Source organism: Centruroides vittatus, unplaced genomic scaffold (genome assembly GCF_030686945.1).
Source record: "Centruroides vittatus isolate TY-2023 unplaced genomic scaffold, ASM3068694v2 contig_574, whole genome shotgun sequence".
NCBI classification, from domain to species: Eukaryota; Metazoa; Arthropoda; class Arachnida; order Scorpiones; family Buthidae; genus Centruroides; species Centruroides vittatus.
Genome location: NW_027122343.1, coordinates 1287 through 73375, shown reverse-complemented (window position 1 = coordinate 73375; position 72089 = coordinate 1287). Strand labels below are relative to the sequence as shown.

At 30.4% G+C, this 72089-nt stretch overlaps 1 protein-coding gene across 1 annotated transcript; it reads left to right on the top strand.

The window, feature by feature from the left end:
• Positions 1-44522: 44522 nt before the first annotated feature.
• On the top strand, positions 44523-67627 carry LOC136979022 (ionotropic receptor 93a-like; the record flags this gene model as incomplete). Its single annotated transcript, XM_067274901.1, has 8 exons — positions 44523-44702; positions 51214-51272; positions 51362-51389; positions 51459-51605; positions 53260-53404; positions 54370-54614; positions 55485-55753; positions 67441-67627. Coding segments are annotated over exons 1-8 (1260 nt in total), but the record flags the coding sequence as incomplete, so codon positions are not given.
• Positions 67628-72089: the final 4462 nt, after the last annotated feature.

Sequence of the window (72089 nt, the reverse complement as noted above, 5' to 3'; positions counted from 1 at the left end):
GCAGAGCAACGGGTAGACAGAAAAAGAGTAAAGAACTCGTAAACTTGGATTACGAAGAAAATGGTGAATATAATAAATAAAAGAAGAATATGAACTGTAAAAAAACGAAAATACAAAAAACTTAAAAATAAGTTATAAAAGGTAATCTATCTGGCCGAAAAATTGAAATAATTTAAATATTGAAAAGATCTTGCATAGATGACACGAATAAATAAGTGATGTAGACAGAGCAACAGATAATATAAAACTGAAGATAGAAAAAGGAACTGGGGTGGATATAGATATACAATAAGCTCTAATCTTGATGGAAGAGATTAGAAGTATAGTTAAAAAATTAAGAAGTAAAAAATTATAAGGCATCGACAGCATCCATAAACAATTCGTCAAAAAAATGGGCGAAAACGAAACCTTTTAATTCCTTAAGATAATCTCCAGTCTTGGCTAACTGATCTACGATGCAAATAAGTAACACGACGAGTATCTGAAAAATATTTTAATTACCATTTAAAAAAAACAACGAAATATGAAATTTATAGAACGACTTGACTAATCTTTCGTACCTAAAATTCTTGTGTTGAATATTAGAGAAACGCCTTTTTGAAACACTAATCTCACTGATTAGGAATGAACAGTTTAATTTGGTAAAAGAAGACGCACTAGAGAGCGATAGTGGTGCTGAAAACTATAAGAAAACGAATCATTGAAAAAGAAAAAAAAATGCTAATATGTTTATAGATTTTGAGCGACAATCTGACAAAATTGACTGGGAATGATTGACAGGCATTTTGAAAAAGGAAGGAGTAGATTGGAAGGACAAAGGATTAATACTAATTTTGTATTCCAACATCATATCAGAAAGCAGTATTTATTCAATACAGTGAAAAAATGAAAATTGAAAATAGTGTTAGTCAGGAGTGTTGGCTATAACCGCTTCTTTTTAACATATACGTGGAAAAGATTATTACGAAATATCTACAGGAAGAGAAAGGCATTAAAATCGCAAAAGCAGATTCAGTGCCTAAGGTGTTCTGGTGACATGGCAATTCTGAAAGTGCGCAAGGGTAAAACTAAAAGAATTCTGAGTAGCCTCGCCTCGAAGAGGGATGTGACTCTGTCAATCTGAAAATTAATGTTAACAAATCCAAAGTACTATGGATCAGAGAGAACAAAAGAAAGATTAACATGCATATAAATAATGACAAAACGACATTAAAACTTTAGACACCTAGTTGTTTAGCTTGACTCTGAGTGAAAAAGTGAAAAAAATAAAATAAAAAGCAAAGCAAATCGCTTGGACAGGTCGATTTTATTGTCGAGGGGACAACTTATGCAATAAAGTTTTTGCGATTCTGTATATTAACTAAACAAACATTTTATTTTCGAAATAAATGTTTGTTTAGTTAATACAAAATAAGTGAGTTTTTAAAAATTTTTGTTGTCTGTTGTATTCAGAATCGCAAAAACGTTATTGCAAAGATGTCCCCTTGAGAATAAAATTGACTTGTCTGAGCTATTTGGTTCAGAACACAAACACAAACACAAACACTCTGCTGTTTCGTTTTCGTTGGTCCACCCTGTATATAAATACATGGTGTGCTCACCAGAGATTGGAGAACTTCGATAAATGCTATTGTTATCTTAGAAAGTTTATAAAACATTGACGGAACTTTATAGATATGGCATTTATTTTAAAAATAATATTAATCCTAAACATTCGAAAACAAAATTTGATAACGTCACGCAATGATTAATGAACTTCCTCTTTATTTTAATTGCAAATGACATAAAACAGATATCTAATTAAAAATTTTAATTAAAAGTATTCATAAATTTTAACTCATTACTGATCCGTAACAGGTAATTACTTCAGTTTGTCTATTTATATATTCTACTTTTCATTATTTACTTCACTTTCTGAGCGAAGTTAGAAACCTTCTGGTCAATGAAAAACTCTGTTTCTTATTTATTCGTAGGTATAAAAATTATTTTGTGTAAATATTTAATTTTAACTGTTTTATAAAGTAGTTTTGTTTGCTGAAAACACAACACGTGGTAATCTGTCACTGCGGCTGACTTTCTATAAAAAACTAGCCTATATTTAATTGTTAGACACGTGAAAAATAACCCAAATAACTCCACGAAAAAGACATGTTGCTTAGACACGAACCCCCGATTGGCATTCACGGATAATTTCTCCGTTATCTCTGGCGGGCTACAAGTAACAGATTTTTGCTTAAAGACCAGTTAGTTAAAAATAGTACTATTTATCGAATCAATTTGTTAGTTTATTTCATTCGGAAAAACCACTCTTTAATCATTTATTTTAGACTGTGCAGATAGTAATTCAGAAACGTATATTTTTAATTAATAAATATATGTTAGTTCCAGTGGCGTAGCGTAGTGGGGGCGGCAGGGGCGGCCCGCCCCGGGCGTCACTTTTACGGGGCGGCAAAATTTCACAATAAATAATAATAATATCTTGTAAAAATTTAAACCCGTACAATACACAATAAAGATAATTATTCTTGCTGAAAAGTTCTTTAGAATTACTGTATATTTTAGTCTTGTAAGTTGAGATACCTAAATAAAGGGGCGGCGAAATTTTCTTTCTCCCCGGGCGGCTGACACCCAGGCTACGCCACTGGTTAGTTCAGAGCGAAGTGATATGTTTGTTAAAAAAACAAAAACGGATGCTTTTATCCCAACTTTTACTTTCCAAGCTGTTATATATAACACTGGAAAAGTACGGCAATCGGTCAAAAAATCAACCCTGAAGATTTTACATTTTTCGACTTAGGACAAATTGAAACGTCAAAGAAATGCATAAATGGAAAGGGAGTAATTTCTGTATGTATAAATGTTAGTGTGTATGGCAGGAATTTGTTGAGCGTGTTTGAAGTTTACTAATAGCTTTGATTTTTGTTTAAGATATCTGAACTTTTTCAAAAAAGTTTGTTTATGAGAAAGATAGATGTTATTAAATTATTGAAAGTAAAGGTCGAATACGGGGAGATAAAAAGAGTCTTGTGTACTTTCAGTAGAATCGAACTTAATGACAAATTTACTCATTACCATTTACAATTTTTTACTTTGAAAATTAAGGTATTCACAATTTTACGGTAGTTAAAAATATAAAAATTTTTAAATAAAATACGGTTACAGATGGTGCCACCAAAATTTTAAATGTTGTTGGGAAAGTTGAACAACTCGTTGCTAGATTATTTAATGAGAGCTTATTACTTGTACTGTACTTTCAGAAGATCAAAATTGGATTAGACTATGTTTTTCGGGCCAAAAAACTAAAAAAAATTACTTCTTACACAGTTCATATTTTGCGCTGATTACGTAAATATTGAATATTTATGGCACATTTAGGTCTTTTTGCAGATATTGCACAAGAAGTTTACACTATGCCCACAAAATCTCCATAGACTGCAGCGAATAAAGTTCGGAGACGAATAGTGGAGCCCTGGAACTTTTTAATTTACGATTACATTCCTGAAAGTAAGTAAAAGAGAAACTAACAATAAGATAAATTTGAGGCGTCATACTTTAAAAATTTTTACTATGTACTACACTATATTACATAATCTACAATATATCACAAGTACAAAGTCAAAATATAATTTAAGTACCGTACAGCATTATTAAATGAGCGAACATATTTTTTATTGCGCGTAGAAGTAATTATTGGTCTTTACCTATAACAAGGTTGATTCATTCCAATATCATTTAAAAGTAGTCTAGCCTTTATGGCAGTAGTAATGATAGATTATCAAAGCTGTCAGAATATTTAACGTTCTTCTATTTTCTTAACCTCACACTGTATTATTTTTAGACTGATTACAGAGAATTTAACAGCGTGGTTCTAAATAAACAAAATTTTCTAAATTATTCAAATTAATTATTACTTATCAAAACATAAAATAATGTAACAACGTACCAGGCCTGAAGATTGGTTGGGTAGTGCCTTTTCAGTGGACATTTTATTGGGAACTGCCTGTTACTTACTAACACGAAAACACGAAAAGTCTAATGTATCAGTTTTGTGCAACAGGTCTCAAAGTATTATTGTGGTCTCGAATATGCTTCGATAAACTAAATTCTACCCGAAATAATACATATACACAATACAATATTCGAATATATAAATTTTTTATATCTGACCATCTCTGTAAATATTTTTGTAAATTATTTGTTCGTTTAACATACAGAATCACACCATAAAAATAGTGCCATATATTAATATTTATTTTATATTTTAAACATAATTAAACGATTGTTCATGATTTTTATTTATTTTTTGTAGAACGATATTCGACATGATACTTCAATTGCAGCTAAGTTTTGTACTGATTACACATGATTTTTTCAGCTATAGATTAATCAGTAAGTATGTTTTACATGTTTCTTTGAATATAGAGCCATGTTGTTTCGTTGAAAATAATAATTTATAGAAAATAAAGTTGACTTTTTTGTGAAATAGTGCAATATGTCTATCGTTTACATTAGAATTTATTTGTGTTTTAAATGTGGTATTTTATTATTATAAATATTTTTATAAATAACTCTTTCTACTTAAAGTAAATACTATATTATTCCAAAGATGAGTCTTGATAAATAAGTGGAAGAACTGCACAATGTGCTAGTTAATATGGTATGTGCTAGGTAATTGCCAGTGCTACATAAGACTTCAGATTATGTGCAATTAAAATTCTAATAAAATTAATGCATATTGCAATATATTCAATATGCATTTAGGTGCAATAAGTTACTATAATTAAGTATTTTAAAAAAAGTTAAAATAAATCTATATATATAATCGAAATGGGTTGATAATAATAATAATATAATAATAACCTCAGATCCCAAACGGTTAGGAGTTAAAAGTTAAAATTTGGTACACAGTTTGGGTACGTCACGAAAACGCACAGTAAGAAGGGATTTTACGAAATTCCTCCCCACCGGTAAGAGGGACAAGATTGAGGCTTAACACTTCTATCAACAATGGAAGTGTTAAGTAACAATGGAAATGTTAAAAGAAAGCGACGTGCAAGACGCAGATGTAGTTTATTTCGTTTTTTGCGGAAAATCGAACATATTTTTAGACCCATTTAAAAATTTTCTAATTAGTCCGGAAACAGGGGACTCAATTCTTGCATTCTGTGAAAACGGATAAGGTTGACTATAACGTAATAATCTCGATCTTTGCTATCGTTAGTTTTCGCCCGAGCATCGCCGGGCCTATCTGCTAGTAAAATATATAGGCCTATATTTTTAAAATATTGTAAACGTAACTAGTTAGTTTGTGTGATAATTTGATAAATAATTCAGATTTTTTTTTGTATTTTACCTTATATTATATTTATATCTCTAATGAAAGTAAACTGTAATTTAATATTCAGGAATTATTTTTTTTTCAATATTATTCATTTTATTTTCGTTAATATAAGATTGTTTTGAAAGTTTTATGTCGTGTTAGAATGTGATGTTCAGTAAGTGTTTTAGAATAACAAAAAATTCAGAAAGATTATAATTAAGTTTCTATTTGTTAGTTTTCATTAGCATTCCTCATTTTCTACAGACTGTTTACAGTAAAACTACTTCATGTTAGCCATTTTAAATTTTCGTTTTAACATTGAGATTTCTGTTAGGAAACTTTTTTCTTATCAAGAAGATAAATTTACTAAATGCAGTAATAAACCAGATTTAGTAAATGAAAAGTTTTAAATAAATGAAATCTTTATTTTGAAAAAACTGTTTTATAAAAAGAAATGTATTCGAGTTCTTAAATGTATCAAATTTAATTTAGTAAGAACAACAAAATTAATTTATATACAAAAATTGAATCATTATTTTTGGGCAGTATTTAGCTTAGTATCGATCAAAGTTCTGAGAAATATCGGTAATAAGTTTAGTATGAATCAGTTTAAGAATAATTTCTTCCATAAAAGAGAAAGAAACAAGATTTCATTTAAGTTATTTTAGAAATAAGTAAAATTTGTGTAAATTTCAGAATCTCTTCCAAGGAAATTCATTCAGAAAGAATACATTTTGCATGTGGTAAAACATGCAGGCTCTGTCCCACTTCAAGTGACTTTCTTCTATAATTCTGACGACCGGCGTTTTGCATTTACTGAAGAGATTAAGAAGTCTTCTTTCATACAAGTAGAAAAAAGTTACGTTAATATCGTAAGCTATTAATCTTATTTATTTATTTAACATGATTAAACATTTTATACTTTAAATTTTTATTGCATAATTATTAATAGTTTACATTACTTTATAATATCTATCGACTTTTAAATATTTTCATATGGCGTCGTTAATTAATTACATTTCGGATTTGTCGATCTGTTGCCGGATACAATGCCACCGCCATGTGTATATTTCAGAGTATTTGTCACGATCACAAACATAAATGAGGACACAAAAATTTAGAAGTATCCTTTCAAGCACCTCGAGTAAATCTCCAGCTGTCATATCTCATCGAAGTAAAAAATCGATTGTTTTATGTTGATGTATTAATGAAAACTCAAATTACTCTAATTTCGTTTCTAATTTTTTATATAATTAAAAATATAATACAATAATTAAAAATGTAGGAGTTCATGCTTATAAACACTTTTTGTTCTTGCTTGTCCACATTCGGTTTTGGGATCCTGAGAGCAATAAGCTTATGTTTTACGTTTATCAGATTGTAAAATTAATTGGATTTACTTAATGCAACAGATGAGCAATTTGCCAAAGAGAAACAGGTTTTCATAAGGACGTTCCACAAAGAACTGCTTTTTAATACGCAGGAGTCTCTTTAAATAATTGCAAAAATGCCATACAACTAATCTATTGGCAAAGCATGAACCATCACCAACTACCTTTTATTAAGGGTTCTATCCACTCTCACTCAGTAAGCTTTTTTTACTTTTCTATACGTTTAGTCTCTCATACACTGTTGTTTACTCGTATCGTTATTCAAAACTGCCTTAAATCTTTCCAAAAGTTCCGTAACGATAAAAGTTTAATGTACAGTGTTATTGCAATATGCTTGATCTCGAAACAATTAATATTTATTTATTCTAACAGTATTTATTTACTGGTAAAACATTTTTTACGATTGTTGTAAGTTAGAAACATAGTAATCTACCCAATATCTACTACGTGATCAACTATATAATATCACTTCAAACTAGTAGCAATGAATTTCACAATTTATTAGTCTATTAGTCTTATTAGTCTAACTCTATTAGTCCTAAAATGTGTGTTATTTCAGTTTCAAATTATTAGATTGATCACTCTGCTGTTTTATTAGGTTCATTTAATGCTTCTTCTATCATTTGTAAATTTAGATGTATTCTGTGTCAGTACGAAAACGTGTGATATAGAAATATCTTTCGTTTTCTAAATTAGTCTTTTTAGTTTATTTTCGAGATAAACTTCATCTTCAAACATCTTCATCAATCTATTTTCAAATTTTTAGTGTAGAAAAGTAAATGTTTTATCTAAGAAATGTTTAACGCCTGTTTTTAAAAAGTTCAATATTGCATGCTTTAACAAAAATGCTTCCTCTAAACAGTTACAGCTAAAATACCCCAGCTTTTTAAAATCTCGGCCATTTTTCAATTTTTCTTTTCTTGTGTTTTATGCATGTATGACACCCCGTTTTCAAAACTGTCGCATTGCTTTAGTCGCAATCGATTGAAAATACGTTATCTGTATACATGTTAACGTTAAAGTATTGAATGCCGTTATTCTCTAGAATACCTAGTTATTTCATATCTGCCTGGCTTAGGGATAATAGTTAACGAATTAAAAATTACATAGTTTAACTAGTTATTTTATGGAATAGTTAGATATTCTATTGTGAGATTTTAAGCTCTCTTGTGAGTTTTAAAGCTTTAATATTGATAATTATTATTTCCCTTCTTTCTCCAATCTCCCCCCTTTTTTACGTGAGAGGTCGAGAAGACGACCGTTTCCTCTCAGGTTTATGCGTCACTTCAAGAAGTGATCTTTTACCCTTTCAAATACGACTTGAACGTCAGAGAAAGTCCTCTCTCTCGACCGTGTATAATTTGTTCATTTTCATCTTCGTCATGATCTACGGTGCTAGCCAATTATCACGAGACTGAATTTGTTACTTGACAGAGGGTAGTGAGGTCACCCCAACAGAGGTGTCTAAACCGAAAAAACCCACATACTTCCTATTTCGCTTCATTTTGTCACTGATAAAGCCGATCAGATAACGCACTAATTGAACAATTATTACTAAGGTTGCAAGACAAATCTTAACCTTTAGTCACCTCCGTCCATTTATTCTGAGTGATTGACAGCTGTTATCGATTTTATGAGATAGAATGCGTAATAATACCGGATAGACAAAAGTAATAAATTTGTCGAAAAACGTTCGATTCCTGACAACTAACATAAACAAAACCCGGATCTAAATCGAACATAGGGCTCATGAATTGCATCAGAATTCCTCCGAACAAACGCATATAAAAAGGGGTCTTACCAGAATTTCAGGAAGATTATCAGAGGAAAACCTTCAGGCAAGACACTCCGTTCGAACCTCTGCTCAGCTACCCTACCGAAGGACTGTTCGAAACTTGATCGCCGCGTGTTGAGAGGTATTTACTTAGAAAAATTACTCTCTCTCTCTCTCCCAACTAGTTTTATGATAGCTAAGTAGCTAAGGTAGCCACTAAATTTCGTAGACCTGTACGAAGGGCCGGATTTTGCGACGATTTGTGTATGATGTTACGGCAAAGTGCTATAGAAAAAAGTGTTAATATTTATCCGTGTTACCACAGCATCAAGAAAACAAAAAAAGCCTGTTATCCATCAGATGCTACTTTTACAGAAGATAAAAGTGATATAAAACTTCAAGGTTTAGTGGACCTAACTACAGAACGTCTTTTTTCACTCTAACAGATGTATTAAAGAGTTTTTATGTAGAAGATAAATGCAATTTGAAGAATATTCCTTACGTTTACAAGTGGAGTTTGGACGGCAGTGGAGGACAGAGTCGATACAAGCAAAGAGCCTCGGAAGAAAATTTCGAAGACGCTAATATAATTACGACGTCTTTGGAACATATACAAAGTTTTACTTACTACAAAAATGAGAAAAGGTAATTTTATGGCAAAATCCCAGACCAAGTTCTACTAGATATTGCTGACCAATTCGTTTTCGCTTCATAAAACAACCGACAAGGAAAGTGTGTATGAATTTATCTACATTAAAAACCAAATTTGTGAAATACAAAATACCGAAATTATATATAATAATTTCACTTCAAAAGTTAATCACGACTTTATCGAAACCATGGTCGATACTAAAGTCTGTAATGCTTTAACATCAAATAAATCGACTGAAAAGTGTTACGTATGCAGTGCCACATCCAGCCAAATGAACGATCTATCTAACATTAAAATAAGGCAATGTAATGAAAAAACTTTTTTATTTAATCTATCGACTCCTCATTGTCACATAAGATTAATGGAATGCATTCTTCACATAGCAAATCAAAGGATATTAAAAAATGGCAAGTGTGCAAGACCGAAGAGAAAGAGTCAAGAAAGAAAAATATTATTGATAGATTTAGAACCGAAACTGGTTTACTTCTGGATAGTGCCAAGCGAGGTGGTGGAAACACCAACGACGGTAATTCGGCAAGAAGATTTTTTTCGAATGCCACTCCTACTGCAGCGATAACCGGTGTTAACAAGAACCTAATAGAACGATTTTCGGTTCTATTACAAGCACTGGCAACCGGCTACGAAATCGATACAAGCAAATTCGAAATGTACACGAAGGAAACAGCAGAGTGACGCTTTATCGTTGGTATGCCATGCTAGTCACTCTTCGCAAAGTTTCAATACACGGATCAAAAATTATATCTTCGTTTCTCGTTCTAATAATACAATTGTCCGAAGAAGTGAAAAAAGCTAGACACAAGGGATTTAAAAAATTTCGTGAGAGTTATACCCGAAAAACTTGTAGAATAAACACTAATACAGATATTTTACATAATCTTTTAATTTCTTCGGATCCTCTCATTACAAACCTTAGATCGCTTGGTATGAAGAAAAAACTTTGTTTAATTGCTAACGTTTTATGATTACTAAAAGCACCGTGCATGACCGTAGTACAAAATGAATACGAGTCAATCTCCGAATGTGACTCCGATAAGTAAATTTTTTGTTGATACGATATCTAAGTAAGAAATTTTTATTGTAAAAATGAATTGCACTAGCCTACATACTTAAGTACTGCTAGAATTGTCTCACAACCCACTGTGCGGCGGGCCAACCAGACGTTGCCTTATTAATTGTTTCGCCAATAAGAATTAAGTATAACGTTTTTGTTTTGTATCCCCCTGTATCGTTTTGATGTTCTTTAAATATTTTCTTTTTATAATCTACTGTTGTCATTCTTGCGTACGGCCGACACCTTATTACGACCTCACCATCTCTCCCACTCGCTTAAACATTGGCTATCCCCGGACAAGAACGCCGATAAGAAGGGTCAAGCTCACCGCTTACTCCCTCGGTTCTCACACTATGAATTATCTAACTTGTGTTACTTAGGGTCTGTGACCGAAGGTTTGGCACCACATCGGCGATGCTCACGTAAAAACAGACATGGTTATTGCAGCGTTTGTTGATTTGCGAGCAGACAAATTCGGGATTGAAGATGTTTGAGAGACAGCGGGTTCGGAGGAATGCACTCAACTACAGATAAAACGTAAACAAATACCCTTTTATCAGGGGCGAATCCTGATCAAATTTTTTGAGCAAGCTGAAAATTATAATAGGAATAATGGCCTTATTTCTGGCATTAAACAAGGGGTCACCAAACTACGGCCAACGGGCCAGATCCGGCTCTCAAGGCCAGTTCATCCAGCCCGCTGTCGCACTGTTAAAAAAATCAGCTAAAACGTAATTATTTATATGGAAATATCATTGATTGTAGATGAATTTACTATATAAAAGAAATTAAAATAAGTGTAAGTAAAAATGCCAAAATTAGTCCAATGTGAAGTTTGCATCAGACAGTAATATAATATTTTAGAAAATCAGTGAAATAAAAAATTCAGCGGCTTTGGATATCAGAGCGCCATTTCTGCAAGTACCTATAATAAAGTTTCTAAGAAAAGCGATTACGAGCTTGCTGCAGCGATCCTGTTTGTGTATTGGTAAATAAATACGTTGGTTCTCTTTATTTTTTGTCTAATCAATATACAGTATTAAACAAAATGGTTATGCGACTCGTGCTCGTAATTCTCTGTTTTCTGCTGCAAAAAGTTTGGTGACCCCTATATTAAACAATAGGCAAGGGTCATCAAACTTTTTCAGAGGGGACAACATGCGTAACTCACAACAATTCACAATTTAGGTTTGAAACTACATAACACATGTATGCGGACTGGGTACCGCAAGCTTTCAATACAATCTGGCCGTGTTAAATGCTTCGAATGACGTAATCTGCGTGCACTTGTTTGGGACTGTCCATAAATTACGTAAGGACGACTTCGGCCTTTCTATACCTTCCACCCATACCTGTGTAAGAAACTGTAATAATTTCTTTCATCGTTCCTTCCCTTCCCTACCTTACGTAATATTTAAGCATGATTTTAGAAAAAGATTTTAACAAAAAATATTTCTTATGAAACTCTTAAAACCTTAGGTCCGACATATAAAATTATTAATTAATAAATTAATATTTACTATTTTTTATAAAAGACTTTATATGAACAAATTTAAAAATATAAAAATTCAATGAATTCGAATGAACACTTTATTTTAAGAATTTTTTCAAATTATTAATAATGTTTTTATTATCATCATCATTAATCAACGTCATAGTATTCATTTTCATATTAATTTCAATTTTCACGAAAGGACGCAAAAACTTTGACAGATCGACTAGCTGGTGCACGGATAACAGAAACGTCATACAAAATATAACAAGAGAAAATAGAGAGAAACCACATTCCGTTGCCATATTTACATGTTGGCTAAGGCCAAGAAAATAAACCACATGCTACTAAAATGCGCTAGGTGCATCTGGGGACTAAATCAAAAAGCTTGTAATACTTTATATAATTGGGCAATACAACCAATGCTACTTTAAGCAAACTCTAGCTTGAGTCATGTAACTAGTAAAAATTCAGTAAAGTAAATTACTCTCTATTCAAAGACAGTTTGCCATCAGAATTTCAAAGTACTGCTGAACTGTTTCTACTAATGCCTCTCTAATACTAGCAGATCCTTTCTTTGCTACTATGTATTGTAGAAAAGATTCTAAATGAATACATCAGAATTTCAAACGTCAACAACAGTCTCTACTCCTATCTATAACTGTTCATATGCTAACACATTGCAATTACCCCATCTCTAATCATCTCCTTGTAAACAAAGTTATTTTGTGATATCTGTTTTCTCCATGAATAACCATGCAGAAATCTACACAAATGGCTCCAAAAGCACCCTTCATGTCGGCTGAAGTATGTGTATCTTCCTCCAAACTGACATATTTTGCCCAAAGTATGTTAGAATGTACAGATACTTCCACATACCTCCATCTATTAAGCTGATGAAGATGCTGTCTACCAAGCTGTTCAGTGGGCCACTTCACTACCAAACAAAACTCTGTCTATCAACATTTACATTGATTGTCCCAGTCTGTCCTAAAAGCTTTATTAAATCCCATTTCCAATAAAATCACATATATCCAGCACCATAATAAAAGTCATGTAAATAAGATAACTTTTATATTTGTTTCTGGCCATAGTGGCTAACTATAAAATAAAAAAACGGAAAATTGGAAAGGAAATTGCTAGGAAATTGCAAAAGACACTGACTTGGACTACACTCATATCCCTCTCTGATGTAGCAGCCTTAAAAATTATAGTTATGACAACGCTATGCAAAAGTGAAAACAACAATGGTTCAGCAGTAAAATTGGTAGAATAACAAGACTATTTTCCTAGTGTTAAATGCAGGTTCTTGTCACCACTTAGAAATTTAACGTTTGCTACTGCTCAACTAATTACTGAGCATGATAATTTTACAAGCTACCTGAAATGTATAACCGGGCAGAAACTGCTTATTTCTTTTCGTCTACACAAAATCTAGACACAGTCGACCATATGATATTTATTTGTCCAATTTACGATTAAGATAGACTTATTCTCAAATAAGAAATCCATACGCTAAGTTTCAAATGGTCATGTCTACTGGATAAGTTTGTTCAGAAGCCAGTGTTTGATGCTTTTTAGAATTATGTTCAAAAAATATGGAAGAAAAGACTATTTATAATTTATAATTTCTAGTTTTACATTTTAGTTTTCACTGAAAGCCGAATACTAATTTTATGTTTACTTTGTATCATGTATTTTGGTTTAAGTATTCTTAGTTTTATACACCAATAGTAGTGGTGCACTTATTTTAATAAAAAACAAGAGAGAGAAACCACCATACGTCTTTTCACCCATGATAAAAAAATGTGTAGAGCTTAAATCTGCTAGCGTTATTATTCTATTATGTCACACGAGACAACGAGCGTTCTTAATAGAAACCGCCAAATTGAAGACAAATTGAAAACTCCACCACTCAACGAGATCAAAAATATTAATAAAAATATTACGTAAGAGGAGATTTATTGCGCCCCTACCTCTGAGTAAAAAATCGTAAGAAATCCTTGACCCCCACCCACCCCAAAATACCTTACGTAATTTATGGACAGCCTCTTTGTCGCGGCGAACCTCCACACGAGCAAGCGATCGAATTCCCGCAAGCATCGCACTGACTTAAAATCGGCTATCCGCTAGCTGTCAATGTAAAAGCAAACAAAATTGATAAAAAAATTTACACATTAGAATAAATTAATATTGGCATATGTGTTCTCATATATAAAGTATATTAACATTAAAAGCTTACACTTAATTAAGCATGAGGCACATGCTAAGCAAGCTCAGAGAATTTGCCCCTGCCTTTCATTTATATAAACTATATATAGGATTATACTTAGCATTTCTCTTATAGCTTCTATACACCGTAAAAATAAATAAAGCTTTATATATAGTAAAAAAGTACTATTGTAGCTGGTTCCTAGCCGTAAGAGAAAGAGATTACATCTATGCGCGCGAGGGCGTTTGAACGGTCGAATAGATCGATGGTGGAGCACGGTTAAAGAGTAAACTCACACGAGAAGAAAATTGGTCCGCATACTCTTGTTGACTTCATCGATTCTACTTTTTTATTTCGGGGATCCTCTCTTTTTCCTCATGTTCATCTTTGGAAATGAGCTTCTTCTGCCAATACATAACTTTAGGTCGTGAAGTTTCTGGTAAAATATTCGTAAGATATGTAATCATTGACAGGAAGTGAATCCGGAATAAATGCAGTCACATAATTCCATTTTCTAATTATGAGTTGGAAAAAAATTTTTCATATAAAATCGAAAAATTAAGCGTTACTTTTTTTTAAAAAAATATTATGTAAAATTTTGCTGTTAAATAAAAGTTTTATCCAGTCTAGACTCTCACATTATAAATCAACCAAGAAGTGTTAGTTAGAATATAAAATAGAAAAATAAAATATATACATGTAAAACTAGTCAAATTATTAAATTTAATATAATAAATAAATACTGCAAATCTATAATACGAGTACATTCTATGTATTAGAACAATGAGTGCTGGAGTGGCATTTGAAATTGCAAAGAACACTATTTTTTAGAGAAGTACGTTTTTTGTTGTCACACTGTTTTTTACATTAGAATTTTTAAGCCCAACCTGTACCGACAATCGTTAAAATCCTTGACTAGTTTCTTCTATAAAAACAGCAGAAATGGATCTGTCATCTCCTCGTCCCCTGTCAAAGTCAGGCACCAGGATATGAACCGTCATTCCTACACATGCCACAAAATATGATATTTCTCACAGTATTTTCAACGTTTTTGTTTGTATTTCCGAACATTCTTCGACTTTATTTGTTTCTTTCTGGACAGTCAGTTCATTTAAACGTGTAAGACCGCCGACTTCCAGGGGAAAACAGTTAATCGCGTGTCAGGAAAACCTAGGGTCGAAAACGTATGTGGGTGGTAGCGGTAGGAGACAAAGATGACAAGTGTCTTACACAAAACCGTTTATTCTAATTACTAAGTTAACTTACATATTATTGATACAAATTGCGATCTAGATCGACTCTTGTTGTGATAGAGATCTCTAGTTGTCGGTAGTCGGATGCGGTCCGTCTTCCGAAGATGCGTGCCCGGGGCTGGGATGGCGAATTGTCTATTGCACTGGACGTGTGGCTTGGACGGGTGTCATCAGCTGGCAGACGTAGGTTCTGGCGACTATGAGGTAACACTGGTCCAGAGGAGAACTGCCGCACTTCTTCCAAGAACGACGGAAGAAGGGTCCACTGTTTGACCTTGCGACTCGAGAGTTTTATAGGAGTTTTCCCCCTGAATTTCACCCTTTTGATTCGTTCTATTCTTCCACTCGTTTACCCCGATTAATCATTTCTTTTGTTTCTATGCGAAACTGGAGACCGATCTGGGTCGGAAGAGTTCCGCGAGGTGTTGACAGAGTCTTTGAAGTTCGTGCTCGTATATTCCGGCCGTTATGGCCCTCTCTTTGACGTTTTTGACCTCACGCGGTCCGCCAGATGCTTCGGTGGCCATTTAACCCCCTCTGTTTCCCGTTTCCGACACTCGTACACGAGCACCTGGACAAAGCTCCCTCTCTCTCGGTTGACATCCTCTCGGTCGTTCATTATCGTGTCGCGTTTGTTTTAGGATAAGTTTGGGAGAGTTTCTCTCGCGTCTGGATTACATCACCAACATATGTTCCTGACACGATTTGACTCTCGAAACTTTCCGACTTCGGAACTTTATAATTATTCACCACATTTTAGGCGCTTTTGCGATCCCCACGAACGTAACCTGCAGATTTTCTGTTAAAACTCATTTTCTGAAATAGAGTAGAGCGTCGTTTATCCGAATAAATTGGGGGCTGGGGTTGTTCGGGTAACTTATTTTTCGGATAACCGATTGTGTACGAAAAAAATATTAACTTATTCAATGTTGCAATTTTTCTCCATTGCGTGTCGCTTCGCGTTGAATTTTCGTTTATTTTAAGCCTAACGAAAATTTTTATAATTATAATCGTGGCTATTGTATTGTTAAAAATTATTTCTTTATTTTGTTTGTAGAGAATAAAAAAATAATTTATAACAATATTATAGCCACGATTATTATAAAAATTTTCGTTACGCTTAAACAAAATAAATATATTGAAAAATATAAAAACAAAAAAATTATACTTTAGAAGTTAATCTAGTATCAAAAACATTCGATTCAGCACGACACATGTCCCCTGAAAAACACCAAACAAAAGTGCCATGCCTCCAGCTAAAACACACACACTAACAAATAAAATATTGGATTAGCCAAAGAGATAGCCAAAGATTGCAGCGCCACAGCACTTGCAGAAATTTGAATTTGCCAACTGAAACGCTTATGGTTATCCGACATTTCGGTTGACTGACTTTCGGATAAATGACGCTCTACTGTATAGCTTCCTATGTGATTCTCAGAAACCTGTGTTACATAATATACGTATGGCTTCTTCAATCAATGTGTCCTTATTTCGTGATGCAGACAGAGGATCTGGCAAATCATCGTCATTCAATGAATCATATGCTTTCATTGGTACGGCTGTTGTTGACGATCTCACAACCTAACATAGCTTCGTAAGGAGCTTCTTTGATACCAAAGTGGAAAAGTTTATTTTTTTACGACATGAATAAATTTTAGACGGTTACTCCACTATAAGCATTAATTGAGTTGCATCCAGGTTGTCAGTATATTTTCTGTCTTGGTTGGCTCTGTTTACGCTATCTTGACTCTGATTTTCAAATGGTTTGCTGTGTATAATTTTAAAAGATTTTGCCAAGAAATTTTCAACTCTTCTATAAGCTTATTGCCAAAATCGTAGCCATTATCAGACTGGAAAATGCATGGTGCATCTAGAAGCAGCAATATAGAAAGTAAGTGTGTAACAACTTATTCGGCCTCATTGTTCAGAGGAAACTTAAAACAACCAGTATAGTAAAATGATTTTGGTAAACTACAATAAACTTGTAATTTCTATCAGGTTAAGACTGAAAATCTATCACATATACTTGACATCTTGAATATATATGTGAAAACATCATTGACTTTACAAAAACACTTTTTTCCTTCATGTTCCTTTTCTGTTGGCAAGCAAGACTCGAAAACAAAAACTATTGAGAAATATCTTGATAACTTTGTTTATTCTAAAATATTTTTTTCTGTCACTTCTGGCTGAATAGATAGACTGGGCATCTTTGACATTACTCTTTGTTCAGGAATATCATGTGGGTCGATACGCGTTTCGGATATAAGACCATATTCTGTCAGCTACATAATAAAACATGTACATAGTTTCTTCATATCACAAAAAGGTTTTGTAATATGTTATGTTAAAACGTATCTTGGAATTTCCTTGAGTAATATTTTCGTAACAACGATTCAGTTCTATTATCATCCGAAGTCTGTCGTCATGTCCAATAAAAATATGTATTAAATACAAAATATCAAACAGATCATTATTTTAACAATAACCTGTGCTTCTGTACTTTTCAGTGTAACCATTATCGTCTCTATTCCATGAACTTTTAGAACATGATAATGTTAAGGTAACCAGAAATCCCACGGTTTTGTCTTGTCTGACTTTTTAGCAGGTTATAACATTAATCGTTATAACATTTATGATTTATCAAATAACTATTGGCTTTGAAATTAGGCTTACTTAGAAAGAATTCGATCCGTTTTCTTATCAATTTCACAAAAAAAAGTTGTAGAAAAAAATATGTTTTAAAAATCTAAATACAAAAGTCATACAATTGTCTGAGCACCGAGCAAAATTCAGTATTAGGTAGCCTTCATTATTAATTTAGATAAGAGATAACAATTAACGTCTACTTCTGCTACTGAATCATTTAGTATCTAATCATTAATAACAGCGGATTTATAACACAATTGTTTAAGTTGATCATTTGGTTGAACTGGTAACTTGAACTAAGTACAACATCGGTTTGGATGGCTCCAACTTGTTATCTTTATCACTGGTATCACTCTTTGACCTCTATAAACAAAAACGAATTCTATTTCATATTTTAACGAATATATTAGCATAGAATATTATTATTATTCTATGTAATATCACATTACCATATGTTAGAACATCATACACTCTGAAAGCCTGTTTAGGTATTTTATGAAATAACTAGATATTCTCTTAAATAACGGATGTAGTGGTAACATATGCAAAGTCACTATGTTTAAAGTTTTCCTATTCAAAGTACCCTGTAGCTGTAACCCTTAACCCGTGAGGTCGGGTCACTGTGACCCCAGAAAAACTTTGGCTTTTACTAGTCTGTCAGCCAGTGTTAGTGGTGGAGACTCCTAATACCTTCAAGTTAGTTGACCTTGAACCGTTGGAACATAAGTTTGTTTCACTGCCTGTCCATACTTTTTTACACGATCTTAAAGTCTTCGCTTTGGGGTCAACCTGACCCTACCTCACGGGTTATGAAAAAATTTTCTTCAATCTAATTGTAATGTTTAAAGAAAAAAAAACAAAAGTGGAGAAAAACGTTTTTTCTTCTTTTATAACTTATTAGTAATGTTAAGTTTCCAAATATATAGGGATGGCGTCAATACAGGGTGTAGATGCATATTTAATTAAGCGCCAAACTTCTTGAAGTGTTATTAGTAGTCGAAAAGTTCAAAGATTTTTTAAAATTATAATTGATTATTAAAAATTCTATTTTTACACCTTATTTAACACCAGAAATATAAAAGTATTTTATGATTATATTTTTCCTTATTTTCCTTTTCTGAACTACACAAATTGTAACAAAATTTCTGGGGTCACAGTGACCCCACCTCACGGGTTATGTATTTTTTTTCCACCTCACGGATTAAGAGTAAAGTAGTAATCAAATTGGCATATAAATCGCTGATAGAACTTAAAACAAATGCAGAAAAAATTGCAAAAGAGAAATGTAGTTCAAAAACTTTTGAAATGAGGCACTTTCTATTTATTGTTTGTAAACGTCTCAACTTTGGAACACTTAAACATTACTATTATACTGAACGTGAGAATCATCACTGAAAATTAATTGCAGTCAGATGTAAACCCCCAAACCATCATTATTAAATTTTAGACTATAGCAATAGGTCACACATTGCACGATATTCTCTTAATCAGTAAGCACTCGTCCAAAAAGCATGCCCACTAGGGAAACAACACAAGAGATTTCGTAGTGTTAAAATTTCATCATCGTGTAGAATTTTGTGAAGAGTCGTCTAACAGAAAAAATTAAACTCTTTTTTCTTTGCAAAATTATTTCCGCATATTATACATAGTCTGTATATAGTTTCTGGTGTAAACCCGGTTATCAGTTACATGTATAATATACTTTGAATAGGGAAATTTTAACTATGTAAATATAAATTTATTTGATTTTCATTTCCTACAAATTTCTTAAAATTTTTTGATCGCTGACATTCAATTTATTTATTTATTTATTTATTTATTTATTTTAAGCATTCTGGTACAAAGACCCTGATGCGGGGATAGAACAAAACAAAGTATACATAATCTTATAAAATAACAAAACATATTTCACAGATATATACATCAATTGTAATAACATTAATAATTTAAAATTATAATTGCAAAATTTATAAACTAAATCTAAATCAAAAAATAAAACTTAAAGAACTACTTGGGAGAACTATCCGAAAGAAATTAACAACCAACAGAGCTAAAACTTACCTAGAAAAAAGAAAAAAACAGCAATTCAAACCAATTGTTCAAAAGAAAATCGGATAGTCTCCCAAGCAGTCCAAGCAGCCACAGATTAAATAGTAGGCATACCACACCCCAAAACGTAATTTACATAAATAAGCACAGCTTTCGCTTTAAGCCTTAAAGAATAAATCAAAATCAGAAATAACTTTTTTAAACTGATTAAATCAAAAATTGGAAACACCAAAAGTCTCCTCGCGTAATTTTGACAAAAGAGAACAAACAGCAATAATATGAAATGCATCCAATGGTAAGTCCGCCACACCACATATGCAAATGTCCCTTCTAGAAAAAGAAAAAAACAGCAATTCAAACCAATTGTTTAAAAGAAAATCGGATAGTCTCCCCGCTGACATTCAACTATGGATTTTCCACATTGGTAAATTTAAAAGTGAGTTGAACCTATTATAAAGCAAAATAACTTGCTTTATAGCAAGTTCAACTCACTTTTATAAATTACGTCATTAAAATATCATTAAGCAAACTTATTGTTGTAATTATTGTAATTATATGTTATTAACCTATTTATTTATTTATTTCCTTATATAGTTATTATTATTAAATGTTTCAGTGCAAAGATTATAATATGACTTCATGCAATATGTACAATAGAACAAAAATAATTGAAAAAAAATCGTTACTACCAAAGAAAATAATAGTTGTTATAGATTACGTAAGTATAAATAAATCTAACGTATAATTGTTCTTATATTTTAAAATTTAAAATGAAGTAACATTGTGTATACATTTTTTTTATTTCAAATACAATATGAATTTGTACGTATGTTTAAAAAATTCACTGTAATTCAGTTTGAAAATATTTCTATTTTAATTTACATGATATTTTAAAAGAATTACACTCATTCTTAATTTTCGTGCATAAAACGTTAATATTTTTTACCCACTTTTTGTATGCTAAATTCTGCCTTTCTTATATTTTTCTCTGACAACCAAAAGTTTTTAGCTATTCTTTAGTGGTACTTTCGGTCAATTTTTGCTTCTGTAAAAAAAATGTAATGTAATTGAATTAAATTTTATAGTTTCCTTTTATTCTGTTCAACGTTTCGTTTATTCTTCAAATTGTGTGCATTACAGAAACGATTTTACCTCTGGCTGTTATTGATTCGGCAATCGAAAGATTGAGAGCAGCCAAATAGTAATAGTCTAACAAAATCGGCGAAAATCATTTTTAAAATATTCTTGCGTTTCTTGCTTGAATTCAATTCCTCGCAGTGGAATGCATAATCAACAATTTGTCTTGATATTTTTTTAGTTTTTCACTGTCTGGTGTAAGGCAAAATAGTTTAACTAAATAATGTGAATGTGACTGCAGGTTCAATACCTCTTTGATGCTACGTCAAGACTGACACCTCCGTGCCATAACAGACACAGAAATTTCAATGTCCGGTAATCATTTGTTCACAAGCAAGCGGTTGCGTTTGCTGGCATTCCGACGCGAAATAGTGACGCATGGAGACAACCAGAACAAGTACACTCCACAAAGTTGTCATTTAACAAAATATCCGTTTTTTAATCAATACAATCTATTTTCAAAGCTATTTACAGAAGCCAGTTAGAGGCTTAGCGAATGCTATTTATACTGTATATCATATAGGATAGGGCAAATCTTATCATGTAGCATTGCAACCTTGACCGCGAGAGAGGGAAAGTTTAATTAAAACGTTTGCGCGTTGATAAATACCTGAACTGTTCGTAATCTCAGATTCGAAGATTCCCAGAAAGGAAAGTCCCTTTTCTCTTGAGCGGCAACGGTTTCTCTTGGGAAACGACGGTTAAAATCGGCGACGGCGAGCGGCTGGAAACACACAGTTCAAGAAAACTGTATGAAGACTTCTGTAGACTCATCGACCCCTCCTTTTATTAAGAGGTCTTGGTTTTTCCTATGACCTTATTAGGAATTAAACTATAACGGTCCAACAGTTGAAATTCGATCATTGATTCCGGTCTGTAATGAACTGAAACCGGAAAAAGATACAGTTACATCCTTTTAGTTTTTAATAGGTGTTGGGAAAAAATAAAGGTCTTTCCTGAGTTAAGCGTTATTTAGTTTTATTTTAAAATGAATATGAAATTTGATAAGAAAAAGTTGATTATTAAATTCGTACACTCACAGGAATGAAGTTGATAGCTTCTAATAAGTGTAGCAACCTTACAAAATAAACTATATTTAATGCCTTCTAATATATATAAGGGAAAAAAAATAATGTAAATTTATAATTAATGTTTTGCAAGATACCGTAACCAAATACCTAAATTTTACTGCATCAAATAGCAGAACTCTGTAGAGTACTATATATTTGGCAAGTTCGAAACTGTGGAAAGTGTTTAACACATTGCTACAGTATATTATCAAGATTATTCTGAATTACAAGCTTTTACATGAAAGTGGAAAAGAATCACAAGTTTTCCTAAGATTGATGTGAATTATTTGAAAATTGCTCGAACAATAGGGCGTTGTAAAAAACCTCTGATGTCGTTCTATTGAAAACTCGCCAACTGAGTGTATTCAATGCATAAGACAAAATAATACGCCTGAAAATTCATTTTGCAAGTTTTGTAGAAATTTTCGGTCACGGGCAGAACCCAAAATAATGCAAGGCAAGATTACTTGTATGCAGCATTTTGCATTTTGTCCGCACCATTTACATCCAAGTCATCATAAAACAATCAAATCAATTTCTGCAGCTTAAAAAAATTTTCCTTGTAAAGAAAAAAAAGTCATGAAAGGACACATTAATTAGATATCTGAAGATTTCAATTAAAATATTGTTCGCTATTGAAATCGATTTTTGTTTACTCAAATGCTCTACGATTGCTTCAACTCAGAAGATAGTAAGCATAAGGTGAAATTGCCTTTAAATTTAATACGAAATATGTGGGATTATTCACGGTGTTTTAATGGTGCAGTAATGAAAAAATTATAAATTTTCACAGTGATGAACACAAGTAAATTTAAAGAAAGGAATGCCATTGTTATCAGCAGAAATTTCTTTTCATCACAAAACTTGGTATTTTAGTAATACGTTGCTTATTGTCATATATCAATTAAAATAAACAAGACTCAGAAGAGCAATTAGAAATTATATAAATACTTTCATTTTCTAAAGTTGAATTGTTGGTATTTGTACTGTCAGGTTGGAGCTTGCATGCGCTAGAAATCAGAAATTCTAATTATTTGCGCTTCATAGAGATGTCAGTAACTCTCTATTAGTTTTCTTATTCTTATTCATTTACTTCTCGAAGCTATCATTTTTCTGTTCGGCAGATCGCTTGTATATTTGCAGATAAATACGTCAACAGATGAATATGTTTGTTTTTTCTGTTAATCAAATGCAAAACACAGAGATGACAAACCCATTTACTTTTGCACATACAAAATTTCTGGATTGATTTCATGTTAGTCGGATTTATTATAAATTCCTCTATGCTAAAGTTCGTTTTAAATCTTGTTTGTTTTAAATCAATACTTATAAAGATATTATTTATACTTTATATATATAGAGATTATATATGTTATGGAAAAAGTGATTAATCAGACATTATTCACAATGCCCGGTCATTATGAATAATGACCAAAAAGGGCGTGCAGTGTGTTAAATATTGGTTGATTTATTAAATTGACTAGTCATTATAAATACTGCTATCACCTAGTTGGGCAAAGTGATAATAATACGTTGAAGAGTGATCATCAGACACACGCTAGCCAATCAGCTTACTGAATTGTCGATTGTATCGCGTTGAGTACCTATCGCGTTTAGTACCGAATTTTAAATTGTGCAACATTATTTAATTTGATTAAAAAACTTCACTTATTTCATTTAGAAATATTTAATTTTGTGAATAATTTCAAAATATTTTAAAACGAACATGTAATCTTTTAAAACTAAGTACAATTATCTATATTAATTAAATGGTATAATTTTACCTATATGCACCATCATGGCAGTGGTCAAAACTGCTTTTGCTCCCGATAGATTTTCCCCAAAGGGAAGCTGCCGGCAGGCCGCCGATTGTTTAACCTCTTAACAGTAGAAAAGTCAAACGCCGCGCTACCAGTTAGTTGTGGAGGTAAACCATGGAAAAATTTTTTGAGAATTTTCCCACGCATTCTTCTCGTTTCCGTTTAGGAAAAAAAAATTTAAACAGTTACGTCTTGTAAAGAAAAAATCGTTCTTTATTGTCACATAATTTTTTTATATGTAAATTTTTTTCGCGGTAATTTTTTGCTAAAATTTTTTTTTATAATTTATATTAAATTCTTTTTTGATTTTCTATCCGATACCATTTTTTCAAAAGTTTTAAATTTATTTTTAATTTTCTATAATTTTTTTATAATTTTAGGCATTTAAGTCATGACGATTTTTTTCAATTTTCGAATCGAATTCAAGTAAATGTAATTGACAGTTAACGAATTTCATCCACAACAATAGATGACGTAAAAGTTGTTACGTTTACGACTACGACGCCTGGCGGCTTTTCCCCCCAAACTGAAATGTGGGTGAAGGTCGTCTCGTGTTCTACTTTCTGTAGAAGTGACGTAATCATTGTAAATAAAAGAAAATTTCAGTATATCGTTTATTTAAAATTTTAAAATTCCTTGTTCGAATTTACACCAAAATATTAAAGCGAATTGCATTTTGTAAATAAACTTACTTGACATATAATAAATTTTAATAAATTAATTTTTAAGAAACAACAAAACAATAAAAAAATGTAGAAATATTTTTATATTCATTTTCACATTTATAACATATGTTATCGTCATTGACCGATATTTAATTTTAAAAACAATTTTTACAATTGGCATGCATCAGAAAAAAAAAGCAAAACTTCCGTAAAACAAACTTCACTGAGAGGGTTGGCTTCACTCTGAAAAAGCAGAGAGTTTTATGTCAGAAATCTAATGTGTGACCTACTTTCTATAACGTAGTAAAACAAAGTAAGTTACAGTACAACAATACACATAAACACAAATAAATTAGTAGCTCAATAATACATACTTTCATTTATATCCATATGTTATATCCAAAAGCCAGTTCTCCCAAATTGTCAAAAAATAAATTATTTTCAACTTTTCTTTTTGTAAAGTAGCATATTCTGAAGAACAAGTTCTATATTCAGCGTAAAATTTCCACCTTTTATCCGTTAAAAACGACGCAAAATGTATGGATCTACGTAATAAAAAATTATCGCAGTGAACTTCGAAAGAACCAAAAACACAGATACACCAGACTGCACTGTACAAAATTTCGCCACGAACTGATTCATATTTTAATGCACCTGTAAATAATTTCATAACATGACGAAAAGTTTTTAAATAAAAGCTAAAAGTTTTTTAAAAATTGTTTTATAAAATTTGATGAATTTAATTAATACACAATAACTAGATCTGTGTAACAAAAATAAATAATTTTTCATTATAATTATGCAAATTAGATATAAAAAAAATCATCGCGCAAATTCTCCCGCGAACCATGGATAACTTACGTCATCTGGATTGAAGTTTCCTGCAAAATAGTGAAAATTTTTATATAATTATTTTACTAATCCAGCCAAATTTAAATAATATAAAATGTCTAGATCTGTTTAATAAAGATTAGTAATGTACTATCATCAATATGCTAATTAGATATGACAAAGATCACTGTGGAAAAATTTCCGCCAAGATAAAAATAGCTTTTTCGATCATGTGATCACTAAGAAATACGCCTTAAATTTAATGTTTGTGTACAAATTAATACATTTTAACTAATGTCATCGTTCATAATTTAATGTTTCTGTAAAAATTAGTAAATTGTAACAAATTTCATCAAAGACAACAGAATAATTTTTAGCTCATAAAAACTCTACAATAAATTATTATTTGTTCGAAAGACGTCGATATGCACGAATAAATAATAAATATACAATAATGCTTTTATCTATTTTAAGTGGATATTGAAAAAATTAAGCTATTTAATTTGTTTGGCTTTTATAATTTAGTTTCCGAATATTTTACTGTGAAATTCCATTTAATAAACAGAAACAAAGACAAGCTATTAATTATAAACAGGACAATAGAATAATTTTTACGTAAATTGAGTGAAAATACAGAAAAAAACAAATTATATCAAAGATGGGGACAAACAAGCTTACATCCCCAGAACAGAGCTTATAATTTGTTGTCAATTTCAGCCTGTTCCTACTTCGACTGTTTTATGTTAGTAAAAAGTTAATGTTTCAAGATGTTCTTAGTGAAGAAATATAAAAGTATCGAAATATAATATTTACACACACAAAAATATTTATGTATGTCGACATTAGAAATTTAAAATCAATTATAGAATGTCCTGGATAGAGATATCGTGTGATTGTCTGTTTCTACTGTCTTATTTTGTTTTTTTACGTGAAAATAAATTATCTTTTATAACTATTGATAATATAAACATTTTGTTTCTTTATATATTACCTTCAATTACAGCTGCAAACTTTAACACATGGAGCATGTGAGAAAGTATTATTGTATAGATTATTATATTTTTATGAATACAACTAAGACTCGTGACAATATATATTAACCTACTTTAAGTGTCAATATTTTATTTAGAATCATTTTAAACGTTATTATTACATCAAATTATGAAATGGAATGTTCCAAGTATAGGAGTAAGAGGAAGGGTAAAGAAGCCATGCGTGGGGAAAAAATGAAATTTTATTTAAATTATAATAAAATTTACTTATATTTACGATAAATATTGATAATTTTCTTTTGGAGAAATGTATTTTGATAAAATTAATTATCTATATAAATGAAACTTTCAATAATACATTAGATACAATGACTGACGTTCCTTTCTTACCCTTTTTGTAGTATGTCTTATTATTAAACATAGTTTCCTAGATTATAATGTGTAAAAAAGAATGGAAAATTTTGTTAATTTGTAAACGCAGATACTATTACATAACAAGCATACTGTATCTTCTGTATATTTGAAGTCAGTTATTCGCGATTAAATTTTTTTAAATAAGCCTGTTTAATCTGTAATTTATTTGACAGAAAAAATTGTTTATGGCTGTATTTTATTTATATAATGTTTTTCTTGTGATATTATTTCTAATATCAGAAAAAAATATACATTTCTGATATGGACATACATCAATATTTTTAATTCTGAATATTATATTTCGATACTTTTATCTTTCTTCACTAACAACAACGTACTTTTATTTTAAAAAAAATAAGTTTTTACCAACATAAAACAGTCAAAGTAGGAACAGGCTGAAATTGACAACAAATTATAAGCTCTGTTCTGGGGATGTAAGCTTGTTTGTCCCCATCTTTGATATAATTTGTTTTTTTCTGTATTTTCACTCAATTTACGTAAAAATTATTCTATTGTCCTGTTTATAACTAATAGCTTGTCTTTGTTTCTGTTTACTAAATAGAATTTCACAGTAAAATATTCGGAAACTAAATTATAAAAGCCAAACAAATTAAATAGCTTAATTTTTACAATATCCACTTAAAATGGATAAAAGCATTATTGTATATTTATTATTTATTCGTGCATATCGACGTCTTTCGAACAAATAATAATTTATTGTAGAGTTTTTATGAGCTAAAAATTATTCCGTTGTCTTTGATGAAATTTGTTATAATTTACTAATTTTTACAGAAACATTAAATTTTGAACGATGACATTAGTTAAAATGTATTAATTTGTACACAAACATTAAATTTAAGGCGTATTTCTTAGTGATCACGTGATCGAAAAAGCTATTTTTATCTTGGCAGAAATTTTTCCACAGTGATCTTTGTCATATCTAATTAGCATATTGATGATAGTACATTACTAATCTTTATTAAACAGATCTAGACATTTTATATTATTTAAATTTGGCTGAATTAGTAAAATAATTATATAAAAATTTTCACTATTTTGCAGGAAACTTCAATCCAGATGACATAAGAGTCATCTATGGTTCGCGGGAGAATTTGCGCGATGAACTTTTTTATATCTAATCTGCATAATTATAATGGAAAATTATTAATCTTTATTAAACAGATCTAGTTATTGTGTATTAATTAGATTCATCAAATTTTATGAAAGAATTTTTAAAAACTTTTAGCTTTTATTCAAAAACTTTTCGTCATGTTATGAAATTATTTACAGGTGCATTAAAACATGAATCAGTTCGTGGCAAAATTTTGTACAGTACAGTCTGGTGTATCTGTGTTTCTGGTTCTTTCGAAGTTCACTGCGATAATTTTTTATTACGTTGATCCATACATATTGCATTGTTTTTAATGGATAAAAGGTGGAAATTTTACGCTGAATATAAAACTTTTTCTTCGGAATATGCTACTTTACAGAAAGAAAAGTTGAAAATGATTTATTTTTCGACAATTTGGGAGAACTGACTTTTGTATATAACATATGGATATATATGAAAGTATGTATTCTTGAGCTACTAATTTATTTGTGTTTATGTGTATTGTTGTACTGCAACTTACTTTGTTTTACTACGTTAGAGAAAGTAGGTCACACATTGGATCGCTGACATTTATACAGAAAAATTTATACTTGAAGAATTTTGTTTTGATAATTATTGCCTAGGGTTTATGTCGAAAATATTTTTCATTTATATTTGTAATTACAGTTAATTCGAATAGTAATGGCGCTTAAATATTTATAGGATTAATTGAAGTTTTCGAATTTTGTTTGAGAAAACTGAGGAAGGCAAGAGTATTGACAGTTGTATAATGAAATGAATTTAAGTAAATTAGGTGACTTTGTATGTTTCGATGTAGTTTTTTATAATATTACGATATACGAACTTTTGACTTTGTAAATTGTATTATACTAAAAAATAAAGTTCTTTGTTATTCTCCTACTTAATGATGTATTTATAATGTTTCTGAATTAAATAATACTTATTAAATTAAAATCTAAGCTTTACAAAGTACAGTCAAACCTGTTTTTATGCGGGGGATAAGGACTGCATAAAAAAAACGCATAAAAAAAATCTCACGAAACTTCACGAATGGCTGTAAATAATAGTTTTCGCGACACAATTAAAAAATATATTTTTTTTATGCGGTCAACAGGGACTGCATAAAAAAGTCTCACATAGAAAATAACTCAAAACCGTACGAAATAGAATTTATTGACAACAGATGTCAGCACTTGACTGCATCGTCTGGTTTATCGTCTGTTTTACATATTTTTGTCCAGGTTGTGTTTTGTTGACTTAAAAAGTAAATTATTTCATTTTACGCATATTCATGCAATAATATTAATATAATAAGTGCATTTATGCTATAATAAGTTTATTTAGCTATAATAAGTCAACGTAAGACATGACAAATCGCACGAGACTAGTCGCCAACTATACCGCACAAATTAAAAATTCACATTAAAAAAATCGCACAAATAAAAATCGCACATAAAAAGTGCGCATAAAAACAGGTTTGACTGTACTATGAATATTAGAGAAGACCGTTTTACTATAAACTACTACGTTTTACTACAGCTTATTCTAATGTTGATTCTACAAAAAGTAGGTCAGACAAGGACCGTTAGACTAATGACATAGGCTGTTTACTTTTTAGGGTTGTATCGGTGCTCTCCCAATGGCGTCATTTACAGAAGTCACACCTACTTTTTTCTGACGCGAGCCAATTAGGAATATTAATTTTTTTAACCAATCAGATGACGGTGGGAGATTTAAATTCGATTTATGTCGATAGATGGCCGTCTAATAATTTGTATTTATTTTAAATTTTTCTCTTATTGTAATTTCTCGAGAACTAAAGGATATTCCAAAATAAAGTTGGATAACCCAACTACTCGTGAAAATTCTACGACTTCACGAAATGGTCCAGGTATTTTATAAAAATATTTTAACGACTATAGTCGTCCTTCACCACTGCCACTCGATCGTCTTGGACGACTATTCTTGTCTTTCACTGTTAAGAGGTTAACATCACTAGATATTGATACATACTTGTTATTGATACGTCTGTTCAAGAACTACCGTAAATAAATAACTAATGACGTTAAACAATCAGCAGCCTGCCGGCGGCCTTCCTCCAGGAGAAATCCACTGAGAGCACAAACAGTTGCAACTGCCACCAAATTTGGTACTAAACGCAATACGCACGCGCAACTCTCGTACGAGTGCTGATTAGCTAGCGTATTTTGGATGATCACTTCTCAACGTATTACTATTACTTTGCTCAACTAGATAATAGCACTATTCATAATGACCAGTCAATTTGATAAATTATTGAAATTTATTACAATGCCCGATTTTGTTGGTCATTATTCATAATGACCGGGCATTATGAACAATGCTTGTATTAATCACTTTGTCCATAACATATACACAGAAATTCTAATACTCTGGCATAATCACTTCATATAAGAACCTGTATAAGAAGTACTTTTATTAATATTTGATTTGTCAGAAATGCATTTCAGGCCATGTCTCTCATTAGTCTGACAGAATGTAAATATGAAATGTAATTAACAAGCAATAATACGGTATAATTAGATGAATTTTTATATAACCCAAGCAATAAAATGTTTCAAACTATAAACATAAAGATAATCATTTCAGTTGAAAAGAAATGAAAACGATGACTAAATCTGGTAAAAATATAAGACATTTCCACAACACAAACAGCATGGTCTGTACAATTATTGCCATTTCATGAGAAAATAAAACTCTATTTTTACTTTTCTGGCTCTATTATATTTAACAGAAAAAAATGGAAAATATCTCAAAACAATGACCTTTTAAGATCTTTACTTTCGGACTCAGTAGACTATAAAATATTGAGAAATGAGAAAAATTCAGGTTTTTCCTGTATGTATGAGAATTTTAGAGTGTTGATAGCACGACACTATTTGAAACATAGTAACTTCTGCAACACTCTGCTGAAAATGTTTGAAATTTTGCATCAAGTTATTAAAAGAAATAATAATGTTAAATTTTGTTAGTTATAAGTCGAACGAATAGAAAGACGGGATTGTTCATGGGTCAAGTAGAATCGGAGTGAATGAAGCTGGTACTTGTTATTCGTATATAAATTTTTTCATAAAACTCATTCCTACTCTAAAAACTAGTATTATCCCATTTTAAAATATTTAATTATATAAAAGATTTTTTGAAATAAATTATTATATTACCTGAAGCCACGCCTTGACTTAAATATTGTTACCGAAAATCTTAAGGAATTTGTGGGTAAAGTTTTCAATTTCCTCATTTTGTCTTTTTTCTACTGAAATATTTAATATTATCTTGCTCGTAAAGTATCTCAAGTAACACAGACTAACATTTCGTGTGTTGGAATTTAAAAGAAACATGTGCTGTTTGTGTAAAGGTCAGGAAAATATGTATCATAATTATTGCTTTAATATAAATAGTTTTTATTTCATTAGTGTTTGACAAAATACAATTAGTAGCAGATAGCTAATTTTCTGACATTGACAAAGATTATTAACCAATTCACTAATACACATAATAAAAAATTAATATTATAAATGCAAAGCAATCTCACACATACAACATAACGTAGTATTTTCTGTTGACAATTTAGTTTCAAGAAATTTTACCCTCTTAACAGTGAGGAACGAGTGTAGTCATCCAAGGCGATCGCGTGGCAGTGGTGAAGGACGACAATATTCGTAAAAAAATTCTTATAAAATACCTGGACCATTTCGTGAAGTCAGAATTTTCACGAGTAGTTAAATTTTCAAACTTTGTTTTGGAATAACCTTTAGTTCTCGAGAAATTACAATAAAAGATGATAAAAGGCACTCCAAACTGGAAGACAAAGAGAGGTTTTATTTAACAGACTATACAGTGTGAAAGCAGTAACAAAAGAAGAAAGAGTAAGAAAACAAGTGGCAGTGTTGCCGGTGTGTAGACTATATAGCGCACCCTGGTGGTGGAACCTGACATAACAAAAATTAAATATTTTTTTATAACACTCCTCCTAAATTTTTACATTTTTGTTACACTCACTACAATCAAGACTTAAGACACAAAGAAAAGCTAGGAGACAGGTCCAGAGTGCATAGGAAGCAATTTCATTTAAATTTGCAGACTCCTATGCAATTTCTAAAGTACTCAAATTTAATCCGAGATAGTTTTGTAAATATATTGACCAACTGTTCGTTGTTTATGTGCTCTACCGTTATTTCTGTTCCTATCTTTTCCTTCACAAAATGATATTTAAAGTCAATATGTTTGGTTCGTTTAGAAGCTTTCTTATCATCTTCAGTAATCATGTGAATTGCACTGTTGTTATTAACGTACATTATTGTAGGTTCCTTACTTATCATTTTTAGTTCTAATCCGAATTTTCTCATAAACAGCATTTCTCTAATAGCTTCACTGGCAGAAATGTACTCTGCTTCAGCAGTGGATAATGCAACGGTTCTCTGTTTTCTGGAGTGCCACGATACTGCTCCTTTTGAATACATTATTATCCTGATGTGGAATGTCTATCCTCCAAGTTTCCATCAATGTCTGCATTACTATAAAGAGCTAGTTTTTCGTTACCATTGTATAAGATTCCATAATCAGTAGTTCATCTTAAGTATCTTAAAATTCTCTTAGCTTGAATCCAGTGAAGTGTTTTCGGTTTTCTACATGTCTACTTAGGTAATTTACATAAAACGTTATATCCGGTCTACTAATAGTGGACAAATATAAAAGGCCACCTATTAGTTCTGTGTATGGCATACCTTTAGCTTCCTGTGTGTCAGCTGTTTCCTCCTTTGATTGTTCAATTGGAGTAAAGATAAGATTTGATTCATCCATATTTAACAAACTAAGTAGTTTTTCAATGTATTGGGACTGGCAAATAAGAATAGAACCGTCGGTGTGTTGTTATGTTTCCGTTCCAAGATATCGGTTGACTTTTCCCCATGTTATCTCAAATTTTCTGTTTAATTCTTCCATCAATTCTTTCATTGTTTTAAGGTTGTAACCAATCAGTAATCCATCACCAACGTATAGGACAACTACTACTCCAAGTTCCATATTCACAAATACACATGGGTCTGATTCTGTACCTATAAACTTCTTAGATTTAAGAAATTCCGAAAATTTTTCATTCCATTTTCTGGGGGCTTGTTTCAAGCCATATAGACCTTTCTTTAGCAAGTATACTTTGTTTGCTTGACTTGACTTAATAAATCCTTCAGGCTGTGTTATGTAGATTTTCTCCTCTAGGTCACAGTGATGAAAGGCGGTTTTCACATCGAATTGAAGTAGTTGTCGTTTTTCTTTTGCTGCAAAGGCCAGTAAAAATCTGATTGAATCATATTGCGCTACAGGGGAGAAAGTTTCTGTGTAATCGATTCCTTGTTTCTGTTGAAATCCAAGCACTACTAAGCGAGCTTTGTACTTCTCGACTGAGACATCTTTCTTGTCTTTAGTGCGAAATACCCATTTGGTTGTTAGAGGTCTTTGACCTCCAGGAATATCTCCTAAGATCCAGGTATTATTTTTTTTTAAGGCATTTATTTCCTCTTCCATTGCCTTTTTTAACTTTGGTTCAGTTAACACTTCTAAAAGCAGATATCTGTTCACAGTCTGCGATCATTGCATGATGAACGTACTTTGATGGCAGTTTAATTTCATTCTTACTTCTTAAAGTGTACGTTTTGTTTTCTGTTTGACTTTCTCTATTTTCCTGTTTCGTTTCTTCACACGCTTCTTCTAAAGCTGATTCAGATTTTTCTTCTTTAGTGTCGCTTTTAACAAGGATTGAGATTTTTCATTAAGATCTAGAGTTACGCTTTCTTCAGTTGGTATTTTATCTGACTGTTAACCTCTTAACAGTGAAGGACGGAAATAGCCGTCCAAGGCGATCGAGTGGCAGTGGTGAAGGACGGAAATAGCCGTTCAAAAATTCTTATAAAATACCTGGACCATTTCGTGAAGTCGTAGAATTTTCACGAGTAGTTGGGTTCTCCAACTTTGTTTTGGAATATCCTTTAGTTCTCGAGAATTTACAATAAAAGAAAGAAAATTAAAATAAATATGAAATTTTAGACGGCCATCTATCGACATAAATCGAATTTAAATCTCCCGCCGTCATCTGATTGGTTAAAAAAATTAATATTCCTAATTGGCTCGCGTCAGAAAAAAGTAGGTGTGACTTCTGTAAATGACGCTATCGGGAGTGCACCGATGCGACCGGAAAAAGTAAACAGCCTACGTCATTAGTCTAACGGTCCTTGTCTGACCTACTTTTCGTAGAATCAACATTGGAGTAAGCTGTAGTAAAAGCGTAGTAGTTTATAGTAAAACGGTCTTCTCTAATATTCATAGTACTTTGTAAAGCTCGGATTTCAATTTAATAAGTATTATTTAGTTCAGAAACATTATAAATACATCATTAAGTAGGAGAATAACGAAAAACTTTATTTTTTAGTATAATACAATTTACAAAATCGAAAGTTCGTATATCGTAATATTATAAAAAACTACATCGAAACATACAAAATCAACTAATTTACTTAAATTCAGTTCATTATACAACTGTAGATACTCTTGCCTTCCTCAGTTTCCTCAAAACAAAACTCGAAAACTTCAATTAATTCTATAAATATTTAAGCGCCATTACTATTCGAATTAACTGTAATTACAAATATAACTGAAAAATATTTTCGACATAAACCCTAGGCAATAATTATCAAAACAAAATTCTTCAAGTGTAAATTTTTCTGATCGAGTAATATTTAATAATAGTTTTATCTATTACTCTTGCCATATTCAACTTTCTATGTTTACATCCATTTAGTTTCATCTAATTACACTTTAAATGTAAAAAAATCTACCAACAAATAAGTTTTCTAATAAAGATACTACTTGCTAATTAAAGTTTGTATTCTTCTTTGACGTAGTTCTACGTTTTAGCACTAAATTAGTAGACATGTCTAAATAACACGCTTATAAACACTAAATGCCATAAATGTTTCGAAATTAGAACTAGATAATTATATGCACAAATAAATTTACATGCCTTCATTTACATCCAAACAAAGATCAGTTCTCCCAAATTGTCGAAAAATAAATTACTTTCAACTTTTCTTTCTGAATTTAGAACTAATTCACAGTGAACTTTATGCCTTAAAATATCCATTGCAATCAACGCAAAATGTATGAATCCACGTAATAACAAATTATCGCAGTGAACTTCGAAAAAACGAGAAACACAGAATTATTAAACCGCACTTTACGAAATCTGGCGCGAACTGTCGTATACAATAAACAAAACGAAAATGCTCTTGTCCAATGTCACTCTTGACCATGGATGACTCTTACGTCATCTGGATTGAAGTTTCCTGCAAAATACTAAAAATATTTATATAATTCTTTTACTAATCCAGTCAAATTTAAATAATATAAAATGTTTAGATCTGTTTAATAAAGATTATCACAAATATTATTACAAATATGCAAATTAGATATGAGATAGGTCACTAGGAAATCTCCCGCCAAAATAAAAATAGCTTTCGGTCACGTGTTCACCAAGAAATATGTTTAAAATTTAATTTTTCAGCTTACATAAACCGTACAATAAATGAGTATTTCTTCGAAAGAAGTCGATATACACGAATAAATAATAAATATACAATAATGCTTTTATCCATTTTAAGTGGATATTGTAAAAATTAAGCTATTTAATTTGTTTGGCTTTTATAATTTAGTTTCCAAATATTTTACTGTGAAATTCCAATTAGTAAACAGAAACGAAGACAAGCTATTAATTATAAACAGGACAATAAAATAATTTTTACGTAAATTGAGTGAAAATACAGAAAAAAACAAATTATATCAAAGATGGGGACAAGCAAGCTTACATCCCCAGAACAGAGCTTATAATTCGTTGTTATTTTCAGCCTGTTTCTACTTCGACTGTTTTTTGTTGGTAAAAAGTTAATGTTTTAAGATGTTCTTAGTGAAGAAACATAAAAGTATCGAAATATAATATTCACACACACAAAAATATTCATGTATGTCGACATTAGAAATTTGAAATCAATTATAGAATGTCCTGGATAGAGATATCGTGTGATTGTCTGTTTCTTCTGTCTTATTTTGTTTTTCTACGTGAAAATAAGATATCTTTTATAACTATTGATAATATAAACATTTTGTTTCTTTATATATTACTTCAATTACAGCTGCAAACTTTAACACATGGAGCATGTGAGAAAGTATTATTGTATAGATTATTACATTTTTATGAATACACCTGAGACTCGTGACAATATAGGCCTATATTAACCTACTTTAAGTGTCAATATTTTATTTAGAATCATTTTAAACGTTATTATTACATCAAATTATGAAATGGAATGTTCCAAGTATAGGAGTAAGAGGGAGGGGAAAGAAGCCATGCGTGGGGAAAAAATGAGTTTTTATCTAAATTATAATAAAATTTACTTATATTTACGAGAAATATTGATAATTTTCTTCTGGAGAAATGTATCTTGATAAAATTAATTATCTATATGAATGAAACTTTCAATAATACATTAGATACAATGACTGACGTTCCTTTCTTACCCTTTTTGTAGTATGTCTTATTATTAAACATACTTTCCTAGATTATAATGTGTAAAAAAAAAAAATGGAAAATTCTGTTAATTTGTAAACGCAGATACTATCACATAACAAGCATACTGTATCCTCTCTATATTTAAAGTCAGTTATTCGCGTTTGAATTTTTCTAAATAAACCCGTTTAATCCGTAATTTATTTGACAGAAAGAAATTGTTTATGGCCGTATTTCATTTATATAATGTTTTTCTCGTGATATTATTTCTAATATCGGAAAAAAATATACATTTCTAATATGGACATACATCAATATTTTTAATTCTGAATATTATATTTCGATACTTTTATCTTTCTTCACTAACAACAAAGTACTTTTATTTTAAAAAAATAAGTTTTTACCAACAGAAAACAGTCAAAGTAGGAACAGGCTGAAATTGACAACAAATTATAAGCTCTGTTCTAGGGATGTAAGCTTGTTTGTCCCCATCTTTGATATAATTCGTTTTTTTCTTTATTTTCACTCAATTTACGTAAAAATTATTCTATTGTCCTGTTTATAACTAATAGCTTGTCTTTGTTTCTGTTTACTAAATGGAATTTCACAGTAAAATATTCGGAAACTAAATTATAAAAGCCAAACAAATTAAATAGCTTAATTTTTACAATATCCACTTAAAATGGATAAAAGCATTATTGCATATTTATTATTTATTCGTGCATATCGACGTCTTTCGAAGAAATAATCATTTATTGTAGAGTTTTTATAAGCTGAAAATTATTCTGTTGTCTTTGATGAAATTTGTTACAATTTACTCATTTTTACAGAAACATTAAATTTTAAACGATGACATTAGTTAAAATGTATTAATTTGTACACAAACATTAAATTTAAGGCGTATTTCTTGGTGATCACGTGACCGAAAGCTATTTTTATCTTGGCGGGAATTTTCCCACAGTGATCTTTGTCATATCTAATTTGCATATTAATGATAGTACATTACTAATCTTTATTAAACAGATCTAGACATTTTATATTATTTAAATTTGACTGGATTAGTAAAATAATTATATAAAAATTTTCACTATTTTGCAGGAAACTTCAATCCAGATGACGTAAGAGTCATCCATGGTTCGCGGGAGAATTTGCGCGATGATCTTTTTTATATCTTATTTGCATAATTATAATGGAAAATTATTAATCTTTATTAAACAGATCTAGTTATTGTGTATTAATTAAATTCATCGGATTTTATGAAAGAATTTTGAAAAACTTTTAGCTTTTATTCAAAAACTTTTCGTCATGTGATGAAATTATTCACAGGTGCATTAAAATATGAATCAGTTCGTGGGAAAATTTTGTACAGTGGAGTCTGGTGTATCTGTGTTTCTGGTTTTTTCGAAGTTCACTGCGAGAATTTTTTATTACGTGGATTCGTACATTTTGCGTTATTTTTAACGGATAAAAGGTGGAAATTTTACTCTGAATATAGAACTTGTTTTTCAGAATATGCTACTTTACAAAAAGAAAAGTTGAAAATAATTTATTTTTCAACAATTTGGGAAAACTGACTTTTGGATATAACATATGGATTTACATGAAAGTATGTATTATTGGGCTACTAATTTATTTATGTTTATGTGTATTGTTGTACTGTAACTTACTTTGTTTTACTATGTTAGAGAAAGTAGGTCACACGTTGGATTTCTGACATAAAACTGTCGGCTTTTTCAGAGTGAAGCGGACCTTCTCAATGAAGTGTGTTTTAGGGAAGTTGTGCATTTTTTTTTCTGATGCATGCCAATGATGAAAATTGTTTTTAAAATTAAATATCGATCAATGACGATAACATATGTTATAAATGTGAAAATGAATATAAAAATATTTCTACATTTCTTTATTGTTTTGTTGTTTCTTATAGATTAATTCATTTAAATTTATTATATGTGAAGTAAGTTTATTTACAAAATTCTAATATTTTAATCCGCTTTAATATTTCGGTGTAAATTTGAACAACGAATTTTAAAATTTTAAATAAAAGATATACTGAAATTTTCTTTTATTTACAATGATTACGTCACTTCTACAGAAAGTAGAACACGAGACGACCTTCACCCACATTTCAGTCTGGGGGGAAAGGCCGCCAGTTGTAGTCATAACAACCTTTACGTCTTCTATTGTTGTGGATGAAATTCGTTAACTGTCAATTACATTTTCTTGAATTTGATTCGCAGGTTGGAAAAAATCGTCATTACTTAAATGCCTAAAACTTTAAAAAATTTTATAAAATTGAAAATAAATTCAAAAGTTTTGAAAAAATCGTATCGGATGGAAAATCAAAAAAGAATTTAATATAAATTTGAAAAAAAAAATTTTAGCAAAAAATTACCGCGAAAAAAATTCATATATAAAAAAATTATGTGACAATAAAGAACGATTTTTTCTTTACAAGACGTAACTGTTTAAAAATTTTTTTTCCTAAACGGAAACGAGAAAAACGCGTGGGAAAATTCTTAAAAAAACTCCCACGGTTTATCTCCACAACTAACTGGTAGAGCCGAGTACGACTGTTCCACTGTTAAGAGGTTAATTTCCAGTTTGTTTTTCATTATTAAATTTCACATCACGAACGATCTGGACATCATCATCTTCGGGAAAGTAGATTTTAAAGCCTTTGGTGTTATATCCATAGCCCATAAACACACCTTTTTCACTCTTAGCGTCCCACTTTAAACGCTGTTCCTTAGGTACATGGACGTGTGCAGTTTCTCCAAACACACGTAATTCACTTATATCTATACTTTTCGTCTATACTGTATTTATACTTATATCTGTATTATACTGTATTTATAGTTATTTGTCTATACTTGAATTTACACTTATATCTATACTGTCCTTATTATCGTGACTTTGTAGTTTAAGTTAATTTTGATGTATTTGATGCATTTTCGGATTCTGTCTTAGGCTTCATTTTTTCCTTTTAAGAAGTATACAATTCTGAAGTGACTTAGGTCATCTTTTACAAGCAGAAAATAGTGAGCTCCTTTTACAGATTCTGCCTTCATAGGTCCACATAGATCGATGTGTAATAATTCACCTGATGCTTTTGCTCTTGAATTACTTAACTTGAAGGGAATTCGATGTTGTTTTTCGTTCATACAGGATTCACAAAAGAAGTCAGGGTCATCTTCATACTCTATTTCACATTTCTTTAAAATTTATCGAACTCGTTTAATGTTTTGATGAGCTAATAGTTCATGAAATTTTCTTATGTTTTCCTTCTTCCTGTGTGTTCTAACGAAAGCAGTGTTTTTCAGGTATTTTTCAAACTGCATATAGTATAGCTTTTCTTTGTTTGTTCCGATAGCAAACACTTCATTGTCTCGAACAAGTCTACAACCTCTTTTGTTGTAAATTATACTGAAGCTTCTATCTGATGCTGAGCTGATTGAGAATAGATTGAACTTCAGACCTGGAATGTATAGAACGTTGTTGAGACTTGATAAAATGTTTGATTTGCCATTGTTAGCTAAAAGTTCGACTTTCCCTGATCCATATGATTTAAGATATGATTTGTCGCCAATCTTTATCAACTTTGGTTTATCAAATTCTGAATAACTGAGGAACCATTTTTTCTTCGCGCACATGTGATCGCTGGCTCCACTGTCTGCAATCCACGAGTTTTCACTTGGTGCTACCTCCACCATATTCACACCGACGAATGCTGCTTTCCTTCTATCATTCTTTCTTGTTGTCCTCTTTTTTTTCTTTTTGTAGTCTAGCTGGACACTGAGCTATGAAATGACCAATTTTATCACAAGAATGTCATGGAAATCTCTCATTGCTCGACCTGGCTTTGGTATTGTAGATTTTATGAGATGGAAGTACAACATTGTCCAGTTTTTCTTTGTTGGAGTTATTCTCTGTAAGTCTACTTTTTTCAAGAAGCAGTCTATATGTTAGATTGTGCACAGTATGTTCTTTTTCAACAACAGATTCCCAGGCAGTTACAAAGTGTGCATATTCAGGTGGAAGGGAAGAAATTATTTTAGTCATAAGCATGGTTTCAGAGATCTCATCATCTTGCGCCTTTAATTTTGCTACAATGTTCTCTAAATCAGACATATGCGTTCTTAGTCTTTTGGCTTGAAATTCGTAGTCAAAGAATTCCCTTTGTAAAAGATACTTTTTGATAAATGATTTGGAATCAAACAGACTAGTCAATTACTTCCACATTTCAGATGCTGTTCTACAACTTATTAGATGGGACAAAACTCTGTTTTCTACAAGAGATACAATAACATCTTGGACTCTTTCGTGTAGTCTCAATTTTTCTTTGTCTGTCAGTGTTTCACGCAACACGTTTATCCATCCTTTGGACCGCATGTGAACATCTACTCTTAACTTCAATAAGCTTCAGTTCTCAACACCCTTCAGTTTAGCAATAGTAAAATTATTACTTACAGATTCCATTTTCAGTAAGATGGCTTGATCAATAAAGTTCAGATACTTAATTCTTCCGTTAAAATTGACTTGTCCTGACGTGGCCTGGGCTCTAACCTGATAAAAGGCACTCCAAACTGGAAGACAAAGAGAGGTTTTATTTTACAGACTATACAGCGTGAAAGCAGTAACAAAAGGAGAAAGGGTAAGAAAACACGTGGCAGTGTTGCCAGTGTGTAGACTACATAGCGCATCCCTGGTGGTGGAACCAGAGATAACAAAAATTAAATATTTTTCTTTAACAAAAGAGAGAAAATTAAAATAAATATGAACTTTTAGAGTACCATCTATCGACATAAATCGAATTTAAACCTTCCACTATCATCTGATTGGTTTAAAAAATTAATATTTTTAATTGGCTCGCGTCAGAAACAAGTAGGTGTTACTTCTGTAAATGACGCTATCGCGAGAGCCCCGATATAACCCTGAAAAAGTAAACAGCCTATGTCATTAGTCTAACAGTCCTTGTCTAACCTACTTTTTGTAAAATCAACATTAAAGTAAACCATAGTAAGACATAGTAATTTATAGTAAAACGGTCTTTTCTAATATTCACAGTACTTTGTAAAGCTTCGACTTTAATTTAATAAGTATTATTTAGTTCAGAAACATTATATATACATCATTAAGTAGGAGAATAGTATAAGAACTTTATTTTTTAGTATAATACAATTTACAAAATCAAAAGTTCGTATATCGTAATATTATTAAAAAAAAAAAAAAAATAGATCGAATCATACAAAGTCAATTAATTTTCTTAAATTCAGTTTATTATACAACTGTCCATACGCTTGCCTTCATCAGTTTCTTCAAACAAAATTCGAAAACTTTAATTAATCTTGTAAATATTTTAAGCGCCATTACTATTCGAATGATATATTTTTTAATCAAGACTGAATTTTACATAATTTACTATTGTAAATACAAATATAACTGAAAATACTTTCGACATAATCACTACGCCATAATAATCACAACTAAATGGTTAAATTATAAATTTTTCCAACATTTTCTGATCGAGAGATATACATAATAATACTTTCTTATATTAGTGTAGCCATATTCTACGTATACAGTAAAGCATCAAATATCTGATACAATTAAGGACTGAAGTTGGTCTGATAAGTGAAAAAACGGATTAACCGAAGAGTATGAAAAGTTACATGATTAGTAGAGTATATTAATACAGGTATACCTCGTCTTACGTCGGTAATTGGTTCCAGGAGAGGCGACGTAAGTCGAAAAACGACGTAAGTCGAATTTACTTGTGTAGTTACGACGTAAGTCGAAACTACGACTTACGTCGTTACTAAACGCCAATAATGGAGGAAACGCCAATAATGAGCACTTAAAGACCGCTAAATAAGACGACAACACAGAAACACAGATGTTTTCATGGTTCGTTCCCTAAGATTTATGATGATTATATTAACATTTACTGCAAATGTACATATTTTAATATGATTTTATATGCTTTCAACGCTTTTCTAGTGATATTACGACTTCAATGTTTATGGCGGACAGATTTAATGTCGAATAAACTGACTTAAACTTGAGTTTCATTTTTCTATATACTTTTTTGACAAACGACGTATAATCGGGAGCGACGTAACTCGAGAGCGACGTAACTCGAGGTATGCCTGTATATCCCAAGTAATTAGTATATTGCTATTAACCTACTACATGTTGAATTTTCATCGATGTTAGGCCTAACGAAATTAACTTTTAAAATAATAATTGTCGCTATTGTGTCATTAGAAATTATTTCTTTATTTTGCACAAAATAAATACAGTACTGTACTGTATATTGAAAAATATAAAACAAAAAAATATTCGGGTTACATATTTTACATAAAGTAGGCCTATACATTAGAAAAAAAAGTCCAAAATTTATTTTTGCTTCACAGCTGACACTCGATTTTTTGGCTGCTAAATCTCGCACACGTTTGAAAAACAACAATTGGATAGCGTCGTTAAATAAAATTAAGCCTCGTTTAAATACTGGCTTCCTTTTTATGGTCAAGCCACTGTTGCCAGCTGAAACACGCGAAAATTTAACAAAAATTATATTAAAGTAGCCAAGACATAGCCACATCACTAGCAAAAATTTGAATTTGCCGACTAAAACATGGTTAGTTCACTGATGTGACGGTTGATCGGGGTCAGATAACGATTCTCTACTGTACTTTCTATATTTACATCTATTTATTTTCACTAAAACAACTGAAAAATATAGATGTTTCGAAACTAGAAATAGATAATTATATGCACAAATAAATTCGTAGTCTAATAATACAGTCAAACCTGTTTTTGTGCGGTCTTTCTCTTTGCGATATTTATTTGTGCGATTTTTTTTGTGCGGTATATGAAAATTTCAATCAAATTGAAACATAATTGACTTTTGTAAAATTTTTAAAAACTCTATTGGTTGTTTTCTATGACATCAGCAGGTTTTTTCATTTTTTATTTAGAAAAATTTTTTTCTCATACGTTTATTTCGGTCCCCTCTTATTTTAATAGCATAAAAACCATAAATATTATATTATATTTGAATAGATGAAATAAGTTAGCTCCCCTCCAGCTTTAGACTGCAGGTGTGAAATTTCAGGCCTTGTTAAATGAAATAACACTTCCTGCAGCTATATTTATCAAATAAAATCATTATTTTACGATTATTTTTAACTTTTTAATGTTAGATTCGTATTTAAGTGGGAATTATTAATTAATATAAAAATTAAAATTCTTAGAGGATTTTTTCCCCATTAGGTGTTGCAGAAAAAGGCCCAATGAGTTAAAAAAGCAATTTTTAGTTATTTCGTACGGTTTCAAGTTATTTTCTACGTGAGACTTTTTTATGCGGTCCCTATTTACCGCATAAAAAAAATATTTTTTTAATTGTGTTGCGAAAACTATTTTTTATAGCCACTCGTGAAGTTTCACGCGATTTTTTTAATGCATTTTCTTTTATGTGGTTCCTATCCCCCGCACAAAAACAGGTTTGACTGTACATACTTCCACTTATATGTTACATTGAAAACCAGTTTTTAGTTAGAACGCGTTTTAACTGGTTCAAACTAGTTTATACTAGATACCTTTGTTATAACTAGAATTTACTGCTAGTAAAAACGAATTTGAGTGAAATCTAGTTTTAACTAGTGAAAACAGGTTTGAACAAAGACATCCAGTATAAACTAGTTTCAACTAGTTAAAACGCGTCCTAACTAAAAAGTGGGTTTTACTGCAATATATATACGTACAAAGTTTCCGTAATATGACAAAAGAACTCTGACTGGTTTTTATCCTGTAGCCAATATGTACAAAGTAGTTTTTGATGAAGCTTCTGAGGCTCTTAAGAAAAGCCTGATTACTGATAAGTGTTTGTGCGAAGCAGGGCCAGTTGACTTTTCTGGAATTTGCCACCATCCTGATTTTCAGGTGGGATTTTTCCATAATTGTGCACTCATAAAGATAACGAATAGAACCATCCTTCTCCCCACATAGTACGCAATCCCTGTCGCCATGAATATCAGACCAGCACAGACAGCTGAAAAAACGACAATGCCCAGTTATAAATTGAATTTCCTTGTGAGAGAGGCTGTTTCTCTGCAGGTGCCTTATCGAGACCACTGTTGGGAAAAAGAGACGAGTGATTTCTTTAGTGCCGTCATCTTTCCACATTCTTTGCTACAGATAGTAATTGTGAGTATTTATACGGGATATCATGGAGCTGAGTGGCTGAGCACTTTAGATACAATCACACAAAAACATGTCTGTTGCCTCGTTAGCAAGTTCATCTGCTCTGTCATTGCCATTATTTCTGTGGTGACCTGTAATACGCGTCAAAGAATAATGATTGTTGGAATTAATGGTGCCCCAATTTACCCTGTTAACAATTCAATCCTTTCACTGTTGAGTGCAACAACAGAGGTAGCTAAGTCAGTATAGATGTCAATGCATTGTTGATGATAGTAATTATTGCATCATTCGACAGCACAGAGGATAGCGGACAATTTAGACTGTAAAACAGTGCAGCTATGCTGAAGATACCTTTGCCAAAAGGTAATCTTCAAGTTGTTGGTATATGCCACAAAAGGACAGCCAACCCTTCCAACTGGTTTTTAGTTAGGACGCGTTTTAACTAGTTGAAACTAGTTTATACTGGATGTCTTTGTTATAAAAAAAACATAAGTCTGGTCAAAAATAAATTTGAGTTAAAACTTGTTTCAACTAGACAAAATGGGCTTTAACAAAGGCATCTAGTATAAACTAGTTTCAACTAGTTAATTTAAAATTAGTTTTTTAGCTTACATAAACGGTACAATAAATGATTATTTCTTCGAAAAAAATTGATATACACGAATAAATAATAATTATTTAATAATGCTTTTATCTATTTTCAGTTTATATTGAAAAAATTAAGCCATTTAATTTTTTTAATTAAGCTATTATAATTTAGACTTTCCGAGTATATTACTGTGAAATTCAATTTAATAAACAGAAACAAAAGTAAGCTGTTAAATATAAACAGCACAATACAATAATTTTTACGTAAATCGAGTGTAAATACAGAAAAAAACGAATTATATCGAAGATGAAACAAACAAGCTTACATTTCAGCTTGGTTTCTACTTCGACTGTTTTATATTGGTAAAGAGTTAATTTTTTTAAAATAAAAGTAGATTGTTCTTAGTGAAGAAAGATAAAAGCATCGAAATATAATATTTAGAAATAAGAATTTTTGTGTATGTCCATATTAGAAATGTATATTTATTTTTATATTTTAAATAATATCATGAGAAAAACATTAGACATTATCAAATACAGGCCATAAACAATTTCTTTCTATCAAATAAATCATGGATTAATTAGGCTTACTTAGAAACATTCAATCGCAAATAACTGACATTAATATACAGAGGATACAGTATGCTTTTTATGTGAGAATATCTGCGTTTTTACAAATTAACATAATTTTTAGTTTTTTTACACATTATTATGCTATAATTAAAAAACTATGTTTAATAAATAAGACGTAGTACAGAAAGAATGATAAAAGATAGTCAGACATTGTAACTAATGTATAACAATACATTTAGAAAGTTTTATTCATGTAGATAATTAATTTTATAAAAAAATATTTTTTCAGAAAAAAGTTGTTGATATGTAACGTAATATAAGTAAATTTCATTATAATTTAGAAAAAACACATTTTTTTACGCAATGCTTTATTATCCTCTCTCTTACTCTTATACTTGAAACATTCCATTTCATAATTTGATGTAATAATAACATTTAGAATGACTTCTAAATAAAATAATAATACTTAAAGTAGATTAGTATATATTGTCATTGGTTTGAGGTGTATTCATAAAAATGTAAAATTCATAAAAAATAAATATTATAATACTTTGTCACATGCTCTATGTGTTAAAGTTTGCATCTGTAATTGGACGTAATATAAAACGAAACAAAATGTTTATATTATCAATAGTTATAAAAGATATCTTATTTTTATGTAAAAAACAAAATAAGCCAGAATTAACAAATGATCACACTATATGACTATCAAGAACATTCTATAATTCTTTTCAAATTTCTAATAATTTATCCAAAAATTTTACATGTTGCTTTTATGTATTCACAAATATTTATTTGCCCAACTGTTATCTAAATTGATTTAAAATTTGCAAAAACTTATTTTGTACGTTTGACAATTTACATTCATTTTTTACGTAAAAAAATGGCAATGAATTATAAGGTCTGTTCTAGGGATGTCAGCTTATTCATTCTATTTTTTTTTGTAGAGAATAATTTGTACACAAATTTTAAACATATTTTTTTCAAAATTCTTAATATTAGAAAGATCACGTGACTAAAAGCTATTTTTATCACTAAAAATTCTTTCTCATGTCTAATTTGTACATTTGTAAAAATATTATTGATAATTTTGCTTATGCAGATCTAGACATTATATATTATTTAAATTTGACTGGATTAATTAAATAATTATATAAAATTTTTATTGTTTAGCGGGAAAGCTTCAATGCCAAGTGAAGTCGTAAGTTTTCCCATGACCTATAGTTAGAAAGAGAATTTGTGCAGTGATCTTTTTAATATCCAATTTGCATAATTATAATAGTAAATTATTAAACTTTATTAAAAAGCTTTAGTTATTGTGTATTAAATAAATTATCGGTTTTCATGGAAGAATTTTTTAAAACTTTTAGCATTTATTTAGATACTTTTGTTACCTAATGACATTTTTCACAGAAGCATCATCCTGTATGCATCAGTTGGCAGCAGATTTCACAGAGTTCAGTTTGGTGTTTCTGTTTCTCGCTTTTTTGAAGTTCATTGTGATAAATTTTTATTATGTGGATTCATATGTTTTTCGTTGTTTTTAACGGATAAAACTAGACATTTTACTGTCAATTTAGAACGTATTTCAAATCATCTGTTTTGAAAAAAGAAAAGTTGAAAAATAATTTTTATTGACAATTAGGGAGAACTGAACTTTTAATATAAATCATAGATTAAAATGAATGTATGTATTATTGGACTACTAATTTATTTGCGCATATAATTATCTAGTTTTTATTTGAAAAACATTTATGTTTGTTTAGTGTCTATAGGTGTGTTATTTAGCAGTGCTATAGTCGCGTGATTATGCCACTTGCCCCTTTATCGCGCGGCGTCTAACAGAATCTATTTTTTATCTTTAAATTGTAAAATTTTTGGCTTTCCTTCAAAAATTATTATTACATCTTTGTTTTCTTTATTTTTTTTACTTTTAAACGGTGTAGAATATTTTTTTATTGACACAAATGTTTTATTTGAATCGAATTTAATGTAATTTGATACGTAAAACGCAGAAAATAAACATATCAAATTTCAACTCCTTGTAATTTCTATCATGTTTCACTGATCGCCATCAGGTTTGTTTGTGAATGGGAAAGAAATATGACACTTTCAAGTGAAGTCAGTAAAAATTTCGTAGTACTGCGAAAAAATTCGTCAATGTACCTCGCTATACAATCTATGGCGTAACTCAATAAACGTTGATTGTTTTACTGTCTGACTTGTAAATCAACCAATTGACAAAGTTATTAATTTGTTTTACTCATATAAATGTTGTCTTTATGATTTAACTGATATTTTCTTTATATTTCTACTCATAAATTTTATTTTTAATTTTGAATATGATATAGTTGTGTGATAGGCTTAACTTGAACAATTAGTATAAAACTTGACATCGCTCAAAATACTCAATCCATTAAAATTCTTTGTTGATAGTATAGATATAAATGTTTTTGTGCATGAAATGATGCAATTAAAAAAATAATATGTAGACCATCGAAAATTCGGCAATTTATGACATAATATCAAATGCGTAAATTCATCTATTTATAAATGAAAATATTCTCGAAATTTTACGAAAAAAAATGCATTTGCAACAATACCTATATGAAAATCTTACGCAAGTAAAAAAATTGTACAATTAACGCAATTTGTATTAAAAATATTAATTTTGAAAATTTTTGTCGCTGTTATTTCTTGCGCAGACAAACGCGATTTCTCTCAGAGTATAATAAGACATCGCTGAATTTAGTAATAAATCTTGATATCTCAGTTCGAAATCAGGCTAAAATGAATCTTTTTAGTGAATAAAAAATTAAATTGTTGAGAGAAAAGAATTGATAGCAAAAAAGATGGTCGCGAACGACGATAGCGATTATCGCGAACTCGTTTTTTTTTTCTATTTTTTACTACCGCGCATAGTCACGTGGAAGCTTGTTAGAAGCCAGCACTTTTTGAAACTTTTTTCTGAGTAAACTCGGCGTGCAATAAAAATGTTATTTATTCCATTTTTTGCAGTTTGAAAAGTTTGGAGAACTTAAATTTTTTAAAATTTTTTGAAAAATTTCAGGAAAAATGCCACTAAAATAACCACCACAAGGCTTCTCACAGAAGCCAGGCGACTATAGAAGGGTTGTATTTTTTCCGATTCAGTGCTGATATGTAGAATCTTGTCAAAGACTGATTAGAGGATTTTAGAAAAATTTATACTTTAACAATCTGGTTTGATTATTATGGTTACAGTTTCTGAATCGTTGTACTATAAATTATTTTGTGTTACTATATTAGAGAAAGTAGGTCACACATTGGATTGCTGACATAAATCTGTTGGCTTTTTGAGAGTGCAGCATACTGTCTCAAAGAGGATATGCTTATTTTTCTGATTCATGCCAATGATAAATGAAGCGTGCAATGCCATAATGTTGTAAATGCCAAAAAACAAAATTTTCAGGAGAGAGAAAAAACATTTTTTCTAATGAACAAACTATAATCAAGTGCTATAAAAATTATTTTAACAATTTACACTTTGGAATAAAACATTGGGTTTAATTTCAAACACCTAAGTATGATGGTAAGGAAACAAAAATGTTTAAAAGCAGGGTTAGAGCCATAACGTTGTAAATGCCAAAATTGTGCAAGTGCATAAAGTTGTAAATGCCAAAAACAATCGCAATCATAAAGTTTGTTTCTGCAGCTGAAAAACAGTTTTGAATACCAAAAACTTATTTAAATTATTAAACACAATTTACAAATTCATTATCAATTTTAACATTAAAAACTGGCAATAATCTATTAGTGACTGCTTCCTTGCTTCAACAATGTTGAGCCCACAGTTTTGGTACTTGAACTGGGCTGTAATCTTTATCAATTGAAATATAGTTATGATAAATAAAAGAAAATATAAACAATAAGGTATTAATTTAGTGTAATAATAGTTAAAATGTATTTAAAAACTTCAAATTTAAAAGATTAATGGAAGTCCAAACATCATTTTGAAATATTAAATAATAAGGTGATACAGGTCAACTATTAATAAACTGGGATTCAGTTATCCGGTTCTGCGTAAAAAACTCACTGCGTTACAAATTAGAATAACAAAATGATGTAAATGTAAACCGTAACATTTTACGCGCCAATAGTCATGTGGCTTGCACTTTTGCACTTAAAACGTTATGGCTTGAACATAAATTCATCTTTAAAATATAGCCATTTAGAGCGCCACTATTGCCACAATATTTTTTTTGTAGGAAAAAACTTTGCATTTAAAATTCATTTTTTCAATAAAACGTATTTTGAGAAAAATGGCATTTACGACCTTATCGCATTGCACGCTTCAAATATTGTATTTAAAATCAAATATCGGTCAATAACATTAATATATGTAAAAAATCTGAAGATTAATATAAAAATATTTCTACATTTTTTTATAGTTTTGTTGTTTCTTAAAGTTTAACTTATTTAAATTTATTATATGTAAAGTAAGTTTATTTACCAAATGCTAATATAATTAACCGCTTAAATATTTCGGTGTAAATTTGAACAACGAATTTTTAAATTCTAAATAAAAGATATACTAAAATTTTTTTTATTTACAATGATTACATCACTTCTACAGAAAGTAGAACACGAGACGGCCTTCACCCCCATTTCAGTCTGGGAGAAAGGCTGCCAGACGTCGTAGTTATAAACATAAAATCTTTTATGTCATCTACCATTGTGGATGAAATTTGTTAACTGTCAATTACATTTTCTTGCATTTGATTCACAAGTTGGAAAAAAATTGTCATGACTTAAATGTTTAAAACTTTAAAAAATTATATAAAATTGAAAATAGATTCAAACCTTTTGAAAAAATCGTAACGGATAAAAAATCACAAAAGAATTTAAAATAAATTTTAAACAAAAACATTTTAGCAAAAAATTACTGCGAAAAAAATTTACATATAAAAAAATTATGTGGCAACAAAAAAAGATTTTTTACTAAACGTAACTGTTTAAAAAATTTTATTTTTAAACAGAAACAAGAGAAATGCATGAGATAATTTTTTAAAAATTTTCCATGCTTCTTCTCCACAACTAAGTGGTAGCACCACATCTGACTGTTCCAATGTTAAGAGGTTAATTATTTGAGTAACTTCTTATTGAAAACATTTCTAATTCATTTAGTCATAATCCGCTTTAGTAAAATTTGTATTTGTGTTATCCATTTACAGCGTGTTTTAAATATTCGTATTTTCAGAAGAATACCTCCAATAACAAAGAGAAAAATCTCTTAAACATTTAAAGTGAAATATAATGCATAAACATACAAACAATATTTAAAATTCATTAACAATAATAACTTGTCTTCTAGGAAAGTGAAACATTTGTTCAGAGATATATTGACCTATTAGCAGATGGTTTTCATTTCAAGTACGTTTTCTCTTATACAAATCTTATTAGATGTGTTAACTGCATTGTAAATCTTACATATGTTAACTGAATTCTGTTTGTTTTTTTAGGTTAGAAATAACAGAATACATAGAAGATGTAATAAATTTATATTCAGCAGTTATATTGTCTTAATATGTATATCAATAATTTAATTTCATTTATTAGGCAGACATTGCCATTTGGAGTGATAATATAATGGAATTTTACATGTCTTATTCTTCTCCGATAAGTGATGTTTCGACTACATTTGCAATACATGCTGCAAGACCTTTAGATAAAACCCTTATCTTGGCAAAACCGTTCGATGTAATGGTAATGTTTCGAAAATTATTATTTTCTCTATATATTAATAAACATATTTTTCACTATAGGAATCGATATTTACATGGGGAAAAATATTAAATATTTGATAACGTATCAGATTCAATGATTTGTAGTACAAAACAATGCAAAACATGAGTAATCTGCTAAAGGAAATTTGCTACTAGAAAAAATATGTTTAGTTTATTTACCAGGTAAATATGAACATATTTTTTTATCAACATGACAGATATTAGAACAAAAGTGAAAAAACCACGCGGCAGGACCACTGGCAAAGCACAAACCCAGATCCAAATATGAGTTCAGTAATATCATTTATTTGGACTCAACTGAAATATTACAAATCCTTGTGAAATATATCGAAATAAACGTATTTTTAATGGAATGTAATAAAAGAATCAAAAATTTCAGTTTTTTGACCATAGAAAAGATGCGTACGATTTAGCTTTTTATAATTTTAAAAGTTTATAAAATAATATTCTATAGGACCTAACAACAACGGCCATTCAAAGGAACGTAGAAATTTTGTATAAAGCGGTTTTGTTTGTAGGTTATTTTCTATACTAGCAGACCTGGCCACGCGTTGTTGTGGCTCAAAATGTATCTATTATAAATGTATAATATTTCCCCGTGGGGAAGAATTTAAAAACATTACTTCTTAGTATACATTCTGTTGACGTACCCTATTAAAACGCAATCAAAAACAAAAAACTGCATCTAAAATAGTTTAATAGAAGCCGAGTTCTTCACTGTAAGCTTTAATCCTGTCCCTCGCCCCAGCGCGGGAATATCGATAAATCCCTTTTTTAGTGTATATTCTGTTGACGTACTTTATTAAAATCTAATAAAAAACGCAAAAACCACGTCTAAATTAGTAAAGTAGAAGTAGAGATTTTCACAGTAAACCTTAATCCTGTTCCTCTTTCCACGGGGGGAGTATCGAAAACTCCTTTTTTAGTGTATATTTTGTGACGTACCATATTGAAACGCAATCAAAAACGCAAAACACCACATCTAAAATAGTATAAATAGAAGCGGAGTTCTTCAGGTAAGCCTTAATCTTGTCCATCTCCCCCAATAGGAGGAATTTCGACATGTATATTATATAAAAACACGTGCGTATTCGAATGCAACATTGTGTCAAAATTTCAAAGGAATTGGTAGGAACAAACGAACATTACATTTTTATTTATATAGATCAGATGAGCATGATCTGTTTTAGTATCAACGGCACAAAAATAGCATAATGCCTTACAGAAAAGCAAACTTAGGTCGTCGGAGTTAGCGCTATCTGTTGGACATAAAAGCCTTAATCCTAAATGATATCTTTTAATTTATACGAATGTTTAACGGAATAATATATAGCCTATGTCCACCCTGAAGGTCCATTCTAAATATTGGTAAAAGAATTTTTGAAATCAAATGGGTAGTTTCGGAGATTACCTGTTACAACCAAACTTAGTTACCTCTTTATATATTAGTATAGATGCAAGAGAACACTCCTGAACAAACAGCTGCAATTTACTCATGGTCGTTATTGTAGATTTTGCTCTATTATAAAAACATTTATAAATTTTATAATACATATAATACAACATAACAATATTAAAAAAATAATAATAATTATCAAAAATTTAAATTTTAGATTTGGATTTGTATTCCTTTTTCTTTCCTTATTATTTTGTTAACTACATATGGAATAATGAAAAAAGAAAATGAGTATAGAAACGAACAGATGACAAAATTTTCCACCTTATTTTGGATTATATTGAGAAGCTTTCTTAGACAAGGTGAGTATTATTATTGTCTGCATGATATCAACTTTCATAAAACTAATATATCACGAAAATAATGTGTACAAGTAGAAAAGTAAAGTTATTTTTTGTCAGTAATGAATTATTATTTCTAATATAAGATGACAATGATCATTGTCATGAGTATGTTTACATATCGTAAATATATATCTAGATATATATATACAAATTAAAAGCAATTGGATCAGTAATAAACTTTTTAAAATTGTAAATTTTTAAAAAAAACTATTTTCAGAATATTAACGAGAAATACACTCTTCTTATCTGTCTTGAAGCGATCTATTAAGAAACTAAATAACAAACGAAATACTAAATCTAAATACATTTCGCTTTTTCTATCTGCCCTCATCAATGGATACATTCATTAATCCAATCGTTGTTGTTCCTTTACACTGCACTACATCGTCCCAGCATGCATCTACATTTATACCCATATTTAAATTAATAACATTTACAAAATTTTTAATACAGATGTGTTAGATTACTCTTCTTTTTAACCAGTTTTTAGTATTGTGCAATATTTAGACATTATTTCTATTAATTTTACAATTAAAACTATTGCAATGCTAGAACCATGGTAATTCTTGTCTTTTTAACTGAATGAACTGTGAAGTCATGATTTTTAATATCAAGTGATAATTAATAATGTAATAAGTATTCTTACATCTGTTCGTTTAAAAGATTTTGTTTAGTTTCGTTATTTTTTAAAAAAAATTTGCAAAATCGTTGGCTTGTACTTACGAAAGACAAGATTATTTTCGTAAATTTGACATTTTTAGAGTTTTCCCTGCGCAATTACTGTGACCGCTTACATATGGCACTTCAAAAAATATTGTATACTTATTTAATTAGAAATCGATAATTTCCGAAACTAAAAAGTATTCATTCTTTTCGTAAGTACTGAACTATTATTTCCTTTTATTATTATTTTTATTTTCCAGATACGGAGATAGATCGCTATGTTTCGATAACGTTTCGTATCCTGATTGGGTGTTGGATCTTGATTGCATTTGTCCTGACATCAGCATATGTCGGCACTTTGCCATCGTTCATGGTTAATCCTGGAACTGAAACCATTCCTCAGACATTTCAGGAATTAGCTCAATCAGTGAAAGAAGGACAATACAATATCACTTTCTTCGCAGATAGTATTGAACATTATTACTTTCATCAACTTGAAATGGACGTACGTATCATTTTATTTAAAAATAATTATAGTTATAAATATAAATCAAAATTTTTCACAAGACTCGTTTAATATGATATCGGGTGTTAATTTAGTATTAAAATTAGCGAAAAAATGATTGTATAATTACATAGATTAAATAACTATCAATTGTCAATATTACACAGCTGGAAACATAACATGTTTCCTGAGGTCATAAGTAAACTTTTGAAATGTTCGTTTCTTTTTTTTGGTAATGTTATTTTCGCTATTGTAATAAAGAGTAAAGAAAGTGAAATAAACTTTATTATTTTTTCGGTAAATGGACTTCATTACACGCTGTATCGACATGATCAAAATAATTTTCTACTTTATTATAATGTGGCATTACAGTTTACAAAATCAAATAACAATTAATAATTTTGCAGAAATTCAGATAGGTATTGGAAAAAGACTTAGGCGGTTAATTGAAAGAAAATTGATCGTTAGTTTAATTCATATTTTTTATGTATTAATAATGAAACAATAATTCAGATATTTCTACATAATGTCATTAAACATCGTAGATAATTGGCAAGCCACATAAAATTGTACCTCTTAATTTAACTTGAAACACATAACATTGTTTTTATTTTTGTATTTATCAAAGTATCCATCGTAAATACTCAAGTAAAATCTACACCTGCAAAAACATTGTTGTTATGGATGCGTAATACAATTAACTAGCAACTGAAATGATTATAATTTCTTTAAAATAGTTATAATTAAATATGTTTATACATAAATTCTAAAGCATTATAGATTTTCAACTGCAAGTTAGACTATCTATAAAAATATTAAAGTTGTGTGTATTTTAATTTATATGAATTTTATTTATTCATATATTTGTAGACGAAGAGCAAAAAGAAAATAATTAAAAATGATGTCATAAAAACTTTTTACGAAAATTATGAGAAGTTGAACGAATTGATTGAAGAACCAATAGACAGAGTACTTGATGGAACTCACGCCGTGCTAGCACCAAAACAAAAAATTGAATTGAATATGTCCAAATGGCAAAAAGAAGAGGTCTTCATCTCAGAAGACATACTTTTTACGCAATTTATGTTCGTCCAAATAAATTTATTCAAAGTGAATTATAGTGAGGAAATCTGTAAAGTGTAAGTATGAAAAATGTGTTTCTATCACTTACAATTTTCCAGTAGATAATGCCACTGAGCATTAGTAGTTACGGTCTCTTTGTGGAAAAAATCGATTAGCTATCAACTTGAGACAACAAATCATTTCAGCTAAACTAATTAGTACACTTTTTTAAATGTTAAATCACTTTCTTATAATCTTTAATGTATCTGGTAATATGCAGAATTCATTTTATTTATTTCTCACAAAATAACAGAACAACTTTTTTGTTGCATTAATTGTTTATAGAGTGTTACAAACTGAAGAAAATCATAAATTTAACGATTACTAATGCGAACTCCGTGATATTGCAAAACCAGAACATGAAGCTTTTATAACACTGTTTCGATATGTCCAACAAATGAGAATGTAACCTGAGGTAACTTGCCACAACTCAGCGATCAATACCTGATACACATTAATTAATACACAAGTTTACTTTGTATTTCTTATTTGTATATAAATTATATCAAGAATTGAAATGAAGTGCATTCATTCTAGGTATATGCCAGGGATTGATATCAGAACGTTCCACATATGCCAAACTGCGCAAATTTTTAAGTTTCTTATATAATTGCATATATAAAAATTTTACAACTTTTATATGAAAGTATAAAATACTTAAAACACAGAAGTATTGAATTTTTACTTTATTGAAATTTCTAGTTTTTTAAATTAAATTTATTTACTAACTTAAGACTTCTATGTTACTAATCTTTTGAATTCTCTCCTTCTCTTTCACTCACTTTGCAATTTAAGGATTTCATGGATGGGAACTTCTGGCCAATTATAAACCTTCCTTGCGCGAACAGCTTTCACCAAGCTTCGATTTTATCGGATAATGGTGAAGCTTACATTTATGTCCGGAAATATGCCGACCCACTTGTTTACGTCCAGGGGCCCTATTCTGGTCATCGTCTTACGTTTCTCGTCTTTCGCAAGCAGTCGCTGATGGGCTAATCTTTGTTTACGTCTCGAGAGATCATCGCGTCTTTCTAAGTGCGATTGTGGATAACTTTTTCTGTCTTCTCTTCTCTTGTTTATCAGAGACCAGCAGATAGTTGTCTTTCGTCTTTCGCCTCGATTTCGTTATATCCAATATGGACGACTGGATGCTATTTGCGCTGAACAGTCGTATTAGAAAACGTTATCTATCTCGAGAAAGAATACTCTTTTGATTTTTCTCCAGTACCTACACTGATTCCATTTTTTAAAAATTATCCTACATCAATTACTGAACTATCGAATATGATGTTAATCTTACTGAGATAGTTAAGGAGAAATTAGATGGTATTATTTTGAAAAATATATAAGCATGCAGGTTTTGTAACTTAAGTTCATTAAAATTTGTTATTTGTTAAGAGCCAAATTGACATTACAATCTGTAAAAACGTTATAAAACAAAAGCTATAACTTCGTCGAAATTACGTGCTTTATTTGAGCACGTGTTTTCCTTGTTACGTGATTTATGATTACGTACTCTACATTTTCGAAAATTATACAATTTAATTGGTTAAATTTCTATACTGTGTTGCGCGCGCAGATAACTCGAACATGTATAATTAACCGAATAGAATCGTGACGGCAATGACAAAGACGAGCAACCAGAATCACCACTGTGTATTAGAGACGGAATACGTCTCTCGGTTTAATGTCATTCGTCGGAGAAAGAAGAGACGAGAGATAAGTGACCAGAATACGGACAACCCCAGAAGTTTACATCCTGGCAAGTGGTCATCACCAGACTACAGGTGAATCCAATTTCCGATGTCAGCGTTTCTGTTGTTCCGTTTTTGTTTACAACTTTGTTTACAATCCAATACTTTACACCGTCTGTGGTTTACCCTACAATGTCATATTTAAAAATAATAATTTATATTTTATATTGTATGTATATGATCAAGAAAAAACACAAATTCTCATTCCTTCGCTAACATCATAACGTCTTTTTGTATAAGTAAAAACTAAAAAGCAGTTTTTATTTAAATACTAAGGTAAATTTATACCATATTAAATAAATATGATCATGAGTTTATCATATGGTAATAATACCAGCAAAAAACATAACTTAAATTTTATTTTTCCACTTTCTATGGGCTATACTTTTGGTGTCACAAACCTACAATAAAACATGCAAATTTTTATGTAGGCATTCCAATGATTGGGAATAAAGGAGCGTTCAACTACTGGTGTTCAGCAGTTTTTCCACTCATTTACTGAAAATATGTAGTTTCAATTTTTATAAATTACACATAAAATTTATTTATTTTATAAAAAATTTGTTTTTTGTTTCAAACACAATTGAATGTGACAAATTAAGACACTTTGCGGTTTTTTCATCTTTTATTCAGTTGATCAACTGAATAAAATATAAAAATCTGCCAAGTGTCTTAATTTGTAACTCAATTGTGTTTGAAACAACAAAGTACGAAGCACGGTTTCAAATTATAAATAAACTAGCAAGTAGCCCCGGCGTTGCTCGGGCAAAAGAAACGATAGCAAAGATTATATTTTAAATGGTCGCTCGGCCGAGGATTTCCCTGGAAGTCATACCTTCATTTCGTCAAAAGGAGCATAAATTATAGATTATACAATTTGTTCAGAACTCATATTGGATAAATGTACCGAATTTAAAGCACTAGATAACGACCTGTTAAATCATTTCCCTGTTCATATGATCATGGAAAGAGAGACAACTAAACCAACTTTTTTCAAGAGGGATAGAATAAAAGAAAATCTACAACCGACGAAATACAAATTCCAAGTAAGAAAATTCGAATCCGAAATAACAGAAAGATTTAAGCAAATCAAAAAAGTGAAGACCAGAGAAATATATAACGCTCTATTAAAAATTTCTAAAGACTACGTAATTAACTCAAAGAATCATAATTTAAGCTATTTTAATGGACTGAAATTCAAATTTCAACAGGAATGATACGATATTGAATTTTATAGAGCTAAGAAGAAAAAATATTCTACACACCTTTATTCCGCAAATATAGATCAAGAGAACATTTAATCGAATGCATTACTCAAGAAAAGTTATAATAACTTTATAAAAGCTAAGAAAAAAAGCACTTTAATTCGGTACATCAAAAACTATTTAATGATAAAAACAATAAATTTATCTAAGCGACAGTGAAGAAATACTGTCCGAGGACGGTGGAGAATAACCAATGTCTTATTCACATTGATAAATGGCTTGCTCTTTAAAAAAAAGACAACAAAGTACTATAAATAATACTTTAGAAACGGTTCAAGAATCATCTAATAGAGATGAAGCGGTTTTGTATTTTTTAATTCAGGCTCTTGATATAATAGATATCATTAAAAAGTTAAAAGAAACCACTGCTATAGGTCCTGATTTAATTCCTATCAGTTTTTAGAAAAGACTACCACCCGAATCGATCGATATGCTGACAGTTAATTTTAATTATATGTACGAAATTAGTATATTTCCTGAAACGTGGAGCACTACATACAGAAAGGTGACAGATCAAATCTTAGTAACTAAAGACATATTGCTATACTGCCATTATTAAAGAAGACTTTTACATCAATTTTTGCAAGTAGATTTAATCAATGGATAGAGAAATTTATTGAATTTTAACACCTAATTGTCGAAAAATCTGAAAAAATTATTACCTGTCTAATTTTTCTTCAATTTTATGATGCGCTATTCATTTTTTGCTTAAAGCGTTCCGTTATTTTTAATTAATTATTGGTGCCAAATCGGCACTATGGCGCGCGTTATCTCGGATTTCAATTTTCAAATTTCCCGCCAGTTGTTGTTACTAAAAATAGCCGCAGCGGTGGCGCGCGCGCGCGCTTCTTTGTTTATAATGGCGTTATTTTAAAGTGAATTACTTCTAATAAACTGAAATTTGATCAGAAATAATTTAAATTTTTCCATTGGTATTTTTAAATGTTTTTATAAAGTTTTATGACATCATCACATTTTTCTAAGTGAAAGTAAACAATTTGTTAGCCATTTTACTATCAGCTGATAGAAAGGGGAGTTTTTGAAAACAAAGTAATAAAGCGATTAGTAGTTTCTTCTTTTTGACAGTTGAGGACTAGCGAGTCTATTATTTTTGCTAGAAAAAACAAGCTTTACTACTCTGAGGTTAAAAATAATACAATTTCGTGAAATTTAATAAATCTGATGTCAATAAATAAAATTATTTATAGTGAGTTGATGTTTTTTAAGTTTAATTTTTGCATTTACAAATCAAATTACAGAAAATATAATAAAAATTTCATTTTTTATTACACCAACGAGTATTTTATTCTGTTAGATAGTAGAGAAATCGAGGATGTAATGACATTTTTATGACCATCACGCGATTGTTTTTTCTTCTCCCCGGCCATGCTGTTTTTGCGTTTTATATAAATTTTGTCGTTGATACAAGCGTCCAAGTCGAAGTTCAATCTTTTTGTTTGACATTTAACACCTATGATCAAGTCACACCTGCGACTTACGTTGTTTATTTCGTACCTTCACGACATATTGATGTTACACAGTCCTTTTTCTAGAGAAATTTTTCTATTTCTCTTACGTTTTGCGAGGTATTTGGACCCTGTCTGGAATCTCACATGTACAATAGTACACATTTCAATAGACGATATAAAAAATCGCTTGTAAAATACATATGAACTATGCACATAAAAATGTAGCATCGAAAATGTTAAGTTTTATAAAATACATTTTTTCCCCTATATTTTGTCTTTCATGAATTGGAATATTCTTTTATTGCTGTTGGTTTAATACTTATAGATCATATGGGTTTTATGAGGGTTTTTTTTTGTTTGCCGTCTTTTCAAATATGTATTATTGTTCTAAGAATGTAAATAAACTTAATTATTATTTATATAACTCTTGTATTGAAAGTAGAATAGATGTAAGCAAGAGACGAGATAATTGACATCTAGGCGTTAAGTGTCGCCTGGATGTCAATTTTCTCGTCTCTTGCTTATTCAGAGATCGGCGTGAAGTCCACCATCGTTAGGATTATTATAGATCTAATAGAATAGATGTAAAAAACATTTTGGTATAGTATAAACATTTTTTTTCTATTATATTTTTGTTCCGTTTTTTTTATTTTTTAAATACACTCAGTAATTAATATATATTATTCCTATATAGATTTATTAATTATAATAAACATACACTATTTAATATTATATGAAAATAAAACTTTTTAATTAACATCTGAAATGAAGAAGTAATTGAATCGAGTCCCATCGCCATCTTTAATAACGCGCGACAGTAATTAATTGATTCTGAGCGCTTCGCGTTGCATCAATTTAAATAATTTATAAAAATTAAAATTATAAATATGTTTATAAAATAATTGACGATATCTGTTCGTAATAGTATTGTAAAACACACTGTACTTATAGTTTAGCATTTCTGATAAATTTTAATAAATATCTGAATTTTCGTATATTTTATATATAAAAATCGAAGAAAAAAACATAAATTTGTAAAACTTAATTAAAAAAATATCTACAACTTCATAACACATATAAGTATGAGAATCCATCAAAAAAAGATAGTTAATAATAATTAAAATTGAGAAAAAAAATAAAACTTTCAAGGTAAGGTAATTTCTGTGGTAAAATGTGAGGTAAGCGATCACGTGACGCCCGTCTCCCCATCTTCTGTAACCAAAACGGACGAGGTTGAAATAAAAGCCTAATCACCAGTAGAACTAAAAACAAACATCGGCGCGTGCCTAGAGCAATAAACTTGAACGGGAGCGAAGATGAAACACGACACTTTGTAATTTATGCTAATTACCTTCTAATATTAAAAAATTAAAATCATCAATAAATTATGATGAAATTAAAACTTTTTTGACTGAATTCGATTACAAACATATTAGTAAACTGGATTAAAGTAAAAATATCCGTTTTCCGATGTTAAATTTTTATTAATTAATTTTTTAAATTGGTGCCGAATTGACCGAGCGCGCGTAGATTTTCGAATCTTAGTAACTAAAGACATATTGCTATGACTGCCATTAGTTAAAGAAGACTTTTACATCAATTTTTGCAAGTAGATTTAATCAATGGATAGAAGCAAATTTATTGAATTTTAACACCTAATTTGCATTTACGAAAAATAGTTGAACATAATTAGCAATTTTCATTTTAATATCAATTATCCAAATCCATCTATTCAGAAAAAAACATAAAATATATGCAGCTTTTTTAGACTTAGAAAAAGCTTTTAATTTAGTTTCAATAAGATTATGTGAAAATCTGAAAAAACACGGTGCAGTCTCATTGTTCAGAAAAGCAATAAATTCGCTATTTGGTCACCATAATGTTATTATTAAATGTGGCAATATTGCGTATTCTTTTTTTGATATTTTTGGTGGCCTTCTGCAAGGCGATTGACTATCGCCATACTTATTTTTATGATACATAATATTAATAAACAATTCAATAAAGAAGAAGACGAAATATAGATAGAAAATCAGTTGATTCATTGAATACAATACACTGATGATATAGTATTGATCTCAAGCAATAAAATTGGACTTCAGAAAAAAATAAATATAATGCAAAAATATTTTATACAACTAAGATTGAAAATTAATCCAAATAAAACATATATTCAAATTTTTCGTAAAGGAGGAAGATTGGCCAAACAGTATTATAATTTTTATCTTTCAAATGAAAACTGAAACGTAGTTGAAGAGATCTCTTATTCGGGAGTTCATTTAAATTCGACATTGTCTTTTGAAACTCACATCCATCATGTGCTTGCCTATTAGTTAAAATTAGAATCAACTCTATCCAAAAACAAATGCAGCTCATCTCAGCAATAGTTATATTAATTAATTTAATATGCCTTTCCTATATGGAATATCGCCTGGATATCACGTCTAGGAAAAATTAAACTATCATACTTAAGAAAAATATACGGATTGAATAGAGCTGTACCTGGATACGCTATACAGCAGGATACAAATCGATTACTAGTGGAGCCTTATCTAATATTAAGAAATTTAAAATTTTATAAAAGATTGACTAATAGTCAAAATATTTTGATTAATACTATTTTTTAAAAACTTATAAGGATATCCGAGATAAAGGAAAATTATTTAAATAATTGGTGCAGTAAATTTAACAAAATGTTGGCCAAATACGGTATTTCACCTATATTTTAATAACTCAATAGCAGATTGGAAACTCAGTCATTCTGTGCTAGTAGGAAACATATTTTTCAATTCAATTCAACAAAAAAGGATAAAATTACAGAGCTACAGATATCATTCCTGGTACATAGATAATTTTAATTTTTCAATTCGAATAAATATATTTATTTTCATTTACCGTTCGCATTAAAAAATTTTATATGGCACTTCGACTGAATAGTTTCTATTTACTGGTCGAATCGAAATATTTAAATATTAGGGATAATCAATGTAAATTATGTCAGGAGCAAAATTCTATTTATCATATAACTTGCATATGTAAGGGGTGTCTAGACAACAGACATCAATCTGGTATCACCAGCCTATCAGAGAGTAAATCAATTAAGGAATTTTATAATAATATATTCCAATTAAGCCAAACCATGATAACTAGACACTATAATTCTTTAAATAGATATATTAAAACTAGCAGATAGGCCCGGCGTTGCTCGGGCAAAAGTAATGATAGCGAAGATTAAGATTATTACGTTATAGTCACAGAAGAAAAAGAGTAATTTCATCAACAAACTGAATATTTTTAATAAAAGGTCGAATTTGAAAATCGAATATTGTAATATTGTTCGATTTTCACGACGTGTTCTGATTATATCGTTCGATTTTCATCGAATGTTCTAAAGAATAAAAGTCGAGAAAAACCGAATTAATCTGTTTAAATTTGAAAATCAAATATGTTCTAACATATTACTTTTTTTTTCCAGCGCCCGTAAATCTTGCACGTCGCCTTCTCTTGTTCTCCATTGTTACTTAACACTTCTATTGAAACTAAACACTTCCATTGTTGATGGAAGTGTTAAGCCTTAATCCTGTCCCTTTCTCCTGTGAGGAGGAATTTCGAAAAATCCTTTCTTAGTGCGCGTTTTTATGACGTATCGTAACTATGTACAAAATTCCAACTTTCTACTTTTAACCGTTTGGGCTCTTAACATTTCCATTGTTACGTAACACTTCCATTGTTAACACTTCCATCATTACTTCATACTTCCATTGTTGCTTCACACTTCTATTGTTACTTAACACTTACATTGTTGATGGAAGTGTTAAGACTTAATCCTGTCCCTCTCTCCCGTGGGGAGGAATTTCGGAAAATCCCTTCTTAGTGTGCGTTCTCGTGACGTACCCTAACTGCGTACCAAATTTCAACTTTCAACTGCTAACCGTTTAGGCACGTCTCGATAATGTATATAGAAGCTTCAATCCTGTCCCTCTCCCCCGTGGAGAAGAATTTCGAAAAATCCCTTCTTAGTGTGCGTTTTCGTGATGTACCTAACTGTGTACCAAATTTCAACTTTCAACTCCTAACCGTTTGGGCTCTGCGCTGATTATTATTATTATTATTATTATTATCAAGTCGTCTCGATTATATATATAGATTTCTGAGAAAAATGATGATAAAATAGAAAATGAAATATAGATTTTCTTTATTTATTTTTTTGCATTAAATTGTATTGCAGATAAAATACATAATGTTATAATCAACCTAACACTGTATTGTTCTAACTATTGTTCCTCTCTTGTAATGGGTGAAACCCAAAATACATAAATAAAGGCAATTAAATTAAATAACGTCTTTTCGTACATATAAAAAATAAAAAGCAGTTTTTATTTAAATATTAAGGTAAATTTGTACCATATTAAATACATAGGATGATGAGATTTTAACATAGTAATGTAACCAGCAAAGTTCATTACTTAAATTTTATTTTTCCAGTTTCTATAGGCTATACTTTTCGTGTCACAAACGTACAATAAAACATGTAAATTTTCATATAGTCATTTCAACGATTAAGAATGAAGGAACGTTAAACTACTGGTGTTCAGTAGTTTTTCCACTCATTTGCTGAAAATATGTAGTTTCGATTTTTGTAAATTTCACATAAAATTTATTTAATTTATTAAAAAAATTTTTTGTTGTTTCAAATAGAATTGAAAGTTACAAATTAAGAAACTTGGCAGTTTTTTTATTTTTTATTCAGTTGATCAACTGAATAAAAGGTAAAAATCTGCCAAGTGACTTAATTTGTAACTCAATTGTGCTTGAAACAACAGAGTACGAAGGATAATTTTAAACTATAAATAAACTAACAGGTAGGCTTTCGTTGCTCGGCAAAAGTAAGGATAGCGAAAATTAAGATTATCACGTTATAGTCAACCTTACCCGTTTTCACAGAATGCAAGAATTGGGTCCCCTCTTTCCAGAATAATTAAAGATTTTTTTGATGGGTCTAAAAATATGTTCGATTTCCCACAAAAGCGAAAAAAACTGCATTTGCGTCCTGCACGTCGCTTGCTCTTAACACTTCCATTGTTGATAGAAGGTTTAAGTAACATCCTGTCCCTCTCACCCGTGAGGAGGAATTTTGAAAAATAGCTTTTTAGTGTGCGTTCTCATGACGTATCCTAATTGTGTAACAAATTTCAACTTTTAACTCTTGACCGTTTGGCTCTACACTGTTTATTATTATTATTATGATCAACTTGTGTCGATTATGTATATAGATATGTTGCATAACTCAAGTGATGTATTCTATATATGTGTTACAGTAAAAACCCGTTTTTAATTAAAACGCGTTTTAACTAGTTGAAACTAGTTTTTACTGGATGTCATTGTTAAAACCCGTTTTTTCTAGTTAAAACTAGAATTTACTGCTGTACATGTTTTGATTTTAGATAAAACTACTTTTAAATTTTAACATTAGTTAAAACTAATTTTAGCTACATAAATATGTTTGGGGGAAATAAATAAAGTGATGATTGGGATTAAAACATTTGTATTATTTAATACGATATTTATTGAAAATATTGGTCACACATCTGTGTTATTAACATTAATTAACTCTTTGTCCCCGAAGGCACCGATCGATCGGTACCCTGGCTTTTTAAGCAAAACTTCGACGGTACCGATTCATCGTTACTTTGGTCAATATCGATTTTTGCAAAATTTTTTAAGAACAGATATTATCTCGTTCGATATGAAGTGAATAAAGTATAATAATTTATTATATTAGTTGATAGCAGTAAAAAATTTTGATTTCAAACAAATGTTTGATATAATATGCGATAATTTCACAAGGAATAAACATACATGCATAAGTGTTAAATCGAATTGTACAAAACAATATTCTACGTCTTTCTGGCTAAGGTCCAGCAAACAACTATGTAACTAGACAATGTTAATTTTAACAGAATGTTACAAATTATCAAGTTTATATGTAAGTTCTGATATATATTATTTTTTTTCTTATAAATTTTTCTAATAAAATGTATTAAAAAATATCGTATTTATAACTAACGATATTAATACATGTAATTGATTTTTTCATATAGATATAATGATAATTTAATTTTTGGTGAATTTTTAAAATAATATCGCATGACTGACCTATATTCCCTTAGGAGGGATCGCAAAATAAACGTAAACAAGATGTCGAAGGAAAAGGGTTAAAGCGATACGAAACTCATCATACACTACAGGAATGTGTTAGCTGAATGAGCTTGGTCACAACAGTTTCTACTAAGCCATTTTGTTAAAACCCGTTTTGTCTAGTTAAAACTAGTTTTAACTCAAATTCATTTTTTACTAGCAGTAAAGGGGATACTATAAATTACTATCTATGGAATTTCAGGACTTTATATGTCTGAACTGACGGGACCGAGACGAGTACAACGATACCCTACTTTTGGACCGGAGACGAAAAATAAAAAAGTTATCATACTTTTTTCCAGCGATCGCGCGATGATAGGGAGTCGCGTTGCCCTTCGCTAAGTGTGCCTCGCTATCGCAATCGGGATTCGCGTCGCTTGCCTTAAAATTGCTTTTAGTAGACGTTTCCTCCTTTTTTTACTTTGTTCAAGAACTACTGTGAATCAATAACTAGTGACGTTTAGCACATGGCGGTTTGCTGGCGGCTCCCCACCGAGAGGTCAGTCAAGAGCAAGAACAGTTGGAACGGCCGCTACGTTCGCTGCCATAAGTAACATTAACCGAAATGGCGATCGCGCGATGATCGGAAGTCGCGTCGCTCTCTCCGCTCTTGTATCGCGTGTTTAACTCTACTGGAGATGACCGTAGTCTGACATCATGGTTTGAAGACTTTACCGCAAGACGGCAGTACTAGCAACTATGGTGCCGTCTTCATGAGAGCATTAAAAAAGCATGGTAAGTGAAAAAGTATGATAACTTTTTTTCATCTCCGGTCCAAAAGCAGGGTATCGTTGAACTCGTCTCGGTCCTCTCAGTTCAGATATATACTCAAAGTTTCGAAATTCCATAGATAGTAATCTATAGTACACCCGCAGTAAATTCTGGTTATAACAATGACATCCAGTAAAAACTAGTTTCAAGCAGTTAAAACGCGTTTTAACTAAAAACTGGTTTTTACTGTAACATATATATAGAAATGTAATACACAAGAGTAATAGTATATATTTATATTTAACAGGGTAAATCGTATTCAACAAAGTGGATTGTCTGAGAAAATTCATAGAGACATTGTTGATGAAAAACAAAGAAACTACTACTCTTACAATAATAAGACGATCGATAATAATAACGAAGAACCTCTGAAAATGGATGATATTATGGGTCTACTCTATTTATTAGTTACAGGATATTTGATCGCTTCTGTCGTATTTCTTACAGAAATCCTTGTAAACGAGATAAAAAAGATTACAATCAGAAAATGCAGAGCAAGGCTGTTCAATATTAATTAATTTTTTATCATATTTTTAAAGTAACGTATAATGCTGTATTCGTTAAAGTAGTTTCTTGTTCTTGTTAACTGTTTTATTATATTTTACTTTTTTGAACAACAACACTTATAAAAGATGATAAAACAAAGTATCAACGATCAACAGTTAACTTTTTAATTTGTTTGCATGCAAATTAATGATGAAAAGCCGAAAATTTTACAGCTCGATGCTAAATGTTAACCTGTAAATAAAGCCTGTAGAAAAATATATAAATATACTGAAGATCGTTGTTACGTTATGAATATTGAAACACGATTGTCATTAACTTATGTCATATAAATGTTGTAATGCAGAACGTGTTCAGGATTTGTTTTTCGAATGTAGACATTACAGAGATTCGATTTGGTTTCATTTTGACCCAACAAACTACCACGTTGAATTGAAATTATTACCATGATTTTAATAACATATTGAAGCTTTTTACGGCTATGGTTTTTTTAATTCTCATTTGCATTTCGCGCATGTAACATGAAAAAAGTAGCATAGAATATCTGTCGTGTATGTAATCACATGAGTATAAATCAAAAATTTCTAGGGCCGCTGTATGACACCATGTATGTTCGACTGCTCGCATTTAAATAACAAGAACGTAAGAGACACGAGCAGCATTTTCATGATAACGATTACGCATAATAGATCACATTAAAATAGAGTGTATGCCAGATTAGCGAGCGTGTATTAAATTTATAAAGTTTTAATTTATTCCTGCACATTATACGCTAATATAATAAATAAAATAATGGAAAATGTGAAAAAAACTACAGAAGTATTAATTTAGAACATGATGTGCAATATATTTTTTCGTTGCACTACGTGATGCGAGTAACATATTTGTAAATGAAATAATGTCCAGCCTATATTGTAAGATTAATTGAAACGACAATGTAAACAAATTAATTTGACATCTTCTACAGTAGTTTGCATAGTAACTTACAACGTATCACTACAAAAATAACTTTTAACAAATATTACAATAATTGTTGAAAAGTTTATATAAGTACAAGTTTTTACTAACAAATGTATCAAACTGATGTATTTGCAAGTGTTATAATGTATGTTGAACGTATGGATCAAACAGAAATGCATGTTTCATTTGTTAGTTATTAACGTGTATTTAATATTAGATATACGATAATATAAATAATTGTAAATACAGTCAAATTTTTACACAATGGCCACTGACAGCAACGTACCACATGGCCGACTATAGGTAAGCAGTTCCGTTCTTCAACACTGGGAGTTCGGTTGTGGGTTCGCTCCTCGCCGAGTCCGGCTGGCCACGTGGAGTTTTCCGGGTTTTCTCCACGTTCGTAACGCCTGAATAGGGGCCAGTTGTTTCAGAAGTTATCCCGGAAAGCATTTTTCTCCAATTATAAATATATACATATTATTACTAATATCGTCACATCGGAAATGCACGTAACAACTTACCATGGGGCACTATAGTTTAGTAGCTTTCGCCTAACATAGAACACAAGAAAACTCGTACGACAGCTGTTTTTCGAAGTTAACTCTTTACTTGAATGTTAATTGTATGCGTTTTTTTCCAGAAAAATGTTTAATAGTGTTTGATTACAAATGGCTATTATTTGCAAATTCAATTGTATATGCTTGTAATATTGATATTAAAAATGTATATTTTAAATTTTCCATATGTACTCCAAGTATTAAGCCAATAAAATAATTATATTACTGTTACGTTTTTGAAAATTTTGTACTCTCAACTAATCAACAAAAAATCCAGCAGCGAGTTTTTCACTTTTTCCGTTATTGTTAGAAACTGTGTGTGTAGTGTTATCAGTCATGATATTTTATGAAAAATTTTTATGTTTCTAATTATTATAACATGGCATCAACCTTAAATCTAAAGGTAGGGATAAGCTTTATAAAAAATTGTGAATGCTAATAACGTGGAAAATCTTCGTAAGCTCGACCGTACTGGAGATTTAACATACAATTTTTTCCTGTCTTTACCTTATCGACCTTTAACCACTAAAATTTAATACTATTAATCCTCCGGAAAACAAATTTTTTCAGCTTAATTTCAGAAATGTTCGACAAAAAGGATAGGAATTGTTAAGTTTTCAACAAGATGAAGAAAATCGCGTTTCCTATACAAACACTAATATCCATTCAAAGTCATAAAACCCCAAATTATTTTGTATTTATCGACGTTTCAAAGTACAAAAATGTAAAAACCTTTGAGGTGAAATATTGCCGAAATGTCATGTTTTAGAAGAGAGAACTTTTCCATAAGTTGAATGGAAAAGTTTAGCAAAATTCATTTTTATAATGAATTAATTATTTTTTTAAATTCAACAGTTAGACATAAATAATAGATTCTGGCACCTTAAATTTCTCCTGTAGTAGGTTTTAAAATAATCGGTAATAAATATCGTCTTTGTATATGTCTATGGTTAATTGATATAATTAATATAAATCAGATTTCTACTCTCAAAAATACTCAAATTGTGTGCGTTAAAATTATTTTTATTGAAATTAATTCGAAGTATTATAATATAATTATTGATATAGGCGTTATCCTAGTTTACGATTTTAGGTGATAATGGAACCAAACCTAAAAATACTTAAAATTACGAGTGAAAAGAGCAAAAGTTTTGCTTAGACCTAACTGTAGATTAAAATAAATCTTGGAAAATTCACAAGGAGGTTGTAGAGTTCGATGGAAATAAATGACCGTTTAGTAGACAACTGTATATGTGTTTAAAACACGTCTTTTTGAAGTTATGTTAAAACATAACGGTGGGTTATTTTAAAAAATACTGATCATTCCGTCTTTTTTCAAAAAAATAAATCTAAGATTTATAACATTTCAGTTAATTTTGTTTGTAAAAGTTGTTAAAATTTTTCTTTTACAAACAAACTTTTTACAATATAAAGAAAACGAGGTTAATGTTACCTTAAGTGCCAAGATGGCGGCGTTTCCAGTAATCCCGAAACAGTGAAACGCGCGGTACTGATGATAGAGGGAGCTATCTGATAATAGTGTGAAAAAATATAGAAGTATGTTCAAAGTGATGTAAACACGTGATTGTGAATGAATATGCAAATTTGCAAGATTTTACGTTGTTGGTGGAAGTTTATCGTAGAAATATGCAACTTAACCAGTAGTTAGACGATAATGACAGTGTTCGCGTTGTATGTGTAGTTGAATATTTCATTTTTTCTTTTTTACAATATTTTTTCGAAATAAGTCAAATAAGAAAATATAATTTTCTTAAACGATAGTATTGTGAAAATTTGATTTAAATATTATCAAAATTTGCTGTTAATTTTTGACTTTTTTTGCTAATACTGTGACAATGAGTTTTGTAGAATTAAGTTCCAATGAAATTTTGGTTAGGTTGTACTATCCGTAAATTCTATCAGCTGATGGAAAATGAATATTTGAAATTAGGGTTAATGTTACCTATGGTAGCGAAGTCGGCGACAGGGAAATTTCTTCTACCCTACAATCAGGATTGCGACCAAAAATTTTTTTCCTAACCTACATTATATGCGCGCCGACAGGAATTTTTTTCTTTCCACTGTACATTTAAACGGCGACAGAGAGATTATTTCTACCCTACGTTCTATATTAAGAATACTAAAAAATACAAAGAAAAAAAATAGGATAACTTACTTTGTTACTGAGCCTTTTCCCTTTTTCCACGTTTCCCGTCGACTGAACTTGACTCTCCAGTACGTGACGAGGCTCATTTTTCTCTCTTTCGTTTTAACACTTTGCTTTCTTTTTTCCACCTTTGTTTTGAATTTTCTTTTGCTTTTTTGTTGTTCTTGCTGACATTAGGTGCGAGAGCAGCCGGAATAGTCACTGGTTCTTTCCAACTAGGTACTTTTTCCGTGACTGGGTTGTATTCGACGAGTCTAGGCCTGCCTTTTTAGAAATGCCAGAAGAAAATTGCTGAATTACTCGTCATGCACTCTAAACCTATATAGTGCCATATGAATGTCAAAAGATTCGCCCACGAAACATTGTCACATTTCCCTTTGAACGTTCTTTCGAAAGCCGAACTATTCAACAAGCATTTTCAGCAACGCATCATGCAAGATTTCCGGTCGCTGTGATAACTCAATTTGCATGTTTGGCCACATTTCCGGCAAACTTCCTCAGTGTGTTGGAGGCCCAGTTTTATGGCAAATTTCGGTCCGCGATCAATTCTTTTTTCTAATCCTAATTCGGAAAACTCTGCTTCGAGTAACTGATAAAAACGTCGCCCAGTACACTCTTTCCAAAATTCGTCCGAATCTAAATCGCAACTCGACAAGAAGCTAACTTGTGAAAAATATATCTATTCGAAAAAATTGCAGAAAACGC